General features: G+C 43.0%; 4 protein-coding genes across 4 annotated transcripts; 2 read left to right on the top strand and 2 right to left on the bottom strand.

Annotated features, from left to right (window-relative positions):
• The first annotated feature begins 8,858 nt into the window (after positions 1–8,858).
• Positions 8,859–13,662, top strand: LOC127342717 (uncharacterized). Its single transcript, XM_051368718.2, has 4 exons — positions 8,859–9,411; positions 9,802–10,062; positions 10,143–11,057; positions 12,979–13,662. The coding sequence occupies exons 1-4, from the start codon at positions 8,973–8,975 to the stop codon at positions 13,437–13,439; spliced, it is 2,076 nt and encodes a 691-aa protein (XP_051224678.1). The 5' UTR covers positions 8,859–8,972; the 3' UTR covers positions 13,440–13,662.
• Positions 13,663–15,906: 2,244 nt separating this feature from the next.
• Positions 15,907–32,981, top strand: LOC127342716 (DENN domain and WD repeat-containing protein SCD1). Its single transcript, XM_051368717.2, has 31 exons — positions 15,907–16,279; positions 17,586–17,679; positions 17,820–18,021; positions 18,107–18,248; positions 18,370–18,470; positions 18,643–18,706; positions 18,883–18,996; positions 19,621–19,841; positions 20,320–20,374; positions 20,458–20,547; positions 21,794–21,989; positions 22,368–22,485; positions 22,565–22,628; positions 22,735–22,779; positions 24,866–24,941; positions 25,042–25,115; positions 25,195–25,245; positions 26,164–26,321; positions 26,876–26,923; positions 27,520–27,577; positions 27,659–27,742; positions 27,828–28,059; positions 28,169–28,368; positions 29,635–29,699; positions 30,510–30,633; positions 30,725–30,906; positions 31,009–31,080; positions 31,181–31,341; positions 31,435–31,473; positions 31,939–32,147; positions 32,658–32,981. The coding sequence occupies exons 1-31, from the start codon at positions 16,097–16,099 to the stop codon at positions 32,751–32,753; spliced, it is 3,618 nt and encodes a 1,205-aa protein (XP_051224677.1). The 5' UTR covers positions 15,907–16,096; the 3' UTR covers positions 32,754–32,981.
• Positions 32,982–36,193: 3,212 nt separating this feature from the next.
• Positions 36,194–39,465, bottom strand: LOC127342715 (uncharacterized). Its single transcript, XM_051368716.2, has 4 exons — positions 39,271–39,465; positions 39,094–39,163; positions 38,428–39,000; positions 36,194–37,011 (listed from the first exon to the last, which is right to left on the bottom strand). Exons 1-4 carry the CDS (start codon positions 39,360–39,362, stop codon positions 36,550–36,552), a joined length of 1,197 nt encoding a protein of 398 aa, XP_051224676.1. The 5' UTR covers positions 39,363–39,465; the 3' UTR covers positions 36,194–36,549.
• A 4,478-nt stretch (positions 39,466–43,943) lies between these two features.
• LOC127342713 (protein ROOT HAIR DEFECTIVE 3) lies at positions 43,944–51,771 on the bottom strand. The gene is made up of 23 exons (XM_051368715.2): positions 51,614–51,771; positions 50,514–50,663; positions 50,338–50,404; positions 50,126–50,228; positions 49,619–49,689; positions 49,467–49,530; positions 49,276–49,341; positions 49,086–49,133; positions 48,948–49,010; positions 48,806–48,862; positions 48,546–48,704; positions 48,397–48,465; positions 48,217–48,308; positions 47,634–47,712; positions 46,813–46,975; positions 45,992–46,116; positions 45,618–45,880; positions 45,444–45,540; positions 45,204–45,365; positions 44,972–45,076; positions 44,697–44,791; positions 44,512–44,608; positions 43,944–44,427 (listed from the first exon to the last, which is right to left on the bottom strand). Exons 2-23 carry the CDS (start codon positions 50,659–50,661, stop codon positions 44,209–44,211), a joined length of 2,412 nt encoding a protein of 803 aa, XP_051224675.1. The 5' UTR covers positions 50,662–50,663; positions 51,614–51,771; the 3' UTR covers positions 43,944–44,208.
• Between the last annotated feature and the right edge of the window lie 19,396 nt (positions 51,772–71,167).

Here is a 71,167-nt window from a genome sequence, read left to right as displayed (position 1 = left end):
GTAGATTATGAAGTTAACTATTGCTATGATAGTATTGATATGATCTATTCCTCCTTTCTTAGCATGAAGGTGACAGTGTGCATGCTATGTTAGTACTTGGTTTAGTCGTATTGATCTTTCATGCACTCTAAGGTTATTTAAATATGAACATTGAATTGTGGAGCTTGTTAACTCCGGCATTGAGGGTTCGTGTAATCCTACGCAATGTGTTCATCATCCAACAAGAGTGTAGAGTATGCATTTATCTATTCTGTTATGTGATCAATGTTGAGAGTGTCCACTAGTGAAAGTCTAATCCCTAGGCCTTGTTCCTAAATACTGCTATCGCTACTTGTTTACTATTTTACTGCGTTACTACTGCTGCGTTACTACTGCTTGTTTACTGTCCTGGGCAAAGCACTTTTCTGGTGCCGTTGCTACTGCTTATTCATACCACCTGTATTTCACTATCTCTTCGCCGAACTAGTGCACCTATTAGGTGTGTTGGGGACACAAGAGACTTCTTGCTTTGTGGTTGCAGGGTTGCATGAGAGGGATATCTTTGACCTCTTCCTCCCTGAGTTCGATAAACCTTGGGTGATCCACTTAAGGGAAACTTGCTGCTGTTCTACAAACCTCTGCTCTTGGAGGCCCAACACTGTCTACAAGAATAGAAGCACCCGTAGACATCATGCACTAACCCTCTAATGAGTTGTTTCGAGTTTGGTGTGGAGGAAGTTTTCAAGGGTCAAGAGAGGAGGATGATATACTATGATCAAGAAGAGTGAAAAGTCTAAGCTTGGGGATGCTCCGGTGGTTCATCCCTGCATATTTCAAGAAGACTCAAGCATCTAAGCTTGGGGATGCCTTGGGCATCCCCTTCTTCATCAACAACATTATCAGGTTTCTTCTCTTGAAACTATATTTTTATTTAGTCACATCTTATGTACTTTACTTGGAGCGTCTGTTTGTTTTTGTTTATGTTTGAATAAGTTCATCCTTGTGTGGGAGAGAGACACGCTCCGCTGGTTCATATGAACACATGTGTTCTAAGCTTTTAATTTTCATGGCGAAGGTTGAAACTGCTTCGTTAATTGTTATATGGTTGGAAACGGGAAATGCTACATGTAGTAATTGATAAAATGTCTTGGATAATTTGATACTTGGCAATTTTTGTGCTCATGTTTAAGCTCTTGCATCATATAATTTGCACCTATTAATGAATAAATACATAGAGCTTGCTAAAATTTGGTTTGCATAATTGGTCTCTCTAAGGTCTAGATAATTTCTAGTAAAGAGTTTGAACAACAAGGAAGACGGTGTAGAGTCTTATAATGTTTACAATATGTCTTTTATGTGAGTTTTGCTGCACCGGTTCATCCTTGTGTTTGTTTCAAATAACCTTGCTAGCCTAAGCCTTGTATCGAGAGGGAATACTTCTCATGCATCCAAAATCCTTGAGCCAACCACTATGCCATTTGTGTCCACCATACCTACCTACTACATGGTATTTCTCCGCCATTCCAAAGTAAATTGCTTGAGTGCTACCTTTAAATTTTCATCATTCGCCTTTGCAATATATAGCTCATGGGACAAAATAGCCTTAAAAACTATTGTGGTATTGAATATGTACTTATGCACTTTATCTCTTATTAAGTTGCTTGTTGTGCGATAACCATGCTCCTGGGGACGCCATCAACTCTTTGTTGAATATCATGTGAGTTGCTATGCATGTTCGTCTTGTCTGAAGTAAGGGAGATTTACCACTCATTAAATGGTTAGAGCATGCATAATGTTAGAGAAGAACATTGGGCCGCTAACTAAAGCCATGAATCATGGTTGAAGTTTCAGTTTTGGACATATATCCTCAATCTCATATGAGAACATTAATTGTAGCTACATGCTTATGCATTAAAGAGGAGTCCATTATCTATTGTCTATGTTGTCCCGGTATGGATGTCTAAGTTGAGAATAATCAAAAGCGAGAAATCCAAATGCGAGCTTTCTCCTTAGACCTTTGTACAGCGGCATAGAGGTACCCCTTTGTGACACTTGGTTAAAACATGTGTATTGCGATGATAATCCTGGTAATCCGAGCTAATTAGGACAAGGTGCGGGCACTACTAGTATACTATGCATGAGGCTTGCAACTTGTAAGATATAATTTACATGATACATATGCTTTATTACTACCATTGACAAAATTGTTTCTTGTTTTCGAAACCAAAGCTCTAGCACAAATATAGCAATCAATGCTTCCCTCTGCGAAGGGCCTTTCTTTTACTTTTATGTTGAGTCAGTTCACCTATCTCTTTCCACCTCAAGAAGCAAACACTTGTGTGAACTATGCATTGATTCCTACATACTTGCATATTGCACTCGTTATATTACTTTGCATTGACAACTATCCATGAGATATACATGTTATAAGTTGAAAGCAACCGCTGAAACTCAATCTTCCTTTGTGTTGCTTCAATACCTTTACTTTGATTTATTGCTTTATGAGTTAACTCTTATGCAAGACTTATTGATGCTTGTCTTGAAAGTAGTATTCATGAAAAGTCTTTGCTTTATGATTCATTTGTTTACTCATGTCATTACCATTGTTTTGATCGCTGCATTCATTACATATGCTTACAATAGTATGATCAAGGTTATGATGGCATGTCACTCCAGAAATTATGTTTGTTATCGTTTACCTGCTCGGGACGAGCATGAACTAAGCTTGGCGATGCTGATACGTCTCCGACGTATCGATAATTTCTTATGTTCCATGCCACATTATTGATGATATCTACATGTTTTATGCATACTTTATGTCATATTTATGCGTTTTTCGGAACTAACCTATTGACGAGATGCCGAAGTGCCAGTTCCTGTTTTCTGCTGTTTTTGGTTTCAGAAATCCTAGTAAGGAAATATTCTCGGAATTGGACGAAATCAACGCCCAGAGTCTTAGAATTGGACGAAGCTTCCAGAACACCCGAGAGTCGCCAGAGGGGGCCCACAGCCCACCGGATGATAGGCTGGCGCGGCCCAGGCCTTGGCCGCGCCGCCTTCATCGTGTCGTCGCCTCGTCGACCTTCCGACTCCGCCTCTTCGCCTATATAAAGGTCCCTGACCTAAAACATCGAGACGGAAAAGCCACGGTACGAGAAACCTTCCAGAACCGCCGCCATCGCGAAGCCAAGATCTGGGGGACAGGAGTCTCTGTTTCGGCACGCCGCCGGGACGGGGAAGTGCCCCCGGAAGGCTCCTCCATCGACACCACCGCCATCTTCACCAACGCTGATGTCTCCCATGAGGAGGGAGTAGTTCTCCATCGAGGCTCGGGGCTGTACCGGTAGCTATGTGGTCCATCTCTCTCCTATGTACTTCAATACAATAATCTCATGAGCTGCCTTACATGATTGAGATTCATATGATGATGCTTGTAATCTAGATGTCATTGTGCTAGTCAAGTGGATTTTATTTATGTGATCTCCGGAGACTCCTTGTCCCACGTGTGTAAAGGTGACAGTGTGTGCACCGTGTGGGTCTCTTAGGCTATATTTCACAGAATACTTATTCACTGAGTTATGATTTGAGTTGGATGTCTCTATGAAATTGTGGTGTGTTAGTACCTCCTGTGAATGCTCAAAGTGACAGCGTGGGGTGTTCATTAGTACTTGGGAATGCATCTTTAAGGTTTGCCTACATGATGAATTAGTGTTCGTTATCTTGCCAGAGAGTAATTCAGAGTAGCATAGTGAAGTGCTTATTTATATCTCTTTATGATTGCAATGTGTTTTGTATCACAATTTATCTGTGTGCTACTCTAGTGATGTTATTAAAATAGTTTATTCCTCCTGCACGGTGTAATGGTGACAGTGTGTGCATCGTGTAGTACTTGGCGTAGGCTATGATTGTGATCTCTTGTAGATTATGAAGTTAACTATTGCTATGATAGTATTGATGTGATCTATTCCTCCTTTCGTAGTGTGAAGGTGACAGTGTGCATGCTATGTTAGTACTTGGTTTGGTTATGTTGATCTGTTATGCACTCTAAGGTTATTTAAATATGAACATTGAATATTGTGGAGCTTGTTAACTCCGGCATTGAGGGTTCGTGTAATCCTACACAGTTAGTGGTGTTCATCATCCAACAAGAGGGTGTAGAGTCTAGCATCTATTTATTTATTCTGTTATGTGATCAATGTTGAGAGTGTCCACTAGTGAAAGTATGATCCCTAGGCCTTGTTCCTAAATACTGCTATCGCTGCTTGTTTACTGTTCTACTGCATCTTTACTGCCTGCAATATTACTACCATCAACTGCACGCCAGCAAGCACTTTTCTGGCGCCGTTACTACTGCTTATATTCATTCATACCACTTGTATTTCACTATCTCTTCGCCGAACTAGTGCACCTATTAGGTGTGTTGGGGACACAAGAGACTTCTTGCTTTGTGGTTGCAGGGTTGCATGAGAGGGATATCTTTGACCTCTTCCTCCCTGAGTTCGATAAACCTTGGGTGATCCACTTAAGGGAAACTTGCTGCTGTTCTACAAACCTCTGCTCTTGGAGGCCCAACACTGTCTACAAGAATAGAAGCACCCGTAGACATCAGAACCCTAAAGTCTTGAAGGACTAAAATATTTTAACATCATTTTTGAAACATCTCAAACACACAGAGTTCAAACATGCATAAGTATTATCCAAAAAACATCAGATCGATCAAGTTTGATCCAAAAGCACAACATATCATGTTTATGTTATCGATGCCACCACCATCTCGGCCACCCTCAAACACCATCACCACCACCACCACTCTCCCGAGCCAAGATCTTTGCACGAGCGATCTCGCAATATGCCCTAGTTTTATCATCCAAGGAGCTAGGGTTCATGGACATGATGGTGCGGTAGGCATTCTCCCTCTCCTTGGCCAACTTCTCTGCCTCAAGTGCAAGCCCTTGAGTGTGTGTAGAATCCAATTAAGACATGAATTCGGCGAACCCAATCTCAGTCGCACTTGCTTGAGACTAAGGCATTTCATCAATCATGTCGCGGGCGGCAACTCGTGGATGAGTTGCGTCGGCCGCCACGGAAGAGGGAGAAGGCATGGTCGTTGAGGACACCGGCGACTGATGGTGCTTATCGTAACGTCGACTTCACACTATTGGGGAACCCAAGAGGAAGGTATGATGATCATAGTAGCAAGTTACCCTCAGTAAGAAACCAAGGTTTAATCGATCGGTAGGAGAAAGGCGTGACTTTTGAAGGTGTTGCTAGCTGACTAGTGACAGGGCGCACTACCGGCGTCAGCAACAACGTGGAACCTGCACACAACACAACCAAAGTACTTTGCCTCAAATTACAGTGAGGTTGTCAATCTCATCGGTTTGATGAACACAAAGGATTAGACGTATCGAGTGAAAATAGATGTTTGCAGAAAGTAAATAGAATAGGATTGCAGTTGAATTTATCAGTAAAGGAAACATGACCGGGGACCACAGTTCATTAGAGGTGTCTCTTCATAAAGATAAATAGCATGTTGGGTGAACAAATTTCAGCTGGACAATTGACAGAATATCGACTATACATGACAAGATGATTACTATGAGATTTGATTGGGCATTACAACACAATACATAGACCGTAATCTAACTGCGTCTATGACTAATAATCCACCTTCAGGTTATCGTCCGAAGCCCTTTCAGTATTAAGTTGTAAGCAACAAACTATCACATTAAGCAATGTGTGTAAAGTAAACAATAGAATTACCCTCGGATAAAACATTGTTGTTTTCTCCCTAGTAGCAACAACACATCTACAGTCCTAGAAGTTATTGTCACTCTCCCAGAAAACTAGAGGCATGAACCTACTATCGAGCATAAATACCCCCTCTTGAAGTCACAAGTGTCCACTTGGCCAGAGTTTCTACTAGCAACGGAGAGCATGCAAGATCACAAATAACATATGACATGAATATATAATCAATCTCAACATAGTATACAATATTTATAGGATTACATAAAGATGATCTTGATCATGTAGGGCAGCTCACAAGATCTATACATGAATCACAAAGTGGAGAAGACAACCATTTAGCTACTGCTATGGACCCATAGTCCAGGGATGAACTACTCACACATCACTTCGGAGGCGGGCATGGCGATGTAGATGCCTCCGGCGATGATTTCCCCCTCTGACAGGTGCCGGGAAGAGCTTCAAAACCCCCGAGATGGATGGCGACCGCGACGAATTTTTGTGTGGATGGAGGCTCGGGTATCCAGGGTTTTCCCGAGAAGATGTATAAATAGAAGGATGATTTACATCGGTGGGGTGCCTAGGGGCCCACACCCCCCCCCCCCCCGGCGCGGGCCAAGGCCAGGCCGCGCCAAGGGTGGGTCTGGCCGCCATGTGGCGCCTCTTTGACCCCCCTCTGGACTTCATCTTCGTTTCGGTAAAATATTGACTTCGGCTTTTGTTTCGTCCAATTTCGAGAATATTTCTTGTACAACTTTTCTGAAATACAAAACAGCAGAAAATAGGGAACTGGCACCGTGACATCTTGTTAATAGGTTAGTGCCGCAAATCATGTAAAAGTTCAACGAAGTGTAAACAAAACATATATGAATTGGTGTAAAACAAGCATGGAGCTCTTGGTGGTCGCTATCATGCCGGTGGCCTTGGTGGTCGCTACCGCCGCCCGGAACGCGCCGGTATTTCCGAACGGCTTCCGCGGCATCGGAGGCGTCGGGAGGGTTGAATTGAGCGGCGACGCGTCGGCGGAAAACTCCGGTGCCATTCCATCCGGGAGAGGGGAGAACGGTGGCGCCGACGACGACTGGTGGTGGATTTGGACGGGAGGGGTGGCCGCTCGACGGGAGCTCAATTTTTTGCCACCGAGATGGGTGGGGAGGAAATATGAGAGAGGCGCCTCGAGTTTTAGGGGCCACTCTCTCATTTTTAGTCCTTTATAATCCTTTTTGGGCTTGGGCTTGGGGTCGAGGCGCTTAGGACTATGCGACCTATCTTTTCTCCTCTAAGGCTGTTTTGGGCTTTGGTTAGAGGTGCTCCAAATAGGCATAATGATCTTTTGGGTGGTTATGTTGAGAATCTGTCTGAACATTGACATAGTGAAGAGCAAGGAAACGAAGCACGGAAATGAAAAGCAGAAACAACTTAATTTAACTTGTGAATCTTTGTGAAACATTATATAACGGCATGGGGACAGATATATCACGTGCGTCCGCTCGTGTCGAGCATGTACCCGTTCACCGCCGTGCTAGCATGTACACGTACAGGAGGTCAACATAAACGATAGTATCTTGCTTCGTTTGCTTGCTCTTCATTTCTGAGCAGTCTTCCTTCCATGCCCTGACTCCCTGAGCCCCTGACTGGTATGGCGGTGTCATTGGTGATTAGATTCTCTCTTTTTTGCGGCCTTCACACTGTCGCGTGTCGAGGGCCCTGCGCTCCGCCCGCCGATTGATGAGCACTAAAAATTGCTGCGGCGTAACCACCGGCACGACCGGATGCACGTCGACGGCGAAAACGGCTCGGTGGAGTTGCACCGGCCGGCCGCCGTGCTGCTAGAGACCCGGCGATCGAGGTCAAAGCCGAGATGTATCGTCCGTGTGCGTATAAAAATGTCGGCTCTGTGCAAAACGAAACATGGGTCGATGTTCAGCTAGGAGGGTTCGCGTCCGTACGTTCCGTTGGGCAAAACAACCGGATGCATTTCGAAGTTTCGATCTCGTTCATAATTCCTGCCCCCGCTACTAGCAATATGCAATTATTTGACATGATGGTCTAGATGCAGTATTTTACAGGAGAATTTGGCACTTGTTGGGTGATGATTTCAGAAGTTCTCAGTAGCTGTAAAATACATGTATGGTCTCGCAAGGATGGAATGATAACCCCGAGAAGGTGGCTCAGCTTCGAGCTACAAACCGATATATAACTAACTTTAATTCTTGGTCTGACAACTCACCTATTTGTACGTGCAAATGAGAAAAAGTATAGCTATATACTCATGTATAATTCTGACGTGTACTAACCATAATAAAAATTGAAACGGTACTATAGTTGATCTTTTAAAAAAAAAATGCATGATGACTTGGGCAAGATGCATGCAACCTTTTTTATTAATTTATTTAATAAATGTCTTACAAAGATCATACATTAAGAACCCAAAGCCAGCACGCAACAACTGCATATCCAACAATGAGTTGTGATGAGCCTTATACCTGGAAAAAAATGAAAACCCCAATCAATTAGAAATCGGGAACATTAGAAGTGCTCATCTGGTCTAGTAGATTATTAACGAGCACCTCGAATCCATTCTGGCATGTCTGTCACCGGTACATTGTTGCACCACAACGTCGAGTCTCGCCATCATCGACGCAGTAAGGTGCACGCCGCTCTTCCTCTTTTTTCTCACCATCCAACAACTGCTACAAAAAAAATGATGCCCTTGAGAGGGAAATCAACATCGAACATGCCGCCATTCTTCGATCTGGAATAAATAGATCTAGGTTTTTTTTTTCCAAAATAGCACGAGTGAGTAGACGCATGTTACATGCTGCAACGACAATATCTTCAAAGGTAATGGTAAAACTAAAACTACTCCAAACTTAATTCTCGCTCGGAGAAAATGATAGCACGCCGCAGCGACGACAGGTCCGACGAGCTCTGCGAGCCCTGCAACCGCCGGACCACGGTGGAGACAAAGGCGATGAACTCCTGACTGCACGTCTGCACCACGCAAAATGGGCAACCTAGCTAGGGATGGCTGGCCTGTGGCCTGGCCGGGTGTGCCCTCGAGTTCCGGTGCCCAGCTTCATCATATCACGACACAGCCACACCGACCCTCACGCTCACGGGGTCACCCACGTTATTTGCCCGCCCACTCATCTCCTCGAACTACTCACCCCTCTGCACGCCCTTGTCTCCTCCACCCTTCCCATCTCCTCGCCACCGCCAGACCACCTGCGCGCCGCGCGGCAATGGCCTCCGACTCTTCCCGCCTCGTCGCGCTCGCGGCATTGGCGGTCCTGTGCCGCTCTCTGCTCGGCCAGGCATCCGCGGCGGACGGCGGGGAGGCGCGGGCGCTGCTGGCGCTCAAGGCGGCGCTGGACCCGACGGGCCGCCTGCTGCCGTCCTGGGCGCGCGGGCGGGACCCGTGCCGGTTCGAGGGCGTCGCGTGCGACGGCCGCGGCGCCGTCGCCAACGTCTCGCTGCAGGGGAAGGGCCTGGCGGGGACGCTCCCCCCGGCCGTCGCGGGCCTCCGCTCCCTCACCGGCCTCTACCTCCACTACAACGCGCTCCACGGCGCCCTGCCCCGGGAGCTCGCCGGCCTCACCCGCCTCACCGACGTATACCTCAACGTCAACAACTTCTCCGGGCCCGTCCCGCCCGAGATCGGCGCCATGGCCTCGCTGCAAGGTGAGCAAAAGTCAGAGCCTCCTCCCTGTCTGCTGCTTCTCTTCTCTCCGGCCATGGCATCTTCGTGTGTGCGCGCGCGTGTATTTTTTGGAAGATTCTTGCTCGCCTACTTGCATTGCATGTGGACTCTCTCTCTCTATCTCACACACACACACCATGACGATAGCACTGCTTTGCCTGGATTGATTCGATTCGGTTCCTCCTTTTCTATTCCAGCCTTTGCTAAGCGTTCCATGTTCTACAACGCGTTCGTCGGCCAAGGATTGAACGTTTTCTTTGCAGAAGATACCACTTCGAATTCGCTATGCATTGATTTACTACTGCACATGTTAGTTTGTTCACCCTTTTTTGCCACTCTAATCCCGCTGCTAATGTGGTTGCTGTGTGCAGTTCTGCAGCTGTGCTACAATCAGCTGACGGGGAGCATCCCCACTCAGCTCGGCCTGTTGACCAAGCTCACCGTGCTGGCCCTGCAGTCCAACCACCTCAATGGCGCCATCCCGGCCAGCCTCGGCGACCTGCCCGAGCTCATGCGCCTGGACTTGAGCTTCAACCACCTCTTCGGCTCCATCCCGGTGAGGCTCGCCAGGCTGCCTCGCCTCGCCGCTCTCGACGTCAGGAACAACTCGCTCACCGGCAGTGTGCCCTCCGGTAATTAATCCACACAACACCACGCAAACAACGACCTCCGAATCAGTTTGGCTAATTAATTTGGTTTGGTTGCTGCCCAGAACTGGCGAAGCTGGAGGGCGGATTCCAGTACGGGAACAACGCCGATCTCTGCGGCACCGGGCTACCCGACCTCCGGCCGTGCACGTCCTCGGACCTCATCGACCCCGACAGGCCCCAGCCGTTCAGCGCCGGCATCCCGCCGCGGACCAGCGCCGACGGGGGCCACGGGCATTGCACCGGAACCCACTGCCCGCCTTCCACGAAGGCGCTCGCCGCCGTCGTCGTCCTCGCGGTGATCCTTCTGGCGGCGACGGCGGCCGGTCTCCTCGCCTTCTCCTGGCACCGGTGGCGCAAGCAGAGGACGGCTGCGGGCTTGCCGCCGCTGACAGCCGTCGGCGGCCGGTGCAGCACCGAGGCGACGACGACAATGAAGGAGCCGTCGTTCCGCAAGAGCGCGTCGTCCACGCTGGTGAGCCTGGAGTACTCCAGCGGCTGGGACCCGCTGGCGGACGGGCGGAGCGGCGTCGGGTTCTCGCAGGAGGTGTCCCCGAGCCTCCGGTTCAACATGGAGGAGGTGGAGTCCGCCACGCAGTACTTCTCGGAGCTCAACCTGCTGGGCAACAAGAAGAGCTCCAACTCCAAGGGCAGCTTCGCGGCCACGTACAGGGGCACGCTCCGCGACGGCACGCCCGTCGTCGTCACGCGGCTCGGCCAGACATGCTGCAAGCAGGAGGAGGCGGAGTTCCTCAAGGGGCTCAAGCTGCTGGCCGAGCTGCGGCACGACAACGTCGTGGGGCTCAGGGGCTTCTGCTGCTCCAGGGCCAGGGGAGAGTGCTTCGTGGTGCACGACTTTGTGCCCAACGGGAGCCTGTCGCAGTTCTTGGACGTCGACGGCGGCGGCGCTGGCCATGCCCATGGCGGACACGTCCTCGAGTGGTCCACGAGGGTGTCCATCATCAAAGGCATTGCTAAAGGTATTGTGCTAGTGGAGCTGCACTCATAATCCCCCTTGTCACTATCTAGCTATCACTAGTATGGTACACTGCTAAGATGCTAGTAGAGGCTGCTAATGACCAAATCTTTCTGCATTCATACTGTCCACAAAAGTACTCACTCCGTAGCAAAATTGCCCAAATCGTAGTACTGTAGTTTTTTTTTTTTGAAACAAGCAAAAGGGCTGAGTTTTTTTGCAACGCAAGGTTTGCTTACTAATGACCAAATCTTTCTGCATTTATATTGTCCAGAAAAGTAGCAAAAATCCCCAAATGCTAGCTACTGCCTCCGTTCCGAAATGTAATATGTTTTGGAAAGCTAAAACATACTACATTTTGGAACAGAGGTAATAGTTGTTATCTCTGCCTGAGAAACACATGGCAACTTAATTTTTGTGCAAAAACACTGAAACAAAATGTCCATCAGTTTATCGATGCTAGGACTGTCCTGGTTGTTCACATGTTTACAGGGGAAACCTGTGAAACGACGTACCATAGTCACATGTTGTACTGACAAATAACTTTTGATGCCTGTAATCTGCAATCACTGAAAATGATGGTCTGATACAGCCTGTGCTGTGCTAGCATAGGTGGTAGTGGAGCTGCACTCATCCCCCTTGTCACTGTCTAGCTATCACTTATTATGGTACACTGCTAGGCTGCTAGTAGACAGTAGAGGCTGCTAATGACGAAATATTTCTGCATTCATACTGTCCACAAAAGTACTCACTCCGTAGCAAAAATTGCCCAAATCGTAGTACTGTAGTTCTTTCTTTCTTTTTGAAACAATCCCTGTAGTTGTCATCTCTGCCTGAACAACACATGGTTGACATGCAACAGTTTGGGCTCAGCTTTGCAGAATTGCCTTTTGCGTACTACTACACAGCTGGCGTAGATGTGATGCATTGGCAACTTATTTTTTCTGCAAAAACACTGAAACAAATGTACGTAAGTTTATCGATGCTAGGACTGTCCTGGTTGTTCACATGTTTACCATAGTCGCATTTTCGAACTGTGCAGCTTGTAGGTTCTCAAAGAGCTCTCTCTCTCTCTCTCTCTCTAAACTGACAAATAACTTTTGCTACCTGTTATTTGTTATTTTACGTACTGAAAATGTTGGTCGGAAACAACATGTACTGTGCTAACATAGCGGTAGATCAATGTTTGAGTTTTGGATGCGGCTAGTTCTCGGCTGACCTAGAAATAATTTAATTCTCGGGCACCCAATTTCATGTACAATTCACTAATTTAATTCTCAGGCACCCAATTTCCTGTGCAACTCAAGTGTAATTGTGAAAAAAGGATGTGCAATTGGATACCCACATGTAATTGCACACTCAGTGTAATTCTCATGTGCACGAATCTTGCCGCAAATCTAATGGTTTTAGAGTTGGTCTAGAACTAACTTAATTCCCGGTTGACCTAGAACTAGCAAAAGGGTTGAGTTTTTTTTGCAACGCAAGGTTTGCTTACTAATGACCAACTCTTTCTGCATTTATACTGTCCACAAAAGTAGCAAAATTCCCCAAATGCTAGCTACTACCTCAGTTCCGAAACGTAGTATGTTTTGGAAAGCTAAAACATACTACATTTTGGAACATAGGTAATAGTTGTTATCTCTGCCTCAGAAACACATGGCAACTTAATTTTTGTGCAAAAGCACTGAAACAAATGTCCATCAGTTTATCCATGCTAGGACTGTCCTGGTTGTTCACATGTTTACAGGGGAAACCTGTGAAACGACGTACCATAGTCACATGTTGTACTGACAAATAACTTTTGATGCCTGTAATCTGCAATCACTGAAAATGATGGTCTGATACAGCCTGTGCTGTGCTAGCATAGGTGTAGTAGATCAATTTTTTTTGCAAGACAAAGTTGCTTACGGATGCTTGTTTTGCAGGAATTGGGTATCTTCACAGTAGCAGAGCAAACAAGCCTCCTCTTGTTCACCAAAGTATATCGGCGGACAAAGTTCTGGTGGATTACACCTACAAGCCACTGATATCCGGTTCTGGCCTGCACAAGCTCCTCGTCGACGACCTGGTCTTCTCGACCCTCAAAGCGAGCGCCGCCATGGGGTACCTTGCCCCTGAGTACACCACCGTCGGCCGGTTCTCGGAGAAGAGCGATGTCTATGCGTTCGGGGTAATTGTGTTTCAGATACTCACGGGTAAAAGGAAGACGATGCAGCTGCCCTTCGACTCCGGTAGCGTCGATGAGCTCATTGACGGTAACCTTAAAGGATGTTACTCGGCAACCGAAGTGGCTAAACTGGCAAAGATTGCATTAGTCTGCACCAGTGAAAACCCTGACCAAAGACCCACGATGGAAGAGCTGCTACAAGAATTGGACACCTTGTGATGGATGGGCATGCAATGTAACCTTTTTTTGCCAGCCACATGCCTGACAGTGTTGCCCAATGCCTGTAATCTACTTATCTAGGATCACTAATCGCTGATCTTAGAAGCAAATGAGGTACCAATTAATTACCCAGGATCGATCCTGAGATATTGTATTATGCTAATCTTGTATTGTTACTGTTGCTGAGTAAAGCCTACGTTGATAGCTAGCTTGGATTGGATGCGCTCTTCTGTGTTAGGTGAATGCAGCCATTTTGCAACTCCTTTTGCTCAGCCCTTGTGTTCTAGACAGTCTTGTGAGTCCAAGTGTACAATCAATCCTGTATTCATGTGTACCTCTAGATCGATCATGTGAGGCTGTGATGCTTCTGTTCAGGGAGGAAGATCCAAGAGTCCTGGAAAGCATGTGATCTACAGATTGTTGTATTGTCTTGTTTGTAGCTCATGTTTTGTCCAGGACAGACTCCAGCCTTGTTGATCCTGGGCTTATGCAATCTCACGGGCAGTAAGAGGTACATGCTGGTCCTGGGCTTTTCTATGCTAGCTGCTAAGGTGACAAACAAAATAGACTCTACCGCACGATTAAAACATATACTAGCACTAAAGAACAAGAGTATTTTTTAGATAGAACGAACAAGAGTATTACATAGCGTGCTTAAAAGAAAAGCAGCAGCCTTCTTCAAATGCTATATACACTATATATATCATGCTATATACACTATATATATCATGCTATGATATCGTAAAAAAGACATATACATAATCATATACAAAAAGTAGATTAACATCCCAGGGACAACAACATATAATAAGTTTAGTACTCCGTATTAAGAATCATCAACATTAGCAATATCATCTTTAGATTTAGAATATGAACCATTTAATTGTAGTTCATCACCACGACAAACAAAAAGCAACTTCAAAGGAGAACTCGGGCCCTTGTGTGAGTAGGCTTAAATATAGTAGCATGACATTTCTCAAATAGTGCTATAGTGAGCAAAATTACTAAATTTAGCGTAGACTCTTCATATATGTTGTAGCGTACTAGTGTGCAACTAGCGCTGAAATAGCACACCATTTTTTCCCATGATTACAGTGGGGTTTCATGTACCCTATTTAAAAAATATTCAATTTAAATGTTTTAGAAAATTTTAAAATAATTCATGCACGTATATGCACCTTTGGTATTTACTGGTGTAATTTTTTTACAAAAAAATCGACAGTACGTGACCTACACAAAGAAGAGAAAAGGGAACTTTGATATACTGAGTCTAGGCCTTATATTATAAACAGTACATTTTGTCTTTTATGTAGGTTACATATTTTTGTATTTTAATTTCAAACTTGACATGCACCTACATGCATTTATATTCTACACGCGTGATCAATGATGTTTTTAGTTTTTTTAGTATTCTTTTGATGTATTGTTTAATATGGAATCATCTGTTAAGGTTCTAAAGAACGACATCTATTAAGAGATTGGAACCTGGGACTATACCTCTAAAAGTTTGTTTATGATAGTCTATGGAGCTTAGGACATGTAGAAACACGCTAGTTCCGTATGAGCTGAGAAATGTCACTAGAGAAAAGGCCTTAGCTTGACTTATAAAATAAAGCCATGAAATTTTTTTTTTGCGAAACACAGTATAACACAAACTCTTACAAATAAGTACATACACTCATCCCTATAAATACGCGCACACACACTGCATTCCTATGAGCGCCTCCGAAGACCGAGTCGAGAAACTGATCCGGCGAGTCTTGAGAATGACGAAGTCACCACGGACGCCTCATGTCGACGGGAACGTCGTCTCCTATTGAAGGAATAAACCGTCTTTTTATGAAACACCGAAGCATCAAACCTAGTGTTTGATCCCTGGTGGGCGGGGGTATCAATGCCCTTCTAACCATCCAATCACAAGTTGTTTCTCAATAAAGCCATGAAATAGCAAAGGTAGTCATTACAACCCACCAACAACAGTTTGGAAGTACAAGAACAAAATATAACACCATTCGCCATAAGAGAAGGTAGGCTAGCTAGATGTATGCAATAGTGGAGAGATAAGGTCCCAAATCTATCATTTTTTATACATGTTCCTTTATTATTTAAAGGTTTAAATATTACACTCCGTTTCTGCATAATTAGGATGCACGGAGCTGCAAAACTAATCTAAAAGTAGCTAAAACGAAAAAAGGTAAATATAAAACGTCTATGTAGATGGTGGTTCAATCCGGAGGTTATGCGGTCATGCATGTTGGAAAAAGTTATCTCTCGTCGTGATCTTCAACCATGTACGAAAGATCTCGTGAAGATTAAGATGATGGTTAAAGCAGATCCCACATGAGACGTTCAAAAATATACACAGTCCATTTCTTGTGTGGATAAAAAGTTAGAATCTATGGATTGATGCAAGAGCAAAGAAAATATGCAAGATATACTGTAACTAAAATTGCCTAACGGGTCAATCAAACAGAGAGACGAGACCCGATCCAGGTAGGTTCGTCGCCTTCCTTGGTCCCGCGGCCCGCGCCACCTCCTCCCGTTCCCGCAGCGCAGACTCGAGACTAGAGAGATCGGACCGCCGCGCCGGGGACACCCCTTTCGGGAGGCGGGCGGGTGGGCCTGCCGGCCGGTGATCGACAGCGGCGGCGGCGGCGATGGCGTCAACGTCGCGGATCTTCGAGTACTTCGTGGTCTGCGGGCTGGGGCCGGAGATCCGGGCGTTGGACGGCGTCAAGGGCTTCCATGGCGCCGAAGAAATGTACATGCCCGCCTTCATCGACCAGTTCCCGCACTCGGGCCACGCCCTCTACCCGCCCCCGCCCCCGCAGCTCCCCACCGTGAGTCACAGATCCCGCCCCTTCCCGCCTGCTGCCTCACTTCTTCCTCCCGTGATCTGCTTAGGCGCGCTTGTCGTTCGAATTCTCCGTGAAATGGCGAAATTGGTGGTCACTGCAAAACATCCCTCTACTGTTAGCATTTCATTCGGCTGGCGTGTTGCTATTCTCGAAATGTTTGATCGTTGTTAATTAGAGGTGAATTCGTGATGCTCTTGTGCACTGAGTTTAACATTGTATATGCCAGTCGCGTACACGACTCTGCATCGCATGGCTGGAGAAAGAAATTGTAGTGTGGTTGAACAAATTCTAGGCCGCTGCCCTGCACGGTGGACTGTTGGCCTGCAGCGTGGTAGTGTTGTCTGCACACTCGCTGGCCTGCTGGGATGCTCTTTTGCTAGCCTGATGCACCATGACACTGCTTGCTCGCCATCCTACCGGGTTTGTGCTGCCTCTAGCGTACGCAGTCACCTAGTCATTGTGTTGTTTTGGTTGACATGACCCCGCTGAGTTTGAAGTTTGATTGATTTCGATTCAGGGATGAGTGTGTAGGGCAACCAAGCCACAATTTGCACACTAGACTACTAGAGGCTTAACCTAGTTGCGCAATTCCTATTTGGATAATTTACCATTCACTCCCCTTGTTCAAAGCCAATATCAGAAGTTCAAATTCCTGATATCTAGGAAAAATGTGTAGCTAGGGAGCGGCCCCTTGTCGTCTTCGCTATGCTGGATTTCTAGGACATTTGCTCCAGTGGTCTCTCTGCCTGTGTGCAGACGTGTTTATGTCAACTGGTGCTAGCAAGGAATTTGGCTTCAGTACATTTGTGTGGTTGGAGATGATTAAACATGGAAGAATACTGTTAGTCTGTTACGGTGTGATCCTGTGATGTATGCAGGGCATGCTATTTTCGCATGTTCGATCATATCCCTGCCAGTGTTATCTTTTTGTAACAGCACTGTCGAAATCTGTAAGCCATGTATTGTCAAAAAAACACGTCAATGACACAAAGGATGGAAAAGAAGGGGCAGGATGTGCTATGCAATTACTTTTAACCATTAGATGCTTTTTATCCATCGGGTGGATAATTCCATGGCGTTTTCCCAGCGACTGAACCTCGAACCTCGATAAAATAGTTTAGATATTGCCAGATGACTTGAAATAATAGAGAACATTGTTAACAATATTTCATGTCAGAATACTTTTGAACTGCTGAGTGGCAATCATGATACCGGGTCTCTGTTTTATCCCCGAATCTTGTTTTATTGTAATCTGAATGCTTCTATCATTTACTGTTGATAACTGCAGTGTGTTTTGCCAGCGGGAGTAAGAATATACTCTTCTGGGTTGGACGCCAATGATGTCTCAACCTACCCACGGAGCTATCCCATAGTTTTGACAGGTATGATTCATCACATTAATAGATTTTGTTGATAGCCAGCATTTCCCAAACTCCGAACATATTTTCCATCCCTTACAGTTTAAACTATTGTTGCTTATGTATACATATAGAACTCATAATATAATGTTTATTTCTTGTAGAGGGCGATGGTTCAAAAATTTACGTCAGCTGTATCGCATTCCGGGATCCAATTTGTGAAGATATTACTGAAGCCTACCAAATTCCGAAGAACTCTTTTGCTGATAAATGCATCTGCTTTGTGTCCCATTCTCCTTGTTTCCAAGTTCTCCGCGATGCTCTAGAGGAAATATTTGTCCTTTGTTTTTCTCCTGCCGGTTGTAGGTAAATTTCATTGTTCATGCATGCTCTGTATATGCTCTGGATTCAACCTTTTTCATAGATTAATTTTTGTCGGCTCTGATTTCAGTAAACCTTTGTGGGACATAATATCCCATGTGGTGTCGAATGTTCCATTACCAACACCGGGAAAGGATCGTGTCTTGTTTGCTATTGATAATTGCCTTCTTTCTGCGGAAACTCCCCCAAAAGAATGGCTTCCTCACGCTGATGTATGGCATCCTTTTCCATTTCCTGTTATGTTTCTTAGCAATATTTCCAGTACCATTGTAATTGTAGATACTCCACTTTGTTCACACCCAACCAGTAATATTAAGCTTACTGTCATTGCAGATATCTTTCCAGCCATTGGTGCAGTGTCTGGATGTTGACAAACTAATACAGCTCTTCACTGCCGTTCTGCTTGAAAGAAGGATATTGCTAAGATCAAATAAGTCCGTTGAGTTTCACAATGCAACTTTGGACCATGTTCTTATCTCAGTCTTAGCTCTACATATTATTAATTTTATATGAATGAATTGTTATTTTGGAACAATAACTTGAGTGATGGAAGTGTTTGAAGTTCATCTAAAGTTTAATATTCTTTTGTTTTGTTACATAACGCAGGTATACACTATTGACTCTAGTTTCAGAAGCCATATGCCATTTAATATACCCGATCAGGTGGCAGGTAGGCTTCATTCAACTGTGTCTTTTTTTATTCTAAAGTTTGTAGTGGGCTTCATAAAATATGTGAAAATAATTGCTGCTCTTGAGGAATTCATTTATGTTTGTTCCAAAAATTCTCATTATTGTAAGTTATGCTTATGCGGTGAATTAATCCCAACTTATTTGGACATGCTGCAGCATGTCTACATTCCGATTATATTCTCTAGTGGTGTTGACTACATTGATGCTCCGACTCCCTACATGATGGGACTTCATTCAGGTGTTGACACATCTGGGGTAACAATGGATGGTGTAAGTTGCAACATTAAGATCAAGTTTCCATTAGCCATTTTTTTTTCTGTCTTTGCCTGCCTCTGTTTTCAACTACAACTTTGGTAGGTGGAAATAGCCTTTTTTTAAGGTTTTACCTCACTGACTTTTGCTGACTGGATCATTTTTTTTCAGAACCGATGTTTGAGTGCGTTCGCTCCTATTTGACTCATAAAGTCACAACATATTATTTATATTTTTATTAATTGTAACCTTGAAATGAACACTAGGGTGTGTGCAAGGTATCTTACGGTGTTTTGAGAGTGAAGAAGTTTGGTTCAACCTATTTCAAAAATTTTTTATTAGTATCTGGAGCTTGAGACTTCAGATTTTTCTTCTAGATGTGTGGATAATTTCCATGAGAATAACAAGAGAAGTTTACTTGCAATTATAATTCTATATACCATGTGCTTTTAGATAGAAAACTTCTTGTGTTGCATATACTGAAATACATTTTCTGACCATGATACCGCAATCTTGCTCCATGCTTTTGTTACTTAGTTTGCCAACCAATGCAGACTTACTTTTTTTGCTTCTTTGTCATCTCAAACTGTACCAATGTGATGCATCCCAATGATGTGGTAATGGCAATGGATGCGATTGCAGGTAGTGGTGGTTGATCTTGAATACAATCGGATAACGACTACGGAAGAAATTCCTCCTATACCAGAAAGCGAACATAATTTTTTGCGTGGTGAGATATTGAAACTACTACAACCCAATGTAGTGGGCATTGATTGCATGAAAATCAATCTTGGCAGTATGAGTGATCATTCTTTAAGGGCTGCCACGAAATCATGGGGACAAGAGCATGATTTTCAGCTTAGGTAATCATGTGCCACTTTTTAATATTTGATTCGTATCTGTGCACAATTGCTAATTAATACGATGCTTGTGCAAGCATTCCACTGAATGTAGGTCTGTACCGCACTCACGTTCTGCTGAAGCTAAGCCACCTTAGACAAGAATATGAATAGATAAATTATAGTGCACACACAGACATATATACACATGGAAATGAGACCAATATCAGTGCATGTAGATTATTCTGGATTACGCAGCTGAACCTCACATTCAGAGCATGTTTAAATGATTGGAAATTGGAAGACAGAAAACATGTCCAACACTAATCAGATATGGAGTTTTATTATTCTTTATTGCATAATTTGGTTGTGAATAAACTCAAAGACCATTCTGGGTCTTCATATTTGAAACCTGAAGTCTGGAAGTCATGATCTTGTTTAGGACTATTTTTTCCATTGGGCATCATGTGAACTATTTTATTAGTTGATTTTTTTTCTGCAGGCTAATATTCTTGAGATTCTTTGCACAGATTATGAGTGGTTACCGTAACTTCATTGTAAGCCATCATGCTATCAAATTTTCTCACTGCCTTTTGTCTACTACTTTCTTTGGTGGTAACTCGAGAGGTTTGCTTGTCAGGATAATGCTTTACAAACTGGTTTCAATGCTCAAGCATTCCTTAAAAAACGTTCTCGAGTAACAAATCAGCCTGTTGAGTCCATGTCGATGGTATGCTTACGATTCCTGCTTTACCCTCTTCTACGGTTTATTTGTGGTACCATCTTTATCTGATTGTAATGTTGTCATCATCGGTCATTTATATCTTTACAAAATTGTGGAATGAAATGAAAGGAAAAGTTGAACCTGGTCAATTATCTTTTGGTTCCTCGACTTGGTTGTGTCTATTTTGGACCCTAAACTTCTAAATGCTACTACTGGTCAGAAAGAACTTTGGATGCGAGCACAAATTTTTTCCCCTTCTGATAAAAGAGTCGTATATCTATTAAATTTCTGTTGGGCCATTAGCCAATGCTCAGAAGATCTGATTTCGAAGTCCAGGGACCAAAATAATGCCCTCATAAACTTAGGCCACATCAGGCCTGATCACGAACTACAAGTTTTATGAACTTTTCCAAAATGGAATCTATCATTTCAGCAGATGCTGAGCTCTTAGATAATGACCATGATTGATGTTTCTGAAAGCTTCATTCTAAGTCAGATACATGGAACCTAAGCTACTTCTGTTTACAGCGTGTGCTGTACAAGGTGCATCCTCCAGTCTCCAGAGAATATAGAAGTTAAATCATGCTGTATTATACTATTATGGTTCCTTAACTTGTGAAGTAACTAAAGACCCTCTTTTGAGAGAAAGAGAAAGTTCTGTTCACAAAAAAACAACTGTGCACCTTATTCCAGTTGCATTTGTGTATATCCAAGAGTCACAAGCCACAGTTCTGCACATGCCTAACCTTTTGCTAGATGGGCTCTGTCAACATATATACAACACTACATCTAATGCTCCGAGTCTTGAAATTTGATTCCTTGGTTCCTGTTCTGTTGATCTGTTCAACATATCGTGAGTCTGCTATCTGCATACATGGGGTTAACACATCACGAAATTGAACGTTTACTTAGTTTTTATCTGATGAACTAGTTCCAAGTGCTTCGGTGATTGATAAACTTGTTTTCATCTGCTCTTAAACTTGTTGATCCTGCTGACGTAACTCAAAATTTCGTTCTTTCATTGATGGCTTGATGCTACCAACTTCTGTTTGCTGTGCACTGCTCTTCTAACTTAAAGTTAGTTATGTTATTTATTTCCTTCATAGCCATGTAGGGCAAGCATACACATACTTAACTAAAGAGTACCCTAACGGCCGAACCTTATATCATGTGTCTGCATTTTAACATCGTCGCTGTATTGCCAGCTTGATAATATTGTTGAGTAACTACTAAGTTGATATTCGTTTGGCAGATTATGCAGTTTATAGAGACTCAGGGATTCTTGGATTATCTGGAAAGATGCAACAATGCAGAAGAATTCACCAATAACCTACTTGATAAGTTGCAGGACGCAACTGGGAGAGGACAAAACCCTCTGGCCATCTTTCCTTCTCATGTTGCTGATCCTGAGATCATAACAATAGCTGATTCTGAGATTGAAGATTCAGGTACTTATATACATGCTCTTTTTTTCCTAACACCTATTCTCTCCATCATATTGTCACACCTAATCACTGCGTTTCTAGCAGTTAAACCATATGTCTGTTAACATCAGATGACCTCAGGAGCATACCCATTTTGAATTACATAGATGATCATGCATATTGTATATATCTAATACACTGTGGTCTAGGAGTTGCTCCGTAAATAACTTGAGCTATGTACCAAAACTGTTCAAACATATTAACTGAAGGAACCATGTAACTATTGTGTTTTCTCCATGTTGAGGTTCACTTTTACTTGTAATGCCTGGGTCGTGGGGGCTAATTTAGTGCTTTACTTTTGTTGTTTGTGGAAACATAATTTAGCCATAAACTCTTCTGCAGAACCAGGCAGTAGTTACTGTTATAAAAGTTTCCCAGCAAATGCAAGATCAGAAGAACAAGAAGAAAAACGTAAAGCAATTCTAGCATTAGCTAGTGGGGCTAGCAAGCAAGTACCAAGGTACGATGCCATGCCTGCAAGTTTTTCCGCTACTAACTTTTTCCAGACTATAAATCTCATGTAAACTGACATGTGTCAGCTCCCCCGCTGTCCGAGTCAATGGAGGTCCAAAGGCAGAAAGTCTGAGTCCCAGAGAGAGGGCGGTAAGTCATGTGTACTGCTATGTAACTCTACAATTGTTTGTGTACATGCGTGATAAAGTAGCTTTTCTTTTCTTGAAATTGTAATGATCCTTGTTTCGATATACAGGCTGAGAGAGAAAGGATGGTCCTGGATATAAAAGTAAAACTCCAGGTAATTATCTGATCATTCTCAGCTGTAAGTCGTGATTATCATGGTTTTGCGGTATTGCCCAGAGAGAATGGTACTCAGGATGGTCTAAATATGGTGGAAGTTATTGGATGCCATGTTTATAAACCGGTTATGTACTCTGCTTAAGTATATATTGCAGTTGGATCCGTGTGGTCAACCTTTTGAAACTTTGAGTAGTAACATATTATACCTGCAAAACTATTTGATTTACGATCCGAAACTTGTCTGTTTAATTTATCTTACAAATTCGTTCCTGAGATTTGGTTTTCTATTATTGTCTGGTTTATTTTAGGTGAAATCTGTGAAAAAACATAGCGACTTAGATTTGTGAAGAATACTACTCCTTACGATGGCCGTCTCACCATTCACTATAACTTTTCATGGCGTTGGGAGTCTGTTAAAAAAATATGTTCTGTGTCATTGTAGCATGTCATTTTATATGGGTATGCATGGGTATTGTATCATTCATAGATTTAGTGTCTTGTTATGTGTGGTTGGTGGGCTTTTGAAAAATATAGCGAAATGGAAGGGTTATCTAACTAAATTACAGCGAAACTTCCAAGAAACACTAAAATAAAGAGGATTGTATGCAAGTTAAAATAGCAAGTTTTAATGCTTGCTCGAAAGTGCAAGTAATAATCCTATGTAGCAGTAAGAAAATTATTCAGCTGGATTTTGTTGCAGACCTAGTATTGAGTTGATTGTTTTGATCATCGGGCTTGTATACAAGGGCCTGTTTGTTTCAGATCCTCATTTGCCACGATCCTTTACACATTACTTGCCAAACTCTCCCAAGGTTAGGTCGACAAAATAGGTGCTACATTTTGTCTTGAATCACCATACTCTCCGTGTCATCGATCATTCCCTCGAATAAGGATGTTTAGGCACCCTCATTTCGGGTTGCGTCTTCGCAGGGGTGAGGGAATAGCATTCCGACCCTTCTTGCAACTAATTACTTTACATATACGGATTGCTCACGGGACCACCTACACCTCGGTGAGGACTCAGGATGAATTTTTTGCTCAAAAAATGGGGATTTTATTACAAGACCTTGGTTGAGCATTGCTGTCATCTCGTTGTTTGCCCCAATCTAATAACCGGCGGCATATCCTTGGCACATGGGTGCTTTCTTCTTGCAACCCTGCTTCAACTGGGTCCTGTGTCTGGTCTTGATGGTAACCTGTCCCCAGTTGGTTGGGTTGGGTCACTGATTAGCCTTGCAGGGTTGATCCTGCTAGGATCTTGGCGATGTGCTTGCCAAGTTGGTCCTACCTGGGCTTGTTGATGCGGGCAGGGTCAGCCCCACTAGGCGGAACCAGCCGCACCAGGCCCATCCCGATTGGGGTCCCATAACCAGGCTACGTCATCTTTTGCCCCTGCAACTCGGTCACCAAAAAAAGAATTATGGAATGGAGGGAGTAGTCAGTTAGAGCAACGTTGAACCTGTTCATTTGCGTCAATTCGGGATGGTAAAACAAACCTCTCGCACAACACTCTGATTCTATGGTGTGGGGCCAACTTTCAGAAAAAAATGATCTTGTGTAGTATGTGTCGGCGAACCAAAAACGTGCCAAACTATATCAAACTTAGCTATCATGGTTGAGTGGAAAAGTGAGGTAACCTCAATAACCAACCAAACAAGCTTTAAGAGACTTATGCCATTTAAACCATTTTTGAGCGAAGATCCTAGCCTTTACCCCGCCTGAAAGTATCAGGCGTGCAGCAGCCTCTGTTTTCTGTAAATGTTCCAGTGGACTGCTATTAACCCTAAAGCTGTGATAGCCGTCAAATATAACATTTGAGGCCCAAAATCGTGATACGACCATCAACCATTACATCCTGCAATTTAAAACAATGCTGTTCAGTTTATTTCATTTCGAACTCCTCGGTGCTGCAAACTCCTCTCTTAATACTCTAGATAATTTTAGTCTGAACATTCTCTCCTAGGTCCAAGGTTACAATTGTCGTGGAGTTGGTAACTACATAGAAATTACAGATTCTTGCTGCATATATACGTGCATTATAAGCATATTATCACTGGAGTTATTTTCATTTTTTTTAACTTCAGGGACTATGGCTTCGTCTTCTGAGACTTGGGGCAACTGAGGATCCCCTTTCATCATTCGAATATGGCACTATTCTTGGTATCCTGAATTTCAGTTTAAACCATATTGTGTTACTGTTTTACCTATTTATCTCTATATTTTGTGCCTGCCCAACACGATTTCTGTTGCCTTGTTGCAGCTTTGATTGAGTCTGATGCAGAAGGCATCGGAGGGAGTGGCTTTGTTGAATGCATCAGAGAGCACATTCATTCGGTAATCTGAATCTTACGCCTAGTGAATGTATATCTTGCCACTTTCCAATCCACGTCATATATAACTGTTTGCCTTATAGGGTTGGCAATGCCGCTTGACTGACGAGCAGTTTATTGCTGTAAAAGAACTGGTGAGTTATATTTCTTATTGCGTAGCTATACACACATTCTGCATCGTACATTTACAGTTTTTTTTGCAAATAGTTATTCCTGTTCAATCCACTGATTACCATGATGTTAGCTGCCGGGTATGGGGCAAGCTGTTTTGGCTCCCGGGCTCATATGCTCCTGTTTGAGTAAGAAAATAGCAAAACAAAATCAAGGAAATTGAACTTTTTTGACAATGAACATTTGTTCAAACTGCAGGAAAAGTTTCTTCGAGAAACAACATGTGTGGTGGTCTGTGGAAAAAGAGCAAATCGAAGTGCTGTAAAAAGCCACACATGTCCTTTTTTTAGCACCAAAATTTTGTTTATTTTGTGCAGACCACCACACATGTCTTTTCTCGGCGAAATTTGGCATGCAGTTAGAACACATGTTCATGTTCATTGCCAAAACAATTCAGTTTTTTTTTTTTGTTATTTTTAACAAGGCAGGAGCATATGAGCCCGAGCTCTCATTTGAATTTCTACCAGGTATGATGTAAGTAAATCTGGAAACTACTACCTCCGTCCCGAAATATAAGACGTTTTGGTTGGTTATTAAAACATCTTATATTTTGGGACAGATTAATAGTTGTGATAACTCATCAGTTCTAATTTCATTGCTATGAAAATTGTACTTGCGTATCAGGCAGTGGTTGGTACTGCCTCTAGAACACTATCCCAGTTAAAAAGATAACCATAATGCATTTATCAATGTCATACTTGAGCTGCTGTTTTCATAGAAATCTTATCCAGTTCATTATGACTTCACTGCTATGAAAGCTACGACGAGCTTCTTCTTTTACAGCCTTGTACAACTTGCAGTGCAGAGATATCAATCTGCTTATCTTCTTTTGTTTGTTGTATTGATTCTTGCAAACTCCTCATCATTCTCTCTTCTTGCAGCTTAAGACGGCTATAACTCTAGCCAGCTCTCGTGATGACATGTCAACCATTAGAGATGCCCTTGAAGTTTCTGCTGAAATGTACAGGAAGGACCCAAACAACGTTCAAGATTACGTTCAGCGTCATCTATTATCCCTATCAGTATGGGAGGAGCTTCGGTATGCCATGATTAGAATGTGATTATTTGTTCTTAAGTTGAATTTCCTATGGCGCAATCCATATGTCATGTCATATTCTAATCTGCACGTGTTGCCACTTGCCATATTGACCGTGAACAACACATTAGCTTGCCATGTCATCCAGCTTTGTTTTGAAACAAGTAGAGGGTGTCTGTAACTCAAATAAAACTTTGGGGCTTGTTGACAAATAGCATGTAGGTTAGTTCTCTTTATAAGGATAAAAGAAGGCAATTCTGAAAAGTGAATAGAAGGAAACTAAGTTGCATGAAGGTCAAAAAAATATTGCGTAGTGTCTCAGCAGCATGATTGGTCAGTGGCCTATGTGGATCACATTCTCTGGAGTAAGTTCAAGGTTTATCAGGTGGATCACACTTATTTGATAGATGGGAGATCAAATTTTGTTTTTCTGTTTGCTTAGGTTTATTTCCATGTGTTCATTTCTGTTTCTACTAAGTTCATTTCCATGTGTAATTTCAGTCATTCAGTGTCCATCTATGGTATGAATGTAATACATAATTGTTTTTCTTTGGCAGCTTCTGGGATGGCTACTTTGAATACTTGATGGAAAGCTGTTCCAACAAGTATGTTTCTGAATTGGTTACGTATATGTCTCGACATCATGTGTTAGTATTGTTTGCACATAGGCTAAGGCAGAAATTCTTGATGCAGTTTAAATATGAACAGTAAGGAACATTTTACATGCGCATGGTTGTGTTGTGCAGTGTCTGCAAAATAACTGTAACTTTGCCTTCTATGCTTCCATGATCTTCTAGAGGAAAAAAACCTGTGTAATTGATGTCAAGATTTATAAGCATTAAGTTGATTGAAGTGAAACATGAAAATATTGTCTGTCAACGTCAATGTTCATCTATTCTCTACCAAGACAAGTTTTAGTAGTTGCAAATTGCGACAAGCAAAGTTACCAATGCATCTATTTTGGGGAAAAACTGCTTTTACTTCTATGTGTGGGTGCTCCCACTATCTCAACCATCAAGTGTTCCTTGAGATTTGTGCACGCTGTCTCACCCTAGCGCAATCAATGTATGGTGAGAGAATGCACACAGAGCTCAAGGCGCATTCCATGGATGAAATAATGGTAGCACCAACCAATGCAAGCACAAAATCTAGTATCCATATTTTCCTTATCTAATCTCTTGTGCATTTTCTATTTCTTCAGGTCAACAAATTATGTAACATTAGTTACTGCACAGCTCATTGTCATGGCAACTCACATGGTACTTAGCAGGTTATAGCTTGTATTCATTGTAAAATACTCAAATTTACTATACTGACTGTTCATTTTGTCTATAATGGAGGCTGGGTTGGGACTACCTGATATTGATTCTTGGAACATGATCGAAAAAATAGCTGAGAGAAACAATTTGGGTTATAAGCAGCTTGTAAGTCAAACTAGACATGACAGAGTTTTGATAAATGTCTGATATATAAACTCATTTTCTTGATAGTTACTTGAACTTCCCTCAGATCAAACTTAGAGCATTGCTCACACATCTGCAACAACTCCGTGTTGGCTATTGGGGGGTCCCTGTAGGGAAAAGCCAACCACTACCATCATACAGCATGGCTTCCCCTCGTGCGCTTGATATATCTGATGAAAGCGAACAACCTGCCGAGGCATCTGTGTTAGGTCGAAGCTGGGTGCACAGTATGTTCAGCAGAGACAGAAGCTTAAGAGCTAGCTCCTTCAACCGAGCTAGTAAGTTTTCAGCTATTCCCAACTTTCCCCTTCAAGGACCTAAATGGAATATATATCATCCTGACATCACTATCTCTTTCTAATATGGCCTGTCAATTGGTTGTCCCAGGTGATCCAAAGGCTGGTGCTACCGCAGGCAAACCAGACCTAGCTGCTGCACAAAAGAAAACTCAAACAAATATGAGGATCCTTAGAGGACACACAGCTGCTATTACTGCTCTTCATTGTGTAACAAGGAAAGAGGTGTGGGACCTTGTTGGCGATCGTGAAGATGCTGGTTTTTTCATCAGTGGAAGCACAGATTGCACGGTTAGCTTCCTGCTGTCATTGTTATTTTATTCGTAATTGTTGCTTTAGTGTCATTGTTCATTTTGTTCTGCATCACATCAGCAGCGAATCATGGACCACAGTACTTTGTTGTAGTATGATATGCACTCCCTAAATTTTACCAATACTAAGAGCGGAGAAAGTTCTGCAAGGAAAACAAACAAGTGCATTATGGCATTATCATCAAAGTTAGAACCTGTATTAAACTACAAACACCCTATATGGTTTTGCTTGTGTTTTTGTTGAGAAAAACTGGTATTTTCCATGCTAAAGAATACCTGTATTTGTAGAGAAACATAGCTTGAAGCCTTTTTTTTCCACAACAGCACTACAAAGGCTCATAAGATTAAATAACGCCTGCTAGTGGCTTGTAATTGGGTTTGAAAATGAGAATTAGCTGGTTACTGCCCACTACTCAATCCACATCCAGTTTCCAGAAAAGTCAAAATCCTGATTCAAGTTGGATTATGCTAGTAAAATAGACATATTTTGAAAAATCAAAATTTCCCAGGATTGTTTGTAATTGGATGGTTACTTCTGTATAACTTGTTGCGTAAGATTATTTGTGCTTCCATAAAATATGGCCAGGATATGTACTCCCTCCGATCCTAAAAAAGTGTCGGTAGCCTAATACAAATACGTTTTACATTTAAATCCTTGTAAATTCAAGAAAAGAAGAACACTTGTGTCTCGTCCGCGTCACATGCCATCGTGCGTACGTACGCCCAAAGAACAGTACGCCAGCCTGGTTGATGGGACTGCGGGCCACAGCATCAAATGTGGAGTGCGGGTTGAGGGTAAAGAAACCTTAAGGGGCTTTTTGCAAACTATCCCGTTCGACATTTTTTCCGGATCGGAGGAAGTACATCTTTCGTTTACCAGTACAGCCAATGGTTTTGTTAGTTTAATACAGCGCGTTCCACTTTAAATAGAACTTCGGTGGTGATTGCTCATAGTGCTTCTTACTATTTGAGGGTTTCAGTAACATCTGCGTAATGCGTGTTCATTATTTTTGTCTTAGTAGTCAATGCTCATATCTTTCAAATTGAACATAAATTCATGTGCACTTCGTTTCATGTGTATTGCTGGTGTGTTTCTTGTCATGTTATACTTGCATATGAATGTTTTGATCATTGCTTTATTCTATTTATTATAGCTATGCTGCATTACATTGAAATCTGTTGATCAGCTATTGTGCTTTTATGTGTCTGATGTGGACATTATGTGATACTTTGGTTCTCCATACAGGTAAAAGTTTGGGATCCAAGTTTGCGTGGTTCCGAACTTCGAGCAACACTTAAAGGGCATACTAGGTAGAATCTGTCATCTAAATTACTCTGAGAAACTGTAGCTGTGTCGATATTGCATTATCACTTCTCTTATCCTGTTGTAGTTCGGTGTCTAGCGAACAAACTGACTAGAATTCCTCATCGGAGACACAGTATCTCAGCAAACAGTTAACTTTTCTTCTGTTAACGTGTTCAAACATGTACGCTATTACCATTATTTGGAGAGACTTTTGCATAATGCAACTTGAATCATCCTGCAAATGCGCGTACATGGGGTCGTACATAAAAACAGTTTCATCCTTATATCTGCCCCTGTCAACCATGGTTCCATTATCTTTGAAGTTCTGTTATAACCAAGGTTGCTAGCCCTTTTCTTCCTTTTCCTTTACTTTTGCCGAGCATTTGATCTGCCCCTGTCAAGCATGGTTCCATTATCTTTGAAGTTCTGTTATAACCAAGGTTGCTAGCCCTTTTCTTCCTTTTCCTTTACTTTTGCCGAGCATTTGATTGGTTATATACTTGTTTTTCTTACCAGAAAAGAATTTACATGCATTGGTTCTCGGAGGAGCATAAAGTTGTTAGAATCCTAAGACAACAGTAAATTAATTTGATGAACCATTTTCAATTAAAGTATTGTAAGGTGTTTTGTGGTTTTATGACTGGTACATTCTTAGTAGTTCTATGGTTATGTGGCTTGAGATGTGTATCTTCAACTACTTTTGATAAGTCTTTGTCTTTCTAGCGGCATCCTATAGTATCCATGGTCTTTGGCCCACTGAATTTGGCTACCCTAGTTCAGTCTAGATTAACTGATGTTAACTTCAATTCTTGCAGGACAGTTCGTGCTATTAGTTCAGATCGTGGCAAAATAGTTTCTGGAGCTGATGATCAATCTGTCATAGTCTGGGATAAGCAAACTTTTAAGCTTTTGGAAGAACTTAAGGGCCATGATGCTCCGGTTAGCTTCATCAATAGTAGTAACTTACAAATCTATGCCTCCATACCCAACCCTTACTAAGCATATTCATGCACAATTGGCATTGATACAGGTCAGTTCTGTCCGGATGCTCTCAGGAGAACGTGTTCTCACTGCATCTCATGATGGAACGGTAAAGATGTGGGATGTCCGGACCGATACTTGTGTTGCTACTGTGGGTCGTTGTCAAAGTTCAGTTCTGTGTATGGAATATGATGACTCAACTGGAATTTTGGCAGCTGCTGGGAGAGATGTGTATGTACTTTTTTTAAACCTTTGAAATGTTTTTGGTACTCTGATTCGATATTAGCTCAAGCAACTTGAATTACATTCTGTCTGAAAAGTTCATTCCATCAGGATGGCGCATGTCTGGGATATTCGTTCCAGTAAGCAGATGTTCAAGCTTCAAGGGCATACAAAGTGGATAAGGTAATGCGTTTGTTGAACTGTTGAGCGTTCATATCTCTGTTGTGCTGGCTATTTCGACCAATAATTTACAGACGCTGACACAAATTCTGGTCAATTAAAGATCAATGAGAATGACTGGGGAAACGATAATTACTGGGAGTGATGATTGGACGGCTAGGGTGTGGTCTCTTACCCGGGGAACATGTGATGCTGTATTAGCATGCCATGCTGGTCCCATACTTTGTGTTGAATACTCGCCTTCAGATAAAGGAATTATTACTGGTATGTGACCATTTCTTATTTTGAAAGCTAGGTGGGCTAAGCTCTGCTGAATTATATCCATGTCAGATATCTGATCCTTGATTAATATGACAGGTTCCTCTGATGGGCTTATACGTTTTTGGGAAAATGAAGGTGATGCCTTATTGATTGCGAAAAGAAACTTCAGTTGTTTTACTGCATTTATCTTTGTACCTTATTTAGGAAAAAAACGTGTTTTGCTTATTTGCACACAACAGAAAAACATACCATTTATCAATAGAGCTAGATATAGTGAACTGTGTCACTGTGTATCTGCTGGAACCTACAAATTTAGTGTAGATGTGGAAACCCTTTTCGCTTGAGCACCAAAACAATGTGAAAAATTGCCAATAAAAAGAAAAAAAGATAGTACACTACAGTGTCAAGTTGTTTAATCTGTATAATGTATGAGCAGCTCCTCTTTACCATTAACTGATCTGTTCAATGCGCCACATTTCATTATTTTATCATTTAAAAGTTTTTGTTATTATTTTATGAATAAGTACCTGTACATGAAAAAAAAAGTACATGTGGCAAAAACGGGTGAGTGGAACTCAGGCGTTTTCATTTTCATTGTAGGAGGAATAAGATGTGTTAAGAATCTGACGCTTCACTCGGCATCGGTTCTGTCCATTAGTGCTGGTGATCACTGGCTTGGAATTGGTGCCGCTGACAATTCTATGTCTCTTTTTCATCGACCACAAGAAAGATTCGGAAGTTTCTCAAATACAGGATCAAAAGCTCCAGGATGGCAGCTTTATAGAACTCCCCAGAAAACGGCTGCAGTGGTAATACATTTCATTGCTTTGTTCAATTCCTTCCTTCCTAACATGCTTGCAGTATTGATCAATGAGAACCTCGCGCATTAGAAATTCAATGCATTGATAATAGATGTCTTACCCTCTTTTAATCTCTTTCTGACAAGCAAAACTGCATAATTTTAGCAAGGATGCTTCTACCACATCTGTAATTATTGTTCAATACTATCTTTTGATAAACATTTAGTATTCATACTTGAGGTGTCTAACTATCAATGATGTTCCTACCATGGCTTTGTGTTGACTAATGTACTATTGAAACAATTGTTCCCAGTTCTTCCTAACATGATGGTCCTAGCAATGTCACCAAATCACCTTTTTTTAACCATTATTATAGATTCATGGTGGAACAAATCATGCTCTGATGTTTCTTCTGAGAATTTTTGGGAGATGAAACAACTGCATCCTTTTTGAATTTAACATGAAAAATTCTCAATTTGGGAGATTCCATCTTTAAATCCTCAATTTTCGTTGTGACAGGTGAGATGTATAGCATCAGACCTGGATAGGAAAAGAATATGCAGTGGTGGCCGGAATGGACTTCTTCGGCTGTGGGATGCTACCACGAGTATTTAAGTAATAACTAGGATGTATGTTCATGTAAAGAAATGGCGATTGCCCTGTGATGTTGTATGTCATTTTTTTTTCTGCGAGTAGAAAGAAGAAAGGAACTCTATTTGTTCCATCAAGTTTGTAATCTCAAAAGTTGTATTGGTGCCTCGTGCAAAATTTTGTCTATATTTTCACGTCACCTTACCCTGTGAGGTACTGCTCTTGTTATCGAAGCAGTCGTTTTGTCTGAAATATGTAGAATTCTGAAAGTTTTGTACAGTATTGTACTAAATTAATTTCAGAAAATACTACTACCTCCTATCTGAAATAATCGATGTGGGACTGTATGCTAGCGCAGCCTATCGTAACGATCTCTGCATCAATCTTTTAGGATCAGAGGTAGTAATTGTCTACTGGTTGAAGCATCAGCCTGTTTCTCTCACGCCCCTCTATCCTCCCTGTATCCATATGCACATCTGCTGGGCTGCTTCACAAACAGCACGCTCCGTTGCTGCTGACTCGCGCTTCCTCTGGACGTTGCTCCTCCGTGTCGGTGCTGACTTGCGCGTGTGGGCCTTTGCCGTTGTTGCACCTCGTCCAGTGAGCTGGGCCTTACCGCTGCTCCAACTCTGCAGTGGCCAATGCAGGCATGCAGCTGCTGCAACTCCTTGTCACTTTTTCAAAGGAATTTTTCTTTGTTGCGAAAGGCGTTTCAAAATATTACATGTCTATTTTTTGTGTGTATACACTTGTAAGTGCTACAGTTGTGTATGCTGAACATATTTGTGTATAAGTTAGTGTCTTTGTTGCAAACAACGACATGCTTTTTTAACATTTTTGTTGTGACCAGTGGGGATTTATTGCATATGTTGTTGCTTTCTGCTAAATGGGGTGCATTTGAAATGATGCGATCTTCTATCTGCTGCCCACATGATTTTGTTTTGTTGCAACAGATAACTGTCATGTGTGATTTTTTTTGTCCATACGTGCATATCATACAAAAATACGATAGCTTTGTCCAAGATATGACCTAAGCAAATAGCAAAAATAAGATATGCAATAACACGCTTCTTTACGAGTTCATCTTCAGATCTTCTAGTCTTGTACAATCTTGTGAGCATGGCGATAAGAAAGTTTGCGGCAAGTTCTTCATCTACATCGTGTCATTGATCCAAACCCGTTGACCCGAGCCCCTTGCCAAACAAATAAACCAAACTTGAAACTCCGATCTTTGGCATGGATTTGACTTGGGATCGTGAAAACAATCCTTCGCCAACTTTGTACATATACTATGAAAATATATTCCATTACATCTAATGATGTTGTTGTAAAGGTCGATAGTATTTTATATAAACTTAATCAAACTTTACATTGTTTGACTTTGGATAAAATTTACGCCACCATTATTTTAAGGGACATAGGTGGGACACAATTTATGCATATTTAATTGGATATTGATTTCTTGAATCTCTAACCATCCATATATATAACATCCTCAAATTTGTAATAATTGCTACCAATTTAACTGTCAGACTCAAGTTAAAAAAATGTGCCGAATCAAGATATTTTTTATATCTCTAACCATCATATATTAAATCCTAAAATTCAATCATCAATATATAACTCAATTAGATATGTTTGATCAATGTAGAATCTCTAAAAAAGGACGTACCCAGTGCTAAGAGCTCCCGCACTGTGCGGGGTCTGAGGAAGGTGTTAGTGGCAAGTCTTACCCTCACGAAGTGCAATATGAGGAGACCGCGACTCGAACCTGGGACCTCTCGGTCACAAGCGGTGAGGCTCTACCGCTGCACCAGGCCCGCCCTTAATGTAGAATCTCTAAATTATTCAATGTTAATCAAACGGATCCAAGTACCCTTATATCAAGACCAGGCTGATAGGGCGGCATGTGTGTTTAGGCGATCATGAAATCATCCAAAGTGCGTAACAGAGGTATCCATAAACCAACACCAAGTTTGGGTTTATAAACTGCTCAGATGCGTTGTGAACTAGCAAGGTGGGACTAAACATCCCACCCCCGGTGTCCTTCACGAAGGTGACCCGTTGTCACCCCTTTATTTCCTACTTGTTCATAGACCTTACCGACCGCACCCTCAACAAAGCAACAACTCAAGGCCCTCTACACACCCTCGGTGGTACAGTCCCAATAGCTCGTACTTCCTTATACGTCAATGAAGCGGTCGTTTTTGTGGGCTCCATAAGACAAGGTATCTAGCTCCGAACAGCCACACTTGCATCCTTTGGTGATGTGACTGGTTTGAGCACCAATTGTCGAAAGAGGCTCGTGGCCTGTATCTGATGTGATGACCTCTATGACATCATCTACCCCTTCCTAGCCACGAGTGCAACCTTCCCCATGGCTACACATGACTTCCTCTTATTGTATCACAGCTTCGGAGGATTGATTTCTAATGTTTAGAGGATAAGACCATCGGCAAGCTCATGGCCTAGAAATGTAAGAATGCCACTATGGATGACCAAACATCTTGGTCCGTGCCATCCTTACGTTGCAATCCAGCTACCGCCTCATGTCCCTCGAGCTTCCTAAAGCGGGTCCTGAAAATGAGTACTGCACTTCTTCATGCATACTTGTGGGTGTACCACGGCAAGGTCACTAGAAGAAAGTGCAAAGTCAATTTGAGAGATTGTTTGTCGTCTGGACAACCTTGGGGGGTCGACATCTTACATCTTGAGAATTTTCTGTCTAGCTTAAGCATTCAACGGCTTTGGTATGATTTAGTCGATGAAACTAAATCTTAGATTGGCATTGGGAATCCTTGTAATAAGCACGATACAGATCTTCTCGCAACAACCAACATTATCGCGGTCGTAGATGGGGAGAAGGCTAAGTTTTGGACCTCACCTTGTTGCATGGTTTACGCCCAAAATACATGGCGTAGATTTGTTTTTTAGCTATCAAAAGATAAGAATTTCTCCGTTCGGATGACTCTCGACAACAACTTTTGGGTCAGTGTAATCAACACTCAACACGGACATTGACCACATACAATAATTCGTGGGCCTTTGGTAATTACTATATGATGTTCATCTCACTCACGGAGTAGTAATCCGTTGGAAATTTACAAGGGCGCATGGTTTCAAGCACCATGAATGCTTAGGCCTGGAAGACATTGGATCCTCCTAATTGCAAATTCTTAGCTTGGTTGGTCATGCAAATTAGGATGGCTGAATTACAGAAATTGGCCCATTTGCAACCAGGTTCAAGAATCGGCACCATACCTCTTGTTCAAGCGTCGTCGCTTCACCATCTGGATTTGGAAGGAGATCATTTCTTGGCTTGGTTTGCATGAGACTCTTCCCACGCTCTGGGCAGATAAAGATTCGTAGCCAAAGATCGCTTTGGAAAAAGGGAGAGCTGGAAGGGCAATGGCCACCAAATTAAAAGGAAGTCGAGGAAAAACGTTTGTACAGAAAAGTGTCGGTAACGAATAACAACAAATGATATTGACTAGTACATTCCGTATAGCACTGAAGCTGCACGCCATCACCTGCGGCAGGATACACACATCATGTATGTACAACTACTCTTCTGCCAACCAAAACCTAAACAATTTCTACTGCTCTCACTAAACTCGGGAGTCAATTTTGCTGTCATCATCTTCCTGCCCGGTCACCATACCTAACAGGCTCACACGCGCCGAGCCGTCCGCCCCCTACTGCAAACGGATTGCCGTTTCTACGTACGCCTTCGCGCAGCCAGACATGGCTGCTGGCAATGAATTGTTCTTCCCAGGGGTTTTGCCTCGGGGCTCGGGTCACACAAAGCTGCGTCTGCGTGCTACGCGGTGAGCAGGATCGGGGCGTGTGGAGGAGGCGACGAGGTCGCGTCGTTCACCGCCTTGGTCATGGCCTCGTGGAAGGACGCCTCGTTCCAGTCGCCGTCGACCCGGAGCTTGATGCTAGCGATGGCCTTGAGCAGCACCTGCGGGGAGTAGGTGTCGGCGTCGACGGACAGCACGCTGATCTGCTCCATCCACCGGAGGCACTCCAGGATGCGCAGCACCAGCTCCACCACGTCGCACTCCACCATCACCATCACCGTCAGGCTCACCACCTCCTCCGACGCCTTGCTGATCTGGACCTTGGCTCTCTGCCGCCTCGGCTGCTGCGTGCCGCCGTCCTCCTCCAAGGCCGGGATGTGCTTCTCCAGCTTGCTGTTCTTCTCCTCCAGCTCCGACACCTGTGCCTCCAGGGTCCTCAGGTACCCGGCCGCCTTCGTCAGCACCGTCGTCTTGTCCTTCTGCAATATTATTTGATTTGACATGTTAGACTATATATATGGTACCTATAAATATGCACCAAAACAATGGTTTAACCTAATGGCTGATCTGCCTAATTTGCTCACTTGACAAAGATGGCTTTTGCAGTACGTCCATTTCAGTGCAACGACAGGATGTACGTTGTTTCCTAGCAACCCCTCAGAAACTACGAAGTAGTGATGTGCCTTTGTGTTTGCCAAGTTATCTTAATGATGTGATGATGTGACTTCGTGTTTGTAAAGTTACCATGATGTGTCTTTGTGTTTGTCAAGGTACCAAGAGAGTTGTATTTAGAATTTTGGACCTTATCTCTTGATACCTTCTGCACCCACCAGGCCACCACTATTAATTTTGGGCCACTAGAAAGCATGACCATCTGCTTCCAGTCGCCTTCCTATGCTACTATTATTTATTAGCTTAGAAACAAGAATTCTTGACTCGACAAAAGTTCTTGACTTTCGACAAAGTCCTCTCCTTTACAGATGGACAAGGTTTCACTTACAATGTATTTTGTCATCGTCGTTGGAGTCCTAGAAAAGTTGCCATCTACTTTTTATATAACAATTCTCTCATTTTTTTTGTTTATGAAATACGATAAACATCAAATATAGAGTTTATTTTTAAAAAAGAATAGGTTCTAACCTGGCCTCTATATCAAAGTGATGCGCACAATCAGCTTTATAAATTTTTCTTTCACCTAGTCTTCTGATATACTAATTCCGATATATTAGTATCTTTTTTTATAATGATATACCATTACTCCCTCTAGCCCTAAATACTTATCTAGTGCCGGAGGGAATATCTATTAAGGCCATCTGCATACTCCACTTATGATTGCGTACACAATATACTCTATATTTTGTGGCGGAAAAGGATAAGAAGGTAAGTTAAGGTGGATTCTACGTCTACTTTCTCTCCGAAGCTTCCGTGTTTTTGTACCTTTCGAGCTTGTCCCCACAGACATATCTTCTGGTATTTTAATTTTAGCTAATCTAGTGGTCCTTCTTATGACCTTCCCTTGTCAATGTCCTTGTCTCTTGTGGTTTAAACAAGCAAACAGTGATCTTGACTAGGCAGGACGGAAGTACCAAGACTACTCCCTCTTCTTCCAAGTCTCTTTTGAAAATTGCAGCAAACAGGGAGGATCATCTCCCTTATCAACAAAAAGAAGGAATATATGTGTTTTTGTGCCTTATTTTAGCCATTTTCGCCATTTTATCAACCAGCAAGAGACTGAAGTTCATATTACTAGTGTACGACTATAATGAAAAAAAGGGCAAGTTAGTACACACCGGAGACTGTGTCAATGCTCTTAATTAACTACCTATAGGAGCAAAAGGGAGTGCTAATTATAGTTGAGATTTTGGAATGAGTGGACGTGATAGCGATGTCTATACCTTTGAGCAGGGGGGAAGGAGCGACCTCAGTGCGAGGAAGCTGTCGTTGAGCTTCTCCCGTCTCTTCCTCTCCGACATCATGTGGTAGAGCTGGCCGCTGTTGCCGCTGTCCGGCTGCTGTCCCCGGCTGGCGCCGTTGCTGGTTCCCTCCGGCGACACTGCGAGGCTGCTCTTCACCATCACGTGGTGGCCACCATTTCCTCCTCCACGCGGGTGCGGCGCCATGGCTGATGCTTGCTGCTGCACGCTGCTGTCCCGGGAAAACGGCTGCGCCCGCGAGGAGGCCGACGAGGTCGGGGAGGGCGAGCCGGAGGACATGACCGCCATCATGGCCCGCATGATCGCCTCGTCGTTATGGTCGAACGGCTGGTGCGCCACCGGCGGCGGCGGCCCTTGTTGCCGCGAGGCGTGGGCGGCAGCGTGGTCCAGCGTGATGGACCCCGAGGATCCGCCGCTGTCGAGGGAGAGGGACCGCTTCGACGAGAGCGAGGACGACGTCGACGGCGGCAGCACGAAGCGGGCATCCTCTCCTCCGAAGAAGCCGGTCGTGTCCATGTCCGCCATGCCGTCCACCTACAACAAGGACCGCCAATCTGTATAAGCGAACCATCCGACTTACAAGCTAGGGAGCAAGTACCATCAACGGCATTTATATCAGTTGCTCACCTCAACCATGAGACCAACGTCGTCGACCCCGAAGTAGGCACTGTCGTTGCCGATGGAGCTCACAGCAGAACTGTTCATCAATATCAAGTGAAGAATGTTAAGAACAAGAGCTAGTATGATACTCCATTATCGATCAGTGAGGATTCGAGGAGAATGAAGATCGTCCAAGGGACATACTGGGTGAATGGTTGCCAGAAGGGGTCGGCGAGGGCGCTGTGGAGGCCGGAGATGTCGGCGGCCATGTCCAGGCTGCACCACACATCATCCATCCCTCAGCAAGTGTAACTAATGAGTAGAGCTAATTAAATCGATCTCGCTTGATCGATGGATGAGTAAGCTGCTAGTGCGAGAGGTAGAGCAGGGAGGCAGCTGAGCTGCTATATATGCAGGCGGGGCAGGGCAGGCAGGAAGGAACCGAGTTGGTGGGTCGTCTGACTGTGCACACAAGTGGGGTAAAATTTAGCGTATTGAGTGTGGAATAGTCTCGCTCGCTGGGTCCAAGTCGTGGATCGGATGCACGCGAACGTAGAAGAACCTGCTTGGAAGGTCAAATCTGGGGCCAGCGGGTGGATGGACGGGATGGGGGAATCAACGGCTAGAAAGATGCCGCATATACGTGCCTCTCCTCTACCTTTTTGCCACCAGTTACTGCCTATTAGGACCGAAGTAGTCATACTTATTCAAAAATACTGTATATTCGATCAAGTGGTACTCTTTGGAGGCTATTTTTCTTGTGAAATGGGATGTTGCCTTTTAGGAATGGACTTTTAGGCCAATGCTCCATTTTCATTATTCAGATATTAAATGTGCTGCAGGTATCCTGACAATGAACAAAATCGTAGGAAACCCACCTACCTTGTAACAAAGTGCAGGAAATCCAACAAATACACGTAACAAGTGGCATGCTCCCATGCAAATCCTAGGTCCTTCACCCCAGATGCTCCTGTGAATTCTACTAGAATAATGTGTGGACTTTTTCTTCTCTGTCGTACAACATAGAAAGGACAATCTAAAAAACTGACAAACAGATTTTTTTCTTCTTTCAAAAATACACCTTGGAAGGTGTATCACTATCAATCATATAGAAGAAAAGAGCTAGAAGGCCCAGTGTCAACAAAGGGTGACAACTCCCCAAAGTAAAGCTAATCTCTGTCCCTCCACGAGTGCGAAAGCGACTCGGGAAAACCAAAAAACTCCGAACGGAAAGGCCTAGCTAAACGACATCTCTGAAACTCCTCCTCGATCCTGCATCTAATGGCACCCACCTCAGGCCTCGCTCCGTTGAACACCACGTCGTTGTAGTGTCTCCAGATAAACCAGAAGATCAAGATCACCGCCATCTAGAGGTCCCTCCTCGATGCCCTGGGGCAGGGCAAGGAGGACCACCACTGAAGGAAGTCATATCCACTGCCGGCATTCACTCTATCTTCCCCCACCTCGTCAAGGCCCAAACCCAGACCTCACGGGCCGCCACACAACCACAAGAAGATGTTGGATCGACTCCAGCTCCTGATCGCACAGAGGGCACCCGCGGGGTGTGGTAAGCCACGTCGTTGCAGCATGTCCGCAGTCCAGCATCTATTCCTCGCAACGAGCCACGCGAAGAACTTGCAACTTTAGGGGGTTCTTAACCGCCAAATCTCCGTGGAGATCGACGCCGTAGTGGTCCCAGCGAAGAAGGCGCTATACACCGATTTGGCGGAGAAATTGCCGTCGACCGTTTGGTCCCACGCCCAACGAAGTTTTTGCTTATTCAGATAAGCCACCGGTTACTACCTATTAGGACCGAAGTAGTCATACTTATTTAAAAATAATGTATATTCGATCAAGTGGTACTCTTTGGAGGCTATTTTTCTTGTCAAATGGGATGTTGCCTTTGATGAATAGACTTTTAGGCCAATTCACATTCTCGTTATTCAGATATTTAAGTGTTGCAGCTGTCCGGCTGACAATGAACAAATCGTAGGAAACCCAAAATAACCCCATGCAAACTCTAGGTCCTTCACCTAGATGCTCCTGTGAATTCTGCTAGAATTATGTTTGGATTTTTTTCCCCTTCTCACCATAGAAAGGTGTATCATGGATCAGAGAAGAAAAACAAGCCGAATTACGTCATCTTTGCAACAGTAACAACTCCGCTACAACTGCAACACCAAGGGCGCGTTTGGTAGCCTGCATGCTCCCTGGCTCGCATCGGCCCAACTTTTTTTTGGCCCGTTTGGTTACCTAGCCGAGGCCGTTCTTGCACGAACCGCCTTTCAAAGCACCCTCGGGCCAGGCCTGGAGGAACACCCGATTTGGTCGTTTCTAGCGAGTCACCTCCGTTTCTGCAGAAGGGGAGAACGCGGCATCCTCGCAGAGCCACCGCGGGAGATGGCGGGAGCTTGCGCGCGACGGTGAAATCTCTGCGGGATGAATTTGGTCACCGTGCTTGAATTTTCACCACCGTATATAGGGGCGGCTCTCTCACCGGCAAATCCAAATCCCCCATTCCCCTCCCATTTCGAGCTCATCCACCGTTCCCGATCTAGCGACATGGCTGTCTCTACCTCACTCGCACGGTCGGCGAGGCTTGCGGCGGCGACGGTGGCTACTGGCCGCGGATGGTCGTATTGTTCCTCTGCGTCGATGCCTTTGGTTGTGGTAAGCTTCTGCAAACCCTAGCCTTAGATCTAGATCTTTTGGGTACACAAGCGGTGTCTGAACGAATCCATTGTACGACATTCCTTCGTCTCCGGTGGAGGTTGTGGAGGTTTTCTAGGTTGCATCTGAATCTACGACGGGGACTGTTCTCGCCGTTGACTCTTCCACTAGGACGGTGGTGTTGCCTGCATCTTCGCCAGGGTCCACTGCTTTCCCGACCTCGGTGCTGCGTGTGGCTCCTTTGACTGTAAGGCCGCTCTTACTTATCTCGTTGTTCATTGATGTGGTAGTGGTAGTTCATTGATATACCTTTGGGCTCCCATGATCTGTCTGTGCCAACTGTGAATGCTCAGCCATGTCTGATTGTAAGCAAACCAGGCATGGTTTGGAAACCTGAGCTATGAAAGTTTGTGATGAACCGGTTGGTTCAGCTCGTCCGTAGCGGCGTCTGCTTAACATGGGATTCAAGGAGCCGCAGATGTTTTTACATTCGCCGGCGTACATGTCACCACTCTTCAGCTATACAACCACATCAGAAACTGGAGGACAAAGTGGAGCGTCATTATGAAGATGAAATCTGATCGCATTCTGGACTGGAGCGAAGATGGTTGCTGCTTCTATGGCGGTGATGAAGGGACGGCGGACGAGTACATCCAGGTACGAAGCCTCATTGAGTTCCTGCATAGATCTGAAAGTATATATATGTCAATATCGTCCGCACTAACAGTTGTTCCTTGTGGATTGCAGCGCTACCCGAAGCACCGTCAGTACGTCGGCACCCCGATCACGAACTACGCTCAGATGAAGACGATCGTCACTCCCCGGTTTGTGTGCAAGGTGCAACTGTTTCAGCCTAACTTGTTGGCCAGGGCTATCGACTTCATTGCAGACAATGAAGCAGAGTATGTCGTCTACCGTAAGCTGCAGCCACCGGAGTGGAGGAGCTGGCTTAGGACCTGGTTCCGCAACCAGTTTCCAGCTTAGTGCTTATGCTTCCTTCGTCATGATCTGTTGATTTTGGGAGGTGATCTTGTATCCCTCCATTAGCTAGGACTTGCTACAACCTGATCTCCGGTATGTAATGATGAACTTGTTCGACGTGGTATATACTAACCCCTTGTGTGATGAACCTGTGATGCATCATGAAGTTGTTGCTTCGCTCGTAATGCATCGCCCGCTAAGTAGTTGCTATGTATTACCAGCACCTTTTGTGATGAAACTGAATCTAATATGTAACCTTACCACTCTAATTGAAGGGGTTACCACAGCATTGAGCTATCTGCAACCAAAGAGGTTGTGGGTTGCACGAGCAAGGAAGAAAGTACTGTAAACGGGTAACCAAACGATGGGGCCTGAGTTTCTTCTCCGGCGCGCAAAAGGCCGCACAGGCTACCAAACGACCAAGCTTTCATGGCTCATGGCCCGTCCGCGACGCGCAGGTCAGCCCATCTCGCTAGCGCACTGAGCCACAAATTAGATGCAAGCTACCAAACGCGTTCCAAAAGACGCGAGTTGTCCAACCTAAGATTTCTCCAGAGAGGAAAATCATGGTCCAGGTCATGGCACCGTCTGTCATCAACATCGGCCATCACAAAGCCCATGAGCATCAACCCCAAAGTCCAAAAATTCAGAGGCATGTTTTAAGTTACGGTGCTTGCAACTATATTTTCGTCCATGTTAAAATTACTTCTGATTCATTTATTTTGAAATAACACTATCGCATGACTGTAGTCCAACGTCTGATATCTCACCACACAAGTCCATATTCTAGAACTGCCGCACGTATTCCTTTGATTTTTGTGAGATGTCGCTGGACTGTCCTCACAAGACACAGTTGCCCATCTCTGAAGGGAACTTGTCCCCTTAACCGAATTCTTGGTAATTTACTGCTGCTTCTTTTTGTTCAAAAAGAGAGTATTAGATCAGGGAACACAGTATCAAAGAAAATCACCAGGTGAGGCTCAAATATTAATCACGCAATGTTAACTCAAGCTGTAGGTTCTGAAAACAACTTAAAATATGGCAAAAAAAATTACAAATATTCTCCAGTCACTTGAGCAATCGATTTATTATGCAAAGCAACCAGATCACAGTTTCATGAAATATACATACTTCTCGTAAATCGCAATATATGCAACCAACTAATTATTATATAGTAGTGTAGTATGCACCTCTGTGTCTCGCCAGCCTCATGGGTTGAGATGATAGAAATAATCACAAATCTTCTATACAACCATCATATAAGACATTACAAAAACGAAGGAGATGAAAGTTATATTCTACAATGTTTCTTACAAACGACTCCCAGCCCCAAAATTCCATATATAACCTCTCTGGACTGTTCCATGTAATTTTCATACATCAGGTTGGGAAGGGCAAGCGTGCAAAAACCGCAAGGCACCAATCTCCTAGGCTCAAGCCGTTGCAGGTACAACTGGTAGAGTTTTCTGCTAAAAACTAGAGATCAACTGATCATTGGGCTATTGGGCTGGAATATTCAGGTCCATTCTCTGAAGAGGTTATGCTGGAGGATCCTGCTGACGTGACGTTGCTGTTTGAACTATTCCTTGTTGGTTGAAGTTCCATCTCTCTTTGCGGGGCTGGGGGCTCTGCCCCAGCGTCAGCTAGTCTCTTCAGAATGTTCATTATTGTAGGAACAAATTTTGTGGACAGAGAAAGTAGAGCAGGAAGCTGCGTAATATCCAAGCAAAAATAGGTTAGATGTTACTTCCTACCAAGAATATAGCATGACATAATTGTTGCTTTAATACTCACAAATCCGTTTCGGAATTCATTGGCAATGTCTAGTTGAACCCAGAGGGCTTTCCCAACAAGGAAAATTACGAACATGACGGCTAGGTAAAATGGATTCCTGTCCATCAAATGAAATCTCAGTCATACCAAATGGATACATGCCTTAACAAAAACTCATGCGTGACTCTACAGACAAAACAAAGTACCTCAGCAATGTCATAAACTCATTGAACCCAAGTACAGCCATCGCAGCAAGTGCCCATGGAGGAGGCAGCCAGTTGTTGTTTCTCTTATTTGCTTCCTTTAGAAGGGAACAGTAAATGATTAGTAACAATACTATACACAAAAATTCATACTATGTAGACCACCTCGCTTCCAAAGAAACTCTCAAAAGTACTAAACAAAAGGGATTGGACATGTGGAAACAACGAGAGTTTTGATAGTGCAAGATGAATAGTTGGCGAAGTGGTTGTGAGGATACCTGAGCAGCTATGGCTTGAGTGACGGTATACTCAGTTTCGGCCTTAAATTGTCTCCACAGAGATTTGCACTGGACAGGGGAGATTAAAGTTCTCTCCTCTGGAACCTGTTGGTATTAATGGCATCCATTTAGCAAATAACAAAGCAATAATTTCTGGGAAAATGGTCTATGAAAAAGAAGAGTATTGCTTCAGCTGACAAACACTAATAAAAATGACACGATGTCCACACACCCTTTCCCATGAACTGGAGGCAAGTGGATCAAGCGACTGGATACTCCTATCTGTAGTCCCAGGCCTCGCAGCATCAACTAGAGCAAGGGAAAGAGTGTTATCAATGTTGTCGCCGTCTTCATCCAACCGGATTGCAGCCATTGTAGAAAGCAACTTCATGGACTGTACAGAGAGGAGTATCAAGTTTCAGTTCCTAAACAAATTCTTTCATTTCAAATAGAGTTTTAACATTTGACGTACAGCTGAACGAGCAGTTTTAGTAATTGCTTTTATGTCTTCCTTTCCTGTCCATACTCTTGGCATGGAGTCAGCATCACGACTGAATAACATCGAGAACCTGTACAGTTTTTCACATTTAGATTTCGCGCAGACAATATGTCTCCTTTTTTGAGTTAGATCCGAAGCACGGCTCACCTGTCCTTCATACGGATCAAAACCCTTGCAGCTTCTTCTTTAGCCTTTGACTCAACAACACCCCTTCCATGATTCTCCAGCCTCGAAAGCAGTTCTTTCTCAGTAGCTTCATCGAGCTCAAAAGTTGAAATAGCAGATTCAAGACCTGAAACAGCAGCTTTTGTCTCACGTTGGAGAAGCTTCCTAATAGCTGGCCAGGTTTCCTCACTGGCTGAATCTAGAAGAGCTTCTACAGGTTCTGCCAGAGCTTTGGTAAGTTTCCCCTGCAACAGTAGGCCTCAAATTTTAAAAGGGAAAAATATATGTTCTTTGTCATGACAGTTAAACCGATTATTTGATAAGAGAAACAAATGAAATTGGAAACTGAAGGCAACCTCATATCCGGCACAAAGTTCCGAAAGTTTTGCAGCACGGACTGACACCACATGTGCCTCGATGTCACGCTTAAGCTTATCCCTAACTTTCGAGGAGTCCCAGTTCACTTGTTCAATAGTAGCATCTGTATAATATCCAGGTCTGTCACTATAAGGTGAATGCATTTATGTTGAAAAGGAGCAGACTGCAAGTGATAAACTTCCATGGAGTAACAGCATACTTGAAAGCATGTGTCCATTGCTAGTAATATTATAACATTATTACAGTTGGTATTTGAGAGGTGTCACTACTTTTAACATAGCAGTACCTCAGATGATCAATAGTGTATCTATCTCAACTGCCATAAAAAGAAAACAAACACCGAATTGGTGATGTTTCTTACAAGGTTTAACTAAATATTTATGCTTTGCTCCCAGCTCCATCTGGCTGGTGCCATTTCCCAGCAGGTACCAGAAACGTAACTGGTCATTTGTGACATTTAAGTGTAATAAAATAAAATATTAGCATCAGTCAGAAAAAAATCAAGTGAACTGTATGGAATAGTTGGTTCCATGGATGACTGAACTTGAATGTATATATTCTTGAGGAGTTTAGTTTATGTTATTTATGCCTAGACAGATGCCTACTGGATCTAGTTTAATTACAATGACCTAGCCAATTCCACACCCAGCAGTCCAGCAGTCCAGCATACTCCAATAACACCAGCCATACCTGGAGTTCGCTGGTTAGCACCATAAATGTGCATTCCTATCACAGCGGAATACTATCTCCTTTACAAACACACGAGCAAGTACATTAGCAACATTTCCTAAAGACATACCTTCAGATCCTTTGTCGAACTTCTCCAAGAAAATGCGGACAGAATGGCGAGCAGCAACAGCAAATCCATCCTTTTCAAGGGCCTTCTCAAAGGAATCCTTAAATGCTTCTAAAGTTCTAGCCCGTAAATGACCCAGAAGAGATTGGTATGCAGGATTGACAAGCTAGGACACAAAACGGTTATTCGTGTAAGAACTAAGTCATCAAAGAGAACACTCAACATTTGAAAACAGTCCATAAATTAGCAGGACAACTAAACAATGAACGAAACATGAGTAAATATCAATGAACAAATTTTTTAGTCAGGATGAGGCAAAAAAATCTGAACATAACATAATTCATGGCAGGAAAACAAATACATGTTGGACTATTAGGTTTTCAGTTTTAATACAAAAAAACTCGCTTGTTTTTACCACCATGTAAAAACACACCACACTCTTCAATGATTTCTTACAGAAAATATGGCAATTCCTATTAAAAAATATTAGCATTAAGATCTATTCACTGGTTAATTTCAAGATTACCAGTATCCTGTTTTTCCACTGGTCTCTTACAAAAAAATTATGGTAAACAGTGTCAAGAAATTAGCATGAAGGTTGTTCCCCAGGTTAAACTCCATATTACATGTATGGTGTATCCGTGTACGAAGATGACTAGAACGTGCAAGAAGATGACTACAACATTTATGAAGATGACTGATTGGTCCATCTGATGTATAACAAAAGTACATAACCAAACTGTTGATTAAATGCTTGGAGGTGAGGAGCGATGAATTAACATTTGGTACAACACATGAGATTAGAACAAGACATAAGGGCAAACCTGCAAGAGTTTAGACTCAAGTTGTTGCCTTTTTGACGTTCTGACGCCTTCATCAAAATAAATAGCCTCCATGTCATACCTGCAATTTTTAAACAAAAGCAAAATAATTATAGCCACAGAAAATTTTCCAGGTCATTATCTTAACTCAGGGCACAACCGTACACCAAAAAATAAGTACGGCTTGTATCTCAGAAAGATGATAAACTATGCAATTCATCTAGAACAAATAAATATGCTTTATGGACTGCTTTTACATTTGCAAACACCCAAACCCTCATTCTCGTGAAATGTTTTTTAAAGGCAATGCTTTTTGTTCATGCAAGCAAAAGAAACACACACGTGGATGACTTGCAACAATTTACTGGAAATATATGTCACCGTATTTTTTCACTCGGAACCATTAGGCTAGAATGGACCAAACTTGACTAGATTCTCAAAGCAACTGACTGGCATTTGGGATCTGATCACCAACCAGTTTGACTGATAAATGGCTGTACTCACTCCACATAAGTTTTCTGAATTGGACAACCACAACCAGAACAAAGAAAACATTACTAACCACAAGAAGGCAATGAAAACTCACTCTGATAAACATTTATCAAGAAGGCTGCTGATATGCTTCCCAAACCCCGGTACATAGTCACTTTGAACAGCCTCCTCAAATTTTTGCCATTCCTTTACATAGTTATATGTATTATGGTGTCAGTTGGTTTCATGAGAATATGCAGCATTTATTAAGCCAAATAATATGCACTATAATCACCTCATCAGCTGTAAAGCTGGCAAGTTTTTCATTACCGATTTCCTCGCAACGGACAGTAGCCACCATAACCTGAATTGATTTATATTCAAATATTTCAGTATAAATTATATGTTCATAGCTCAAATTAGAAAATGGTGGAGGGTCCTCACTTTATGAGCAGGTAGATCAAGGTCTTTGTTCTCCTTAATGACCTTCCAAAAATGCTGTGAACTAAATGAAAAGCCTGATGCTGGAACAACACCACGCCGATCTCCAGCAAGTCCACCAGGAGCGATAGAATGTTGAAACCTATCTCTCAAACTGGAAACCTTCAGAAATTTAATGCACTCTGTTATTCATATTTCTAAGTAAATCAGCAGCAACCACAAATCTAGTGTCATCAACTAATAGACATTGAAGTCACACCGACCTGCTCCTTAAATAATTCTTCTTTTTCCTCATAACTGTTAAGAGCCACAACTTGTACCTGAATGTGGGAAATACATAGTGAGCAAATCTAGCAGATGCATACGAAACCAACAAGCAAAACAAACGATTGGTAAGGATTTTACATTGAAAAAATCACTGAGTGGAGTTTCTTTATGGGCATGGGGTTTAGGAACACCGTCCCATATCTGCAAACAGATGAAACAGTTTAGCATACTGAAAGCCAAAAAATAATAGTCAGCCATAAGTAAGAAATAATGTACCTTCTGAATATCTTCCCTTAAAATAGGTTCAAGATTTTCCAGAGGTGTCTGTTTATAACCAAAAAAGGTATGTATTAATCCAGTACAAAAAATAGATTCGGGAAGTAAAAAAAAAAGATTACTAACAGTTGCTTCGGAAAATATCATACTAGTTTCTAGCATCCTAAATTGCACTGTGTCAAGTCCTCACCTTTGATTTGTCACGAATAACAAATAACATTGTTGTTTTGCGGGGACTGAACAATCTCATCATGACCTACACAGATAGGAGATATATTAGGACATGATAATGCCTCCACAACAATAAAGAGTTAAGAATAAGAAAGAAAGAAAGAAAGAAAGAAAGAAAGAAATATCCAACTGCAGTTTTACCAAACTAACCTGGAAAACGGTCTTCAAAAGAGGCTTGTTCGCAGCCTGCTCTCTCCCAATGTCATGGCACCACCTATGGAATAGAAGAAAACTATCAATTAAACATAGTGTCCAATTTAGAGATAATAGGTTCAACATCAGCTATTAGGGAAATAGCTTACATATTGATCAGCACAATATCCGAAACAGCCAAAGCAAATAACGCACTTTGCTTCTCAAAGGCAGTGTCATCCTGAAAATTGTGTGGATCAATTAGGAGAGTACAATGTGGAATAGAACATCCATAATCCAAAACGTAATAATTAAAAATCATCTCAGTTGCCTGACATGCAAATGATAGCTTCGGCTAGTGAGCTTAAGCAGAAATCAAGACACAACAGCCACCACATCATTGGGTACTCAATAAGCTAGACCTCTTCATCCACTCCAATTTGGCAATATGATGAAATGAAATGGAGGGGTCTTACAGGCTTTTAAGCTGAAGACAGATTATTGTGGCATACTGGAGATGCCCTAGCTGACACCCTAACTTAGTAGTATAAGATGCAAGAAGGAAAATGTTTCATCTAGGAATGTGTTGAGAAAAAAATAAGTGGATTTAAGCATGCGCTTTCTGTGATAGTGAACGTTCAACCGAATCCGAATCGAGATTCTTGTCTGTTCATTACCTCACCCCTCTCTCTTCCATCAGTGCCTTCCAAATCCATTACAAGGGTGCACGGTTCAATATTCTTGGCGTGCGCCATCCATATACCTTTGGTTGTCTGTGACCTGAAAATTTGAATAGATGCTAGTTAGTTGACAGAAGAAGAATCGGTTCCACGAAAGCAAAGAAGCATGCATAGAGAAGGAATGCAAATATAAAAGAATGAGAACACACCTTCCTCTGAAAGCATCCATCTCCCTAAAATTCGTGCGGAAAAGATGATTCAAAAGTGTACTCTTTCCTGCAAAACATCGGGGTGGGGAGGGGGGATTGAGGACCAATGGTATAATAACATATAACTGTTTAATGTTAAACAGGATGGAAGCGGTGAGGGAAGGAGCAAATCATACCACTACTTTGTGGGCCCATTATAGACACAACAGCATAGGAGAGCCCACATTCGGCCAATTTAACTTCCTTCAAGAAGCTCTCCAATCCAGATACATTGAAAACGCCATCTCCATCAATAAGCTGTGTGGAAAGACAGGGTTCCTCCATTTCTGCAAAGACAGAAACGTATAAAGCCATCACATTTAAGCTTGGGAAGAAGAAACCAATAGTGGAGAGCATGATTTTCAGCGCATAGCGTCTAAAAAATTTCCAGGGATTCAGTTTTTAGGGCTTTATTAAGGGCCATTACTCCAATGCAGCTTGCGGAGCATATATGCAGAAAAGTTGTCAAGAAGAAAAGTATTGGAAGTTATCATCAGGTGATGATTAGGGCATTTTTCATGTGAAATGAAAACAGGAGCATTAAATGGGGGAGAGAGAGAGAGAGAGGTATATGTAGTGGAATGTTGCTGATGTACTGAGGGGAGCAAATTTATGAATGCATGCGCTTATACGGCTTTCGTCTGGGTCAAACTACGATTCACTACTACAATTATAACTACAGATCGCACACCGGTACAAGGTCGCGTGCAACCCACCCAGAGATACTAGAGGTTACGCGGATCAGGCAATCCCTAAGCATATATACTCCGGGAAGGGAGTTCTACGGCAACTTACAGTGACAGTGCTTCCGCAAGCATCATTAACCCTATCGAGATCGTACGGCCGGGGGATCACGAAATCGGGGAAGAGGGGGAAGCTTTGAAAAAAAAGGCCGAGCCTTTTGAGGCGATCCAGCGGGAGGAGATCCGAGCAGGCGCGGCGACCTCCAGGCGAATCGAGCGCCGCGGGCCCGAATCCCCCAACAGGCATAAACCCCCAAACCGAACGGGGAACCAGCTGAATCTACATGCCCGGCGGCCGCCGGCGGGGATTGGAGCAGCGCCCCGCATCGATCTGGATGCGTATTCGGCGGAAAATCACCGTACAAGAAGAGGACCAACATAAATAAAGAACAGGGGAGGGAATCAAAATCCGAGACCCTGGGACGAAGCGAGGGAGCGATCCGGGAAGCGTCCATCGGATCAGGGAGGGATGCGGGAGGCGGAGGAATACGCACCGTGGAGATTGCGTCGCGAGGCGGTCGGCGTCGCGTCGGCGGCGATGGATGGGGCGGAGGGGAGGAAACGGGATGGGGGCGAGAAGGAAGAGAGAGAGGAGGAGGACAAAGGCGTGGCCTTTTTATGGGGAAGTGGGTAATTTGTGAATTTCGAATAGAAGGAGGGGTGGCAATGGTATGAACGGTAAATACGAACGGGAAAGCAGAAGGAGGAAGAAAAGGAAATATGTTCGGATTCTCTCGCCGATGGCTGGCGGGTGGTAGGGTGCTGCCATGGTGGACCGGAGTACGTATAATGTACCGAGTCCTGCTATACACACGACAAATTTTATCCGATGCTCGTACGATCTGACGTGGCTGAGAATCTTCTCGCGCGAGACAACCAAAGGCAACACGGTTCAGGTTTGGGCTTGGCTGAGACAACCGAATATTTTACTTTTTACTTTGCCTTAGGCATCTCCAGCGGCGCGACGTAAATGGACGCTGAGCGACCGTTTGCGTCCGCCTAGACCGAAAATGCGTCTGGCACCACCTCCAGCGACGCGACGCAAAGTGACCGGGCCGTCCGCATAGACGCAAACCTGGCGCATATTTGCGGCAGGTTTACGTCTCTGCGGACGCGCAAACTGTCCGCTCGCGTCTTCACCGGGCCCGCTTGGCAGCGAGTCTGCATCGATGGCATCGCTTCGGCGGTGCGTCTGCGCTGCAGCCTTCGCCATCAATGGCGCGGCTGCCTGTTCTGCCCCTGGGCTCCTCCTCCACAGCCGCATCCCTGGGCGCCTCCACCGCCGCCACAGCCGCATCCCTGGGCGCCTCCACCGCCGCCACAGCCACCTCTGTCGTCGTGCCGCTGGAGTCAACCCCGACGCAAACGGACGCGCGGTCGATTTTGACCATTTCGGCCGACGCAAACGGACACGCGCGGACATTTCCGGACGCTAAAATGTGTCGCGCCGCTGGAGATGCCCTTAGGACATCTTTAGCGGCCGACCCAAATACTTCTAGGCTGTCCGTTTCTGTCCACGCGGATAGACGGACAGCCTGTGACTTCTCAGCTTTCGCGCGGACGGGAGCACGAGGCGTGCCGTGTTATCCGTGACCACCGGAATTTCTTGCCCACCGAAATGGCTAGGGCTAGAGGACATCGTCCAGCTCTCGGTCATGGTGGCGGAGCACGCAGCCTCGCTGCCACCACCACCACCACTGCCGCCGAACGCGGCACCACAGGCGCGTGGGACGGCCAGGAGGTTCCACCGTCTCCGCCACCGACGCCACCGCACTTCACACCTCCTCCGCGGTACGCGCAGCCAGCGGAGGTGCCTGCTTGGGCGCAGCAGCTCTGGACGTCAATGCCACTCATCGACCTCGTCTCCGACGACGAAGACAGCGACAATTGAATTAGTTTAGATTTTTGTTTTAAACTATGTGAATTATGTTTGAATCAATGAAATTTCAATCAAGTTTTTGCGATCTTTTTTAAATTCGTGCATTTCTATTTGTTTGTTGTACGCGTGCCAACTAGCCAGCAGACCGAATGGGTCGCGCCATCCACGGACCAACTAAAACGGACAAAAACGAACTGTTTGGGTCGCTGATTTGGGCTAGAGATCCCTTATCCTCTTTCCTTGCTTGGGCGGACTGTTCTAGGAGGAGAGGCCATTTCGGCAAAAAAAAAAAAAGGCAGGAGAAGCCATCCGTTTGTATATCTGATTGGGTAGTTGATTTTTGCTTGGAGATTTCACCAAGCTAGCGAAAACAGCCTTTGGGATTGAGCTCGCGGCAGTGGCAAGGGAGCTCAGCAACTGTGCAAGAATTAATTATACGTGCTTTCGCTGGGAGGAGATGTCGTACGTAGATCGGATGAAATTTGTCGTGTGTGAAGCAATTCCGTAATGTACCCATACACAAAGTATGAGACCATATGTACACGTATTAATTAATAATACAATATCATTTCAGAAAAAACTCACTTTTTTAAAATGGAAAAAATTATTACTCTATCGCTTGGATTAGCCCCCTCCCCCAAATGGTGTGTTGTTCATCTTACACAATAGAATCCTTAGATCTGAGGTAGTCGCATGATCCGTGTTGTGGACTAGGTGGGTTAGACCCCACCAAACGATGTCGGTAACTGGTTGTCATAAAAGCGGGAATTGGGCCGACTAAGAAGCAAGATACATGACGTGGATTATCAAGATAGGCTTTGCCCATCCGACTTGGAGAGATACTCTTTGGTCCCTCTCGAAGTGATATTATTCAGAAGCATGGCAATGCGAGAAGTGGGTCTAGCTCACTTGGTTAGGAAAGTGGATGTAGAATCTAGCCACCAAGTTCAAGCCCTCTCTGATGCCGATATGGACTCTTATTATTTGAAAAATAAATCATTGTAGGGGGCTTCCTCTGCCGCATTACTTTTAAAAAAAGCATGGTCATGCGCTACTTTGGTTAAGTGTTAACCAAGTTAGTCCGACTAAAAGCTAGTCGAATCCAACCATATACCATAGGAATGAGAAGAGAAGCTTTGGTACAGAGGGATGACGAACAAATCTAGGTGATGACAGTGGAAGTTAGTTTTGTTTGAAATCACCGGTGTTGCGATTTGTTGAATGCTCATTGATCTTTTTTCGTGAATCCACATGTACAATGTTGTAAATATTTTTGGACCTATGCTACAAAGAGTTTCCTTCCTCTGTTGCAAATGTATTTTGTAATGTTGGATAAGTTGAGCATATGTTGGATGCATTGATTCTTTTTATTGTCGACGGTCACGTATTTTAATGTTTTGTTGCAACCAAAATTGGGGTATTTAATGCCTATGGTGTTGCCTTTTTCTACATGGGTGTATTTAAAATGTTGCAAACGAGTGACGCGCTTTCTGGCCATTTTGTTGTAACAAACAACGATTGCTGCATATGTTTTTCATTCTGCTACACGGATGCATTCTAAATGTTTGCAATTTTTTGTCATGGATTTTGCTGATTGCGGGAAATGTACCAAACAAATGTTGGATACACAAAGAATACTTGATATGCGGACGCGCGAGATTGGGGTCAGGCGGCTGGAATGTTGGCTGATTTTTCCCAAATCTGCCGGCTGATTCCTGCCGCTTGACTTTTTAAAAGTCGTACACTCTCTTTGGGGTCTTTGATTGGAGGATTATCTTTTATAGAATACATTGTCTGTGTTACAATCAGGCAAGGCCTTCCTCGCACGTGGTGGAATTGTCCTTGTAGAACATCCCCACGAAACTAAACACGGCCAAACTTAGCAATATCATGATGTGATCTCTTGAATATTCTTGTGTTTGTCTCCAGCAAAAATTTATCGGTTCTATACATATATTGTCAAATATGCCCACAATCCGTTAAGTCTTAGACTTCCCTTTGATCGCATCTTAGAGAATGGGCTTCCGTATAGAGTATAACCCATGTGGTATTCATCCTCCACTTCATGTCACGATCGGTTCTATAAACGGAATCACATAAAAGCAGAAAATTTATATGAGTGTATGCGCTATAAACAAATATTGGAAAATAAAAAATTGAATACATGTGATTCAAAGGAATCTCAATAAACTAAATGTATGCCAATATTATGTGTTTGTATGGTTCTTCATACATAGGATCTTTAAGATGAGTGGATTGGCCCATCACTTACTTCTATTTCTTTTTCTTGGAATTGGGATAAAATGAAATTTCCTCTCTTCTGGTTTTGCACCATTTCAAAAAGTAGATTATTCTATTCCTATGTTTCTTTGTTTGGCTTATGATTTTAAAAAGTTCCTCGCATAGATTTAAGAACTTTTTCTATTTTCTCTCTCTCTCTCTCATGCAATGTTCTGTTTGGCCCGTCAGGACAAAGAATGTTGATGATTGATATGTATTCATTGCAACACTCGCATTTGTCTTTGTACTAGAGCTACAAATGAATACGCTTCTCTAGCCAGGCTGGACCAACTTCTTCAGGTGACACATGCTCTTTTCATAGAAAAAGTTGTCCTCATTGAGGCCATCGAGAAAAACCTTCGTTGTTCGATTAAGAAGGATCAATGAGGACTATATGAAAATAATACTTTGTGTTTTGTCAGTGGAAATTGATGTGGGGATGTAGTGAACAACAACATATAGTAGTAACCTAGCCTAGCTAGGTCAGATATATGTGTATTGTGGCTTAGCGGATAGCTTTTGTACCAAGTGGAAGCTTTAGGTCTAGCTTTCTTTAGTTGGACCAAAAAATGCTTGCAGTCAATGTCATTTTTCTATCAAAGCTATCCTTGTGGATCACTATAGTTGACCTTTTCACCATAGATAATACATGGGACATGACACATATCCTAAATGTTGAAGACCTCGCCATCTTGTTTCTTGTTGGTGTCTAATGTTCTATCATAGAGATCTTAGCATTTAGTATATGGTTTATGTATGGTGGGATTTTCCCATGTAAGATTATGTGGTTCACATTTTTCCATCACCCGTATTATTTTTGCTCAACTTTCTTGACCCTTTGATTGCACATGGCAAATTTTGCCAAGGTTGTCCATGTGTAGTTGGTAAAACATATTTGTTAGGAAACATAGTAGAATCAAGCTTGTGACAATAGGCTAAAACAATATCATTGGAAGAACGGACAAATGTATGCATGGGTTCATCGAAGTATATCTCCTTCACAAAGGCGGCCAAGCCTAAAACCGTGCGCACACGTATATCTTGTGTGATCCATCTATCTTGTATCATATCCATACTTCTCTCTCCCTCTCTCTCCCTCACCCCCTAGTTTTTGGAAGACTGGTTCTTAGGCTTTAGATTTTTGTTCTATTTTTTCACCTGGATTTTTTAAGGTGCTCCTAATTTATTTAAACTTTTTTAGAGAATGTCATTTGGCTAGCTTTATTGATTTGCAAACATGGTTACATAGTTTACAAGAGCAGTCAAAATGAAACTAGGGGGTTCATCGACCCAAATACATGAAGAATTTGAAGTATAAGTGTTCCTGGCTAGCTCATGTGCTACATCATTAACCTCCCTATGACAATATTTAACTGAAACTCTGTCAAAACCACTCCATAAGACAGAGCAATCATCATAAACTCATCTCGCCGATGTCGATGAAGCCACCTTGCTTCAACATCTTCATCACCTGGATACAATCAATTTGGATTGTGAAATTGTTAAGCCCCGCCTACTGTGCCAGCACGAGACCTGCCCTAAAATCATATAAGCCTATGACAATGGAGCATCAACCACAATGTTCAAAACTTGGTTGGTTGTGGATAATAAGTTTTATGGTCATTCCGGATTACCGCTCTCCTGACACCTGACCTTTAATTTATATCTAACACGGCATATTGATTATTATCATCCTTCTAAGGTTTCTTCCATCTCAGTTCCCTGAGGTGCATTAATCCTCTTCGTTGACATTTTATTTAAATTTGATCCTTAACCTATTTGGATTTTTGGAAGTTAGGCTTCTCCCAGGTTTCCAAAGGCATACATTTTAAGCCACCTAGAAAAGGACGAAAGATGTATTTTATTCTCGTTTTGTGTTCACCCATGTGATGGCAACCATGGATAAAAGAGACCGAGAGAAGCAAGAACTCAAGCCGAATTATATAAAAAAAGTTTTGATGGCTTGACTTTGTTCGAGATATGCCCAAGAGGCTGTAATAAATTGGTTATTATAATATCTTTGTGTTTATGATAAATGTTTGCATACCATGCTATAATTGTATTAACCGAAACATTGGTACATGTGTGTTATGTAAACAACAAGGAGTCCCTAGTAAGCCTCTTGTATAACTAGCTTGTTGATTAATAGATGATCATGGTTTCGTGATCATGAACATTGGATGTTATTAATAACAAGGTTATGTCATTGGTTGAATGATATAATGGACACACACCCATATGAGTGTAGCATACGATCAAGTCATTAAGTTCAATTTGCTATAAGCTTTCGATACATAGTTGCCTAAGTCATTCGACCATGAGATCATGTAAATCACTTAAACCGGAAGGGTACTTTGATTACATCAAACGCCATTGCGTAAATGGGTGGTTATAAAGATGGGATTAAGTATTCGGAAAGTGTGAGTTGAGGCATATGGATCAATAGTGGGATTTGTCCATCCTGATGACGGATAGATATACTCTGGGCCCTCTCGGTGGAATGTCGTCTGATTAGCTTGCAAGCATGTGACTTGGTCACAAGAGATGACATACCACGGTACGATTAAAGAGTACTTGTCGGTAACGAGGTTGAACAAGGTATGGAGATACCGATGATCAAACCTCGGACAAGTAAAGTATCGCGTGACAAAGGGAATCGGTATCGTATGTAAATGGTTCAATCGATCACTAAATTATCGTTGAATATGTGGGAGCCATTATGGATCTCCAGATCCCGCTATTGGTTATTGCTCGGAGAGGAGTCTCGACCATGTCTGCATAGTTCACGAACTGTAGGGTGACGCGCTTAAGGTTCGATGTCGCATAAGTAGATTCGGAATATGAGATGGAGACCGAAGTTTGTTCGGAGTCTCGGATGGGATCCAGGACATCACGAGGAGGTCCGGAATGGTCTGGAGAATAAGATTCATATAAGGGAAGTTGATTTCTAGGTTTCGGAAAAAAGTTCGGAATTTTTCCGGTGATAGACTGGAAGGTTCTAGAAGGTTCCGGAGGGGTCCACCATGGGGCCCACGACCTAGGGAGGCCAACATGGGCCGAGGGGGTGCTGCCTTGCCCTAATGGGCCAGGCGCACCAAGCCCCAAGGCCCAGGCCGGCCACCCCTTAGGGTTTCCCCAAAACCCTAAGGGGGGATCATCTTGGGGGGGGGGGGGAAGTTTCCCCCCTCCCCACTTGGCCGGCGGCCCCCAACCCTAGATGGGAAAGGGGGCCACCCCAACCGACCTGGCCCCCTATATAAATAGGGGAGGGGGTGGCCGGCCACTTCACCCCTTGATCAAACCCTGGCCGCCCCCTCTCTCGTCCACCATACGCTGCTCCGGCTTAGGCGAAGCCCTGCAGTTTTTTTTCCTCCTCCACCACCACCACCACGCCGTCGTGCTGCTGGGATTTGGAGTATATCTACCACACCTCCGCTGCCCGCTGGAACGGGGAGAGGACGGGCTTCATCGACACCGTACGCATGACCGAGTACGGAAGTGCTGCCGGATTGCAGCACGGACGATCGACTACATCAACAATGAGATCTATCTCGTAGGTTTTGGAATCTTTGAGGGTTAGTCTCACAATCTTCTCGTTGCTTAGATCGTGGTAGATTAGATCTTGCTTCTTCCTAGATTGGATCTTGGTTTTTGTTCATGTTCACGGTAGAAAATTTTTGTTTTGCATGCAACGAACCATTTCAGTGGTATCAGAGCCGTGTCTATGCATAGATCTGTTGCACGAGTAGAACACAATGATTTTGTGGGCGGTGATGCTTTTGTTGTTTTTAGTTAGTGTACTTTGCATCTTGCGGGATGGTGGGATGAAGCGGCCCGGGCTAACTTTACATGACCGTGTCTCATGAGACTTGCTCCACGCTTGAATGCAACTTGTATTGCATAAGTGGCTTTGCGGGTGTCTGTCTCTACCACCATAGTGAAGATTCAGTTTGCTCTTTCTATTGACAACACTAGTATCACCGTTGTGGTTCATGTTCGTAGGTAGATTGGATCTCACTCGAAAACCCTAAACCACGTAAAATATGCAAACCAAATTAGAGGCGTCTAACTTGTTTTTGCAGGGTTTGGTGATGTGATATGGCCATGTAATGATGATTATATTTGATGTATGAGATGTTCATTATTGTTTTATGACAACCGGCAGGAGCCTAATGGTTGTCTTTAATTTTTGTTCAAGATCTGCGTGTCTAATCATCATGTAATAGCTTTATTTCAAGTAGTTTTTATAGTAGCTATAAGTGATGGACAACCATGAAGCGGCGCCACTGACCTTGACGCCATGCTGGTGATGATGGAGAACATGTCCGTGCTTTGGAGATGGAGATCAAAAGCACAAGAAGAAAGGCCATATCATATCACACATTATGAATTGCATGTGATGTTAATCCTTTATGCATCTTATTTTGCTTAGATCACGACGGTAGCATTATAAGATGATCCCTCTCACTAAATATCAAGATAATAAAGTGTTCATCCTTAGTATGCACCGTTGCGAAGACTTGTCGTTTCGAAGCATCACGTGATGATCGGGTGTGATAGATTCTACATGTGCATACAACGGGTGCAAGCCAGATTTGCACACGCGGATACTAAGGTTGCCTTGACGAGCCTAGCATGTACAAACATGGTCTCGGAACACGGGATACCGAAAGGTAAAGCATGAGTCATATGAATGATATGATGAACACTTTGAGTGTTTGCCTTTGAAGCTACATCTTTTCTCATGAAGATCGGACTTGGTGTAGTGGATTTGGTTCGTGTGATCACTAAGACAATGCGAGGGATGTTGTTTTGAGTGGGAGTTCACCTAGTTAATTTAAGAATTAAAATTGAACTCAATTTATCATAAACTTAGCCTAAACTCTTTGCAAATATGTTGTAGATCATGGCGTCCCCCTCCATCAGTTTTAACCAGTTCCTAGAGAAAGAAAAGCTTAAAAGCAATGGTAGCAACTTCACCGACTGGTTCCGTCATGTGAGGATTTTCCTCAATGGTGGAAATCTGCAATATGTGCTCGATACACCGCTAGGTCCCCCACCACCACCTGCAGTATCTGAGGACGAAAAGAATGTTTACGAGACTCGGGTCATTCGGTACTCTCAAGTTCAGTGTGCCATCCTGTGCAGCCTAGAGGCGGAGCTCCAAAAGCGTTTTGAGCACCACTACCGTTATGAGCTGGTCAATGAGTTGAAAACTATCTTTGAAACTCATGCGGCCGTGGAAAGCTATGAGGCCTCGAAACACTTCTTTGGCTGTATGATGGAAGAGGATAGCTCAGTTAGTGAGCACGTGCTCGCTATGTCCGGGCATGCGAAGAAGCTCAGTGACTTGGGGATAGTGATTCCTAACCAGCTGGGTATTCATCGTGTCCTCCAATCACTGCCACCTAGGTACAAGAACTTCGTGATGAACTACAACATGCAGAACATGAACAAAGAGTTACCTGAACTCTTCTCCATGCTGAAATCTGCTGAGGTTGAGATAAAGAAAGAGAACCAAGTATTGATGGTCAACAAGACCACCAGTTTCAAGAAGCAGGGCAAGCCTAGCAACAAGGGCAACTTTAAGAAGGGTGGCAAGAAAGCTGTTGCGCCTCCTGAGAAGCCTAAGGCTGGCCCTAAGCCTGATACCGTGTGCTATTACTGCAAGGAGAAGGGGCACTGGAAGCGTAATTGCTCCAAATACTTGGCTGATCTGAAGAGCGGCCTCATAAAAAAGAAAGGTATATTTGATATACATGTTATAGATGTCTATCTTACTGGTTCTCGTAGTAATGCATGGGTATTTGATACCGGTTCGGTTGCTCACATTTGTTACTCGAAACAGGAACTGCGGAATAGACGAAGCCTGGCGAGGGACGAGGTGACGATGCGCGTTGGAAATGGATCCAAGGTCGATGTGGTTGTCGTCGGCACACTCCCTCTACATCTACCTTCGGGATTAGTTTTAAACCTCAATAATTGTTATTTGGTGCATGCGTTGAGCATGAACATTATATCTGGATCTTGTTTAATGCAAGACGGTTATTCGTTTAAGTCAGAGAATAATGGTTGTTCTATTTATATGAATAATATCTTTTATGGTCATGCGCCTAAGATGAATGGTTTATTCTTGTTAAATCTCGATAGTAGTGATACACATGTTCATAACATTGATGCTAAACGAATTAAATTGAATGATAACTCTACTTATATGTGGCATTGTCGTCTTGGTCATATTGGAGTGAAGCGCATGAAGAAACTCCATTCTGATGGACTTCTTGAGTCACTTGACTTTGAGTCACTTGATAGATGCGAAGCATGTCTAATGGGAAAAATGACTAAGACTCCATTTTCTGGTACAATGGAGCGAGCTATAGACTTATTGGAAATCATACACACCGATGTGTGCGGACCAATGAGTGTAGCATCGCGCGGTGGTTATCGTTATGTTCTAACCTTCACAGATGATCTGAGTAGATATGGGTATATTTACTTTATGAAACATAACTCCGAGACTTTCGAGAAGTTTAAGGAATTCCAAAGTGAAGTAGAAAATCAACGTAACAAGAAGATTAAGTTTCTACGTTCTGATCGTGGAGGCGAATATCTGAGTTATGAGTTTGGCATGCATTTAAAGAAATGCAGAATACTTTCACAGTTGATACCGCCGGGAACACCACAACGCAATGGTGTGTCTGAACGTCGTAATCAAACTCTCTTGGATATGGTTCGATCTATGGTGTCTCTTACTGATTTGCCGTTATCGTTTTGGGGTTATGCATTAGAGACAGACGCATTCACTTTAAATAGGGCACCATCTAAATCCGTTGAAACGACACCGTATGAATTATGGTTTGGGAAGAAACCTAAGCTGTCATTCCTTAAAGTTTGGGGTTGTGAAGCTTATGTAAAGAAGTTACAACCTGACAAGCTAGAACCCAAAGCGGAGAAATGCGTCTTCATAGGATACCCTAAAGAAACAATTGGGTACACTTTCTATCACAAATCCGAAGGCAAAATCTTTGTTGCCAAGAATGGATCCTTTCTTGAGAAGGAGTTTCTCACTAAAGAAGTGACTGGAAGGAAAGTAGAACTCGACGAGGTTATTGAACCTTCTCTCATAGATCAGAGTAGCGCAGTGCCGGAAGATGTTCCTGTGCAGCCTGCACCGATAGGAGAGGAAGCAAATGATGATGATCATGAAACTTCGAACGAGGAAGCTATTGAACCTCGCAGATCGACGAGGGAACGTACCACCCCTGATTGGTATGATCCCTGTCTAAATGTCATGATTGTTGACAACAATGATGAAGACCATGCGACGTATGAAGAAGCAATGATGAGCCCAGATTCCAACAAATGGCAAGAAGCCATGAAATCCGAAATGGGATCCATGTATGATAACCAAGTATGGACTTTGGTAGACTTACCTGATAGCCGCAAGGTTGTCGAGAATAAATGGATCTTCAAAAGAAAAACAGATGCTGATGGTAATATTACTGTCTATAAAGCTCGACTTATCGCAAAGGGTTTCCGACAAATTCAATGAGTTGACTACGATGAGACTTTCTCACCCGTAGCGAAGCTAAAGTCTGTGAGGATTTTGTTAGCAATAGCTGCATTTTTCGATTATGAGATTTGGCAGATGGATGTCAAAACGGCGTTCCTTAATGGTGACATTGAGGAAGAGTTGTATATGGTACAACCCAAAGGTTTTGTCGATCCTAAAAATGCTGACAAGGTATGCAAACTTCAGCGTTCCATTTATGGACTGAAGCAAGCATCCCGGAGTTGGAACCGACGCTTTCATAAGGTGATCAAAGACTTCGGGTTTATACAGACTCATGGTGAGGCCTGTATTTACAAGAAAGTAAGTGGGAGCTCTGTAGCGTTCCTGATATTATATGTAGATGACATATTATTGATTGGGAATGATATAGAATTATTAAGCAGTGTTAAAGGTTATTTGAATAAGTGTTTTTCAATGAAAGACCTTGGTGAAGCAACGTACATTTTAGGCATCAAGATTTATAGAGATAGATCAAGACGCCTAATAGGGATTTCACAGAGTACATACCTAGACAAGATTCTAAAAAAGTTTAGAATGGATGAAAGCAAGAAAGGGTTCTTGCCTATGTTACCAGGTAAGGTCTTGAGTAAGACTCAAGGTCCGGCTACGGCAGAAGAAAGAGAAAGGATGAACAAGATCCCCTATGCCTCGGCAGTAGGCTCTATCATGTATGTCATGCTATGTACTAGACAGGATATCGCGCATGTTGTTAGTTTGACCAGCAGATATCAGAGTGATCCAGGAATGGAACACTGGACAGCGGTCAAGAATATCCTGAAGTACTTGAAAAGGATTAAGGATATGTTTCTTTGTTATGGCGGTGACCAAGAGCTCGTTGTAACCAGTTACACCGATGCAAGTTGGAACACTGATCATGATGACTCTAAGTCTCAGTCTGGGTACGTGTTTATACTGAATGGAGCTGCAGTAAGCTGGATGAGTTCCAAGCAGTGCACGGTGGCGAAGTCTTCAACTGAATCGGAATACATAGCGGCTTTGGAGGCTTCATCGGAAGCAGTATGGATGAAGAGATTCATTGTTGAGCTTGGTGTGGTTCCTAGTGCATTGGACCCGTTAATCATCTATTGTGACAATACGGGTGCCATCGCCAATGCGAAGGAACCAAGGTCACACAAGAAGCTAAAGCATATCAAGCTGCGTTTCCATTCGATTCGCGAGTACATCGAAGATGGTGAAGTAGAGATTTTCAAAGTACACACAAATCTGAATGTGGCAGATCCGTTGACTAAAGCTCTCCCTAGGGCAAAGCATGACCAACACCAGAATGCCATGGGTGTTAGGTACCTTACAATGTAATCTAGATTATTGACTCTAGTGCAAGTGGGAGACTGTTGGAGATATGCCCAAGAGGCAATAATAAACAGGTTATTATAATATATTTGTGTTTATGATAAATGTTTGCATACCATGCTATATTTGTATTAACCGAAACATTGATACATGTGTGTTATGTAAACAACAAGGAGTCCCTAGTAAGCCTCTTGTATAACTAGCTTGTTGATTAATAGATGATCATGGTTTCATGATCATGAACATTGGATGTTATTAATAACAAGGTTATGTCATTGGTTGAATGATATAATGGACACACACCCATATGAGCGAGCATAAGATCAAGTCATTAAGTTCAATTTGCTATAAGCTTTCGATACATAGTTGCCTAAGTCCTTCGACCATGAGATCATGTAAATAACTTACACCGGAAGGGTACTTTGATTACATCAAACGCCATTGTGTAAATGGGTGGTTATAAAGATGGGATTAAGTATTCGGAAAGTGTGAGTTGAGGCATATGGATCAATAGTGGGATTTGTCCATCCTGATGACGGATAGATATACTCTGGGCCCTCTCGGTGGAATGTCGTCTGATTAGCTTGCAAGCATGTGACTTGGTCACAAGAGATGACATACCACGGTACGAGTAAAGAGTACTTGTCGGTAACGAGGTTGAACAAGGTATGGAGATACCGATGATCGAACCTCGGACAAGTAAAGTATCGCGTGACAAAGGGAATCGGTATCGTATGTAAATGTTTTAATCGATCACTAAGTTATCGTTGAATATGTGGGAGCCATTATGGATCTCCAGATCCCGCTATCGGTTATTGCTCGGAGAGGAGTCTCGACCATGTCTGCATAGTTCACGAAGAGTGACGCGCTTAAGGTTCGATGTCGCATAAGTAGATTCGGAATATGAGATGGAGACCGAAGTTTTTTCGTAGTCACGGATGGGATCCAGGACATCACGAGGAGGTCCGGAATGGTCCGGAGAATAAGATTCATATAAGGGAAGTTGATTTCTAGGTTTCGGAAAAAAGTTCGGAATTTTTCCGGTGATAGACTGGAAGGTTCTAGAAGGTTCTGGAGGGGTCCACCATGGGGCCCACGACCTAGGGAGGCAAACATGGGCCGAGGGGGTGCTGCCTTGCCCTAATGGGCCAGGCGCACCAAGGCCCAGGCCGGCCACCCCTTAGGGTTTCCCCAAAACCCTAAGGGGGGATCATCTTGGGGGGGAAGTTTCCCCCCTCCCCACTTGGCCGCCGGCCCCCAACCCTAGATGGGAAAGGGGGCCACCCCAACCGACCTGGCCCCTATATAAAGAGGGGAGGGGGTGGCCGGCCACTTCACCCCTTGATCAAACCCTGGCCGCCCCTCTCTCCTCCACCATACGCTGCTCCGGCTTAGGCGAAGCCCTGCCGTTTTTTTCCTCCTCCACCACCACCACCACGCCGTCGTGCTGCTGGGATTTGGAGGAGATCTAACACACCTCCGCTGCCCGCTGGAACGGGGAGAGGACGGGCTTCATTGACACCGTACGCACGACCGAGTACGGAAGTGCTGCCGGATTGCAGCACGGACGATCGACTACATCAACAACGAGATCTATCTCGTAAGTTTTGGAATCTTCAAGGGTTAGTCTCGCAATCTTCTCGTTGCTTAGATCGTGGTAGATTAGATCTTGCTTCTTCCTAGATTGGATCTTGGTTTTTGTTCATGTTCACGGTAGAAATTTTTTGGTTTCCATGCAACGAACCCTTTCAGACTTAGCTATTGATACGCGTAAAGCACACGTCCGTTGGGAACCCCAAGTGGAAGGTATGATGCGTATAGAAGCAAGTTTCCCTCAGTAAGAAACCAAGGTTTATCGAACCAGTAGGAGCCAAGAAGCACGTTGAAGGTTGATGGCGGCGAAGTGTAGTGCGGCGCAACACCAGGGATTCCGGCGCCAACGTGGAACCTGCACAACACAATCAAAGTACTTTGCCCCAACGTAACAGTGAGGTTGTCAATCTCACCGGCTTGCTGTAAACAAAGGATTAACCGTATAGTGTGGAAGATGATGTTTGTTTGCGAAGAACAGTAAAGAACAATTGCAGTAGATTGTATTTCAGATGTAAAGAATGGACCGGGGTCCACAGTTCACTAGTGGTGTCTCTCCCATAAGATAAATAGCATGTTGGGTGAACAAATTACAGTTGGGCAATTGACAAATAAAGAAGGCATAACAATGCACATACATATATCATGATGAGTACTATGAGATTTAATCAGGGCATTACGACAAAGTACATAGACCGCTATCCAGCATGCATCTATGCCTAAATAGTCCACTTTCAGGTTATCATCCGAACCCCTTCCGGTATTAAGTTGCAAGCAACAGACAATTGCATTAAGTATGGTGCGTAATGTAATCAACACAAATATCCTTAGACAAAGCATCGATGTTTTATCCCTAGTGGCAACAGCACATCCACAACCTTAGAACTTTCATCACATGTCCCGCATTCAATGGAGGCATGAACCCACTATCAAGCATAAATACTCCCTCTTGGAGTTACAAGTATCAACTTGGCCAGAGCCTCTACTAGCAACGGAGAGCATGCAAGAACATAAACAACATATATGATAGATTGATAATCAACTTGATATAGTATTCAATATTCAACGGATCCCAACAAACACAACATGTACCATTACAAATAGATGATCTTGATCATGATAGGCAGCTCACAAGATCTAACATGATAGCACAACGAGGAGAAGACAACCATCTAGCTACTGCTATGGACCCATAGTCCAGGGGTGAACTACTCACACATCGATCCGGAGGCGATCATGGCGATGAAGAGACCTCCGGGAGATGATTCCCCTCTCCGGCAGGGTGCCGGAGGCGATCTCCTGAATCCCCCGAGATGGGATTGGCGGCGGCTGCGTCTCTGGACGGTTTTCCGTATCGTGGCTCTCGGTACAGAGGGTTTCGCGACGAAGGCTTTAAGTAGGCGGAAGGGCGGAGTCGGAGGAGTCACGGGGGCCCCACACGCTAGGGCCGCGCGGGCCCCCCTTAGGCCGCGCCGCCCTAGTGTGGCGGCGCCCCGTGGCCCCACTTCGTTTCTCCCTCGATCTTCTGGAAGCTTCGTGGAAAAATATGCCCCTGGGCGTTGATTTCGTCCAATTCCGAGAATATTTCCTTTGTAGGATTTCTGAAACCAAAAAGAGCAGAAAACAGCAACTGGCTCTTCGGCATCTCGTCAATAGGTTAGTGCCGGAAAATGCATAATAATGACATATAATTTGTATAAAACATGTGAGTATCATCATAAAAGTAGCATGGAACATAAGAAATTATAGATACGTTTGAGACGTATCAAGCATCCCCAAGCCTAGTTCCTACTCGCCCTCGAGTAGGTAAACGATAACAAGGATAATTTCTGAAGTGACATGCTATCATAATCTTGATCAATACTATTGTAAAGCACATGAGATGAATGCAGCGATTCGAAGCAATGGTGAAGACAATGAGTAAACAACTGAATCATATAGCAAAGACTTTTCATGAATAGTACTTTCAAGACAAGCATCAATAAGTCTTGCATAACAGTTAACTCATAAGCAATAAATTCTTAGTAGAAAGCTTGAAAACAACACAAAGGAAGATATAAGTTTCAGCGGTTGCTTTCAACTTCAACATGTTTATCTCATGGATAATTGTCAACACAAAGTAATATAACAAGTGCAATAGGTAAACATGTAAGAATCAATGCACACAGTTTACACAAGTGTTTGCTTCTAAGATAGAAAGAATAGGTAAACTGACTCAACAATAAAGTAGAAGAATGGCCCTTCGCAGAGGGAAGCATGGATTACTATTTTTGTGCTAGAGCTTTTCATTTTGAAAACATAGAAACAATTTTGTCAACTGTAGTAATAAATCATATGTGTTATGTATAAGATATCTTATAAGTTGCAAGCCTCATGCATAGAATACTAATAGTGCCCGCACCTTGTCCTAATTAGCTTGGATTAACATGGATTATCATTGCATAACATATGTTTCAACCAAGTGTCACAAAGGGGTACCTCTATGCCGCCTGTACAAGGGTCTAGGGAGAAGGTTCACATTGGATTTCTCGTTTTTGATCATTCTCAACTTAGACACCCATACCGGGACAACATAGACAACAGATAATGGACTCCTCTTTTAATGCTTAAGCATTCAACAACAGATAATATTCTCATAAGAGATTGAGGTTTTATGTCCAAACTGAAACTTCCACCATGATTCATGGTTTTAGTTAGCGGCCCAATGTTCTTCTCTAATAATATGCATACTCAAACCATTTGATCATGAAAATCGCCCTTATTTCAGACAAGACGAACATGCATAGCAACTCACATGATATTCAACAAAGGTAAAAGTTGATGGCGTCCCCAGAAACATGGTTACCGCTCAACAAGCAACTTATTAAGAAATAAGATACATAAGTACATATTCTTCACAACAATAGTTTTTAAGGCTATTTTCCCATGAGCTATGTATTGTAAAGGCAAAGAATAGAATTTTAAAGGTAGCACTCAAGTAATGTACTTTGGAATGGCAGAGAAATATCATGTGGTAGGTAGGTATGGTGGACACAATTGGCATGGATTTTGGCTCAAGGATTTGGATGCACGAGAAGAATCCCTCTCAATACAAGGCTAGGCTAGCAAGGTTGTTTGAAGCAAACTCAAGTATAAAACGGTGCAGCAAGACTCACATATGAACATATTGTAAGTATTATAAGACTTTACATCGTCTTCTTGTTGTTCAAACACCTCAACCAGAAAATATCTAGACTTAGAGAGACCAATCATGCAAACCAAATTTTAACAAGCTCTATGTAGTTCTTCATTAATAGGTGCAAGGTACATGATGCAAGAGCTTAAACATGATCTATATGAGCACAACAATTGCCAAGTATCAAATTATTCAAGACATTATACCATTTACCACATGCGGCATTTTCCGTTTCCAACCATATATCAATGAACGAAGTAGTTCAACCTTCGCAATGAACATTAAAAATAAAGCTAAAAACACATATGTTCATATGCAACAGCGGAGCGTGTCTCTCTCCCACATAAAGAATTCTAGGATCCGATTTTATTCAAACAAAAACAAAAACAAAAAAACAAACCGACGCTCCAAGTAAAGCACATAAGATGTGACTGAATAAAAATATAGTTTCACTAGAGGTGACCTGATAAGTTGTCGATGAAGAAGGGGATGCCTTGGGCATCCCCAAGCTTAGATGCTTGAGTCTTCTTAAAATATGCAGGGATGAACCACGGGGGCATCCCCAAGCTTAGAATTTTCACTCTTCTTGATCATATTGTATCATCCTCCTCTCTTGACCCTTGAAAACTTCCTCCACACCAAACTCAAAACAAACTCATTAGAGGGTTAGTGCATAATTGAAAATTCATATATTCAGAGGTGACATAGTCATTCTTAACACTTCTGGACATTGCACAAAGCTACTGAAAGTTAATGGAACAAAGAAATCCATCAAACATAGCAAAACAGGCAATGCGAAATAAAAGGTAGAATCTGTCAAAACAGAACAGTCCGTAAAGACGAATTTTTCAGGGGCACTTAACTTGCTCAGATGAAAATTCTCAAATTTAATGAAAGTTGCATACATATCTGAGGATCACGCACGTAAATTGGCAGATTTTTCTGAGTTACCTACAGAGAACCCTGCCCAAATTCGTGACAGTAAGAAATCTGTTTCTGCGCAGTAATCCAAATCTAGTATTGACTTTACTATCAAAGACTTTACTTGGCAAAACAATGCAATAAAATAAAGATAAGGAGAGGTTGCTACAGTAGTAACAACTTCCAAGACTCAAATATAAAACAAAAGTACTGTAGTAAAATGATGGGTTGTCTCCCATAAGCGCTTTTCTTTAACGCCTTTCAGCTAGGCGCAGAAAGTGTGAATCAAGTATTATCAAGAGATGAAGCATCGACATCATAATTTGTTCTAATAATAGAATCATAAGGTAACTTCATTCTCTTTCTAGGGAAGTGTTCTATACCTTTCTTGAGAGGAAATTGATATTTAATATTACCTTCCTTCATATCAATGGTAGCACCAACAGTTCGAAGAAAAGGTCTTCCCAATATAATGGGACAAGATGCATTGCATTCAATATCCAAGACAACAAAATCAACGGGGACAAGGTTATTGTTAACCATAATACGAACATTATCAATCCTCCCCAAAGGTTTCTTTATAGCATTATCAGCGAGATTAACATCCAAATAACAATTTTTCAATGGTGGCAAGTCAAGCATATCATATATTTTCTTAGGCACAACAGAAATACTTGCACCAAGATCACATAAAGCATTACAATCAAAATCATTGACCCTCATATTAATGATGGGCTCCCAACCATCTTCTAACTTCCTAGGAATAGAAGTTTCAAGTTTTAGTTTATCTTCTCTAGCTTTTATGAGAGCATTTGTAATATGTTTTGTAAAGGCCAAATTTATAGCACTAGCATTGGGACTTTTAGCAAGCTTTTGTAAAAACTTTATAACTTCAGAGATGTGACAATCATCAAAGTCTAAACCATTATGATCTACAGCAATGGAATCATTGTCCCCAACATTTTGAAAAATTTCAGCAGTTTTATCAGTTTCAGCAGTTTTAGCAGTTTCAGGTAATTTTGCACGCTTTGCACTAGGAGTAGAAACATTGCCAACACCAATTATTTTACCATTGATAGTAGGAGGTTTAGCAACATGTGAATAATTATCATTACTAGTGGTGGTAATAGTCCAAACTTTAGCTACACTATTCTCTTTAGCAAGTTTTTCGTTTTCTTCTCTTTCCCACCTAGCATGCAATTCAGCCATCAATCTAATATTTTCATTAATTCGAACTTGGATGGAATTTTCTGTAGTAACAATCTTATTTTCATTATCCTTATTAGGCATAACTTTCAATTTTAAAACATCAACATCAG

Source organism: Lolium perenne, chromosome 3, assembly GCF_019359855.2.
Source record: "Lolium perenne isolate Kyuss_39 chromosome 3, Kyuss_2.0, whole genome shotgun sequence".
NCBI classification, from domain to species: Eukaryota; Viridiplantae; Streptophyta; class Magnoliopsida; order Poales; family Poaceae; genus Lolium; species Lolium perenne.
This window is presented reverse-complemented; position numbering and strand designations above follow the sequence as displayed.

Coding starts and splice junctions, on each gene's coding strand:
- LOC127342715 (XM_051368716.2), bottom strand. CDS start 39,362: ATGGATGATGTGTGGTGCAGCCTGGACATGGCCGCCGACATCTCCGGC. Junction 39,164..39,270: donor TTCTGGCAACCATTCACCCA/GTATGTCCCTTG, acceptor ATTGATGAACAG/TTCTGCTGTGAGCTCCATCG. Junction 39,001..39,093: donor ACGTTGGTCTCATGGTTGAG/GTGAGCAACTGA, acceptor TCCTTGTTGTAG/GTGGACGGCATGGCGGACAT.
- LOC127342716 (XM_051368717.2), top strand. CDS start 16,097: ATGGCGTCAACGTCGCGGATCTTCGAGTACTTCGTGGTCTGCGGGCTG. Junction 22,780..24,865: donor ATATAAAAGTAAAACTCCAG/GTAATTATCTGA, acceptor TTTTAACTTCAG/GGACTATGGCTTCGTCTTCT. Junction 27,743..27,827: donor ATTTGGGTTATAAGCAGCTT/GTAAGTCAAACT, acceptor AACTTCCCTCAG/ATCAAACTTAGAGCATTGCT.
- LOC127342717 (XM_051368718.2), top strand. CDS start 8,973: ATGGCCTCCGACTCTTCCCGCCTCGTCGCGCTCGCGGCATTGGCGGTC. Junction 10,063..10,142: donor CACCGGCAGTGTGCCCTCCG/GTAATTAATCCA, acceptor GTTGCTGCCCAG/AACTGGCGAAGCTGGAGGGC. Junction 11,058..12,978: donor CATCAAAGGCATTGCTAAAG/GTATTGTGCTAG, acceptor CTTGTTTTGCAG/GAATTGGGTATCTTCACAGT.
- LOC127342713 (XM_051368715.2), bottom strand. CDS start 50,661: ATGGAGGAACCCTGTCTTTCCACACAGCTTATTGATGGAGATGGCGTT. Junction 45,881..45,991: donor AACTTTGTGCCGGATATGAG/GTTGCCTTCAGT, acceptor CTACTGTTGCAG/GGGAAACTTACCAAAGCTCT. Junction 45,541..45,617: donor TTGATCCGTATGAAGGACAG/GTGAGCCGTGCT, acceptor AAAACTGTACAG/GTTCTCGATGTTATTCAGTC.